Raw genomic sequence first — 69,602 nt, 5'->3', positions numbered from 1 at the left:
CAACTCTGGTAATTATAGACCAGTGAGCCTTACTTCTGTTGTGGGCAAAGTTTTGGAAAGGATTATAAGAGATAGGATTTATAATCATCTAGAAAGGAATAATTTGATTCGGGATAGTCAACATGGTTTTGTGAAGGGTAGGTCGTGCCTCACAAACCTTATTGAGTTCTTTGAGAAGGTGACCAAAAAAGTGGATGAGGGTAAAGCAGTTGATGTGGTGTATATGGATTCAGTAAAGCTTTTGATAAGGTTCCCCACGGTAAGCTACTGCAGAAAATACGGACACATGGGATTGAGGGTGATTTAGTGGTTTGGATCAGGAATTGGCTAGCTGTAAGAAGACAGAGGGTGGTGGTTGATGGGAAATGTTCATCCTGGAGTTCAGTTACCCATGGTGTACCGCAAGGATCTGTTTTGGGGCCGCTGCTGTTTGTCATTTTTATAAATGACCTGGATGAGGGCGTAGAAGGATGGATTAGTAAATTTGCGGATGACACTAAAGTCGGTGGAGTTGTAGACAGTGCGGAAGGATGTTGCAGTTTACAGAGGGACATAGATAAGCTGCAGTGCTGGGCTGAGAGGTGGCAAATGGAGTTTAATGCGGAAAAGTGTGAGGTGATTCACTTTGGAAGGAGTAACAGGAATACAGAGTACTAGGCTAATGGTAAGATACTTGGTAGTGTGGATGAACAGAGAGATCTCGGTGTTCATGTGCATAGATCCCTGAAAGTTGCCACCCAGGTTGATAGGTTTGTTAAGAAGGCGTACAGTGTGTTAGCTTTTATTGGTAGAGGGATTGAGTTTCGGAGCCAGGAGGTCATGTTGCAGCTGTACAAAACTCTGGTGAGGCTGCACTTGGAGTATTGCGTACAGTTCTGGTCGCCGCATTATAGGAAGGATGTGGAAGCATTGGAAAGGGTGCAGAGGAGATTTACCAGGATATTGCCTGGTATGTTGGAAGGTCTTATGAGGAAAGGGTGAGGGACTTGAGGCTGTTTTCGTTAGAGAGAAGAAGGTTAGGAGGTGACTTAATAGAGGCATCCAAGATGATCAGAGGATTAGATAGGGTGGACAGTGAGAGCCTTTTTCCTAGGACGGTGATGGCTTGCACGAGGGGACATAGCATTAAATCAAGGGGTGATAGAGGACAGATGTCAGAGGTAGGTTCTTTACTCAGAGAGTAGTAAGGGCGTGGAATGCCCTGCCTGCAGCAGTAGTGGACTCGTCAACCTTAAGGGCATTTAAATGGTCATTGGATAAACATATGGATGATATTGGAATAGTGTAGGTTAGAGGGGCTTTAGAATGGTTTCACTGGTCGGCGCAACATCGAAGGCCGAAGGGCCTGTACTGCGCTGTAATGTTCTATGTGTGTGTGTGGGTGTGTGTGTGTAGGTGTGTGTGTGTGTGGGTGTGTGTGTGTGTGAGTGTGGATGGGAGAGTGTGTCTGTGTGTGTGTGTGGATGTGTGTATGTGTGCGGGAGAGTGTGTGTGTGGGTGTCTGTGTGGGTGGGTATGTGGGTGTGTCTGTGTGGGTGTGGGTGTGTGTGCGGGAGAGTGTGTGTGTGGGTGTCTGTGTGGGTGGGTGTGTGGGTGTGTCTGTGTGGGTGTGGGTGTGTGTGCAGGAGAGTGTGTATGCCTGTGTCCATGTCAGACATAAAAGCGTAAGCAAGCTTGGAAATTTCTGGGCCGCAGAGTTTTATTTTTCTTTCCTGCTTCTAATTTACTCAAACCAGCTGCAGTTCATTTTCTCAAATTTCCAGAAAATTGAAAGCAGTTGAATGTGGTTTGGTGAACTGTGCACCCTTTGAGAGGGAAACAGGGTGTGTGCTGTGCGACAGGCAGGAAGGGATCTTCCAGAAATCAGAGTTAATTCCCTCTCATTCTGCTCCCACACAAGAGTGAACAAACACATTGGCTGGAAGTTTACCGGCACGCCCGCTCCGATTCCGGGGGCGGGTGAGGCTCGGAGAACGGCATTCTCCCTTGGCCTCGGGCGGGATCGTACAAACCTCAGCCGGACATGCCGGTAAAATTCCACCCATTGGGTACAGTTTGGAAACAGTGATGTTATCTGCTCAGTTTGCAACATATTAAAGTGACAGTTTGAGCTGGCCCCTGGTTAAAGCTAACCTGACCTTTGGAAAGGTTGAGGAGGGCAGTGAGGTTATTGTAATGATCCCCACAGAGCATTGCAAACTGGGGGAATTGGAACCGTCAGGCAACAGCTTCAACCTTTCAGGAGAACCTGGATCCTTGGCCACAACTGTTCCATGTTTCAGCCTGATAGCTATCCTGGGGCACTGCGATTGGCCTGATGGCTGGAGTGAATGTCCAATAGTGTTGCCAACTGTCCAGCATTGGCCCGGAGTTCCCGGAATTGAAGCTCATTCCCCAGGACTCTGCTGTGTACAGCCCTGGAGACAAACCATTCGTGCATTAAAAACATTTGTCATTTTCTCATTTTCTTTGATCATTTCCTTTACCAGAGGTAAAAATACTGAAAAAGGGGAAAAAAGTAAAAGGCTGTTTGACTGACAGTCAGTCATCAAGTGGGGTCATGAAACTCTTTGCTTTCCAACTGGGGTCAGAAGAGAGCTCATCACAAGGGTGGTCGACCAATGGCTGAAGTGTTGGGACAAGTCTTGTGCTGAAACTTCCAGGGACACATTTATTTATTAGTCACAAGTAGGCTTACATTAACACTGCAATGAAGTTACTGTGAAAATCCCTTAGTCGCCACACTCCAGCGCCTGTTCGGGTACACTGAGGGAGAATTTAACACGGCCAATGCACCCTAACCAGCACGTCCTTAGGACTGTGGGAGGGAATCAGAGCACCTGGAGGAAAGCCACGCAGACACGGGGAGAATGTGCAGACTCCACACAGACAGTAACCCAAGCCAGGGATTAAACCCGGGTCCCTGGCGCTGTGAGGCAGTAATGCTGACTACTGTGCCATCGTGCCACAGTTGGTAACACTAAAAACCAATGGGATGATAAAAGATGATGGATTTTGCAGTGGGCGGCTAATTCCCTCAGCCACAATAACACTCAGATAGTAATGGTCGCCATTCTCCCCGAGATCTCATAGAACATAGAACATAGAAAGCCACAGCACAAACAGGCCCTTCGGCCCACAAGTTGCGCTGATCATATCCCTACCTCTAGTCCTATCTATAGCCCTCAATCCCATTAAATCCCATGTACTCATCCAGAAGTCTCTTAAAAGACCCCAACGAGTTTGCCTCCACCACCACCGACGTCAGCCGATTCCACTCACCCACCACCCTCTGAGTGAAAAACTTACACCTGACATCTCCTCTGTACCTACCCCCCAGCACCTTAAACCTGTGTCCTCTCGTAGCAACCATTTCAGCCCTTGGAAATAGCCTCTGAGAGTCTACCCTATCCAGACCTCTCAACATCTTGTAAACCTCTATCAGGTCACCTCTCATCCTTCGTCTCTCCAGGGAGAAGAGACCAAGCTCCCTCAACCTATCCTCATAAGGCATGCCCCCCAATCCAGGCAACATCCTTGTAAATCTCCTCTGCACCCTTTCAATGGCTTCAACATCTTTCCTGTAATGAGGTGACCAGAACTGCGCGCAGTACTCCAAGTGGGGTCTAACCAGGGTCCTATAAAGCTGCAGCATTATCTCCCGACTCCTAAACTCAATCCCTCGATCTCATGCTGGGGTCCAGTTCCAGAGCTGTGTGGTTCCCTGAGCTAATGTGATCTTCCTGCCTACTGTGTAGGGTGGACGTAAAAGACCCCATGGCACTACATTGAAGAAGAGCAGGGAAGGAATCCCCAGTCACCTGCACAATGTTTAACCATCACCTAGAAACACTGAAACTCATTGCTGCTCTGGGATCTTGCCGTGCTGCTATGTTTTCTATATTACAGCAGTGACTGCACTTCGTTAATGAATCATTAGCTGCAAAGTCCTTTGGAATATCCTGAGGTTGTGAAAGGTGCTATATAAATGCAGAGTTTTCTTTCTTCAGCATCCAGGTTGGGAAGTCAGTTTGTTTGTGTCAGCAAACTCTTTGAACTTTGCAGAGAGTCACAGTTGATATTGGTCCCATTGGAGGCAAATGAATTTGTTCTGGTCAGATAATAGAATCACAACAGTCTCGAACTCATCTTTCCTCCACAACAACTTGCATTTATATACCACCATTAATATAGTAAATTATCCCCAGCTGCTTCAGAGCAATGTAAGCAAACAGAGACAAACAAGACAGGAAGTGGCCATTAATTGGCTATCTATGGGTCTGAATTTGGGCAAGAGTGAGTGGGCAACGCAAAGCCCTGCCCACCCCAACGTAAAGGTGTGGTGTGGTATGGAGTGGGCGGGGAGGTAGGTGGGGGGGAAAGTTCCCGATAGAGTTGTGCAGACCCCTCCACCTTTAAAACTGTCTGCAGAGCGACCATAAAATCCTGCCCTTGGTGTGAGTTAAAATGCAGGTAGCAGAGCTTTGGATGAGGTTAAGGTTGTGGAGGGTGAAATATGGGAGGAGAATAATGGACCAGTCAAATCCAGCGTTACAAAAGAACGGATGTGGAATTCAGCTGGAGCTGAGTAGAGGCAGTGGCAGAGACAAGTGATGTCATGGGGGTAGAAAGAAGCAGAGTCTTGGTGAAGTGTGGATATGCAGTTGGAAGAACATTTTGGGGTCAGATATGTCACTAAGGTGGCAAATAGTCTGGTTCAGCCTCGGACTGTTGCAAGGGAGAGGAATGGAGTCGGTGGGTAAAGAACAGAGCTTGTTGGGGGCGTTGAAAGCAATGGCTTTGATCTTCCAAATATTGGAGCAGAGGAGTAGGGCTAGGCCATTCAGCCCCTTGAGCCTGCTCCCTCATTTATCTAGATCATGGCTGATCTTCTATCTCAACACCATCTTCCTGCACTATCCCCGTATCCCTTAATCACAAAGTCACAGAATCACAGAATACGACAGCACAGAAGAGGCTCTTCGGCCCATCAAGTCTGCACCTTAATGTCATTGATATCTACAAAACTATTAACCTCTGCTTTGAACAAACTGAAGAACCAAACCTCCATAACCTTCTGGAGCAGAGAATTTCAAAGCTTTTCCACCCTCTGATGAAGAAATTCCTCCTCATCACATTCTGAGATTGTGTCCCCTGGTTCTAGACTTCCCCAAAAAATAAGGCAACTCCTGCAATTCCTGCATCTACCCTGTTGAATCCTGTCAAAATTTGGTACACTTCAATGAGATCATCTGTCATTCTTCTAAACTCTTGAGAATATTACGAACTGTGGAGTCTGGTGATCTAACTTCACCTGAAGAAGGGACTTAGAGCTTCGAAAGCTTGTGTGGCTTTTGCTACCAAATAAACCTGTTGGACTTTAACCTGGTGTTATTAAACTTCTTACTGTGTTTACCCCAGTCCAACGCCGGCATCTCCACATCAGATTTAACTGAAACACAAGTTTCTGTTTTATTTTGATGAATCGTATTTTTATTGGGCTGGGAGGGGATAGGGGCAAAACATGACTCCCACATGTGGGATCTCAGCAATGCCATTTGAATTTGGGCATGAGTTCAAACAGACCTCAAATTAAATGCAGCAAAGGGCCTTATCACAGCCTGTGGGAGTTATAACTCTTTAGAAAAATAATAAATACTCTTGAAGGGCAGTTAAGGTCTGTGGAACTGTCAAGTTGTTAATTAGTTAAAAGGCCAGCCCTTTAAAAAATTGAAAAAATGCCTGCTTGTGTCTGTGTGAGTTAAAAAAAAACAATAGTTGTTTGTTGACATAAAGCTAAACGCTATCATTATATCACTATTAATGCTTGGCTGCACTCCACAATCCATCATGACAACAGTGGGAGATTGGGGGGAGGTGGGGGGGAGGGTGTAATTTCACAGTTTGATTGAAAGCTCAAAGTGGCTATTGAAGGAATAGACCTCTGAAGTGAGATTATGAATACAAATGTTTCTGTATAAGGGTTTAAGTATTTGATTTGATTTATTATTATCACATGTATTAGCATACAGTGAAAAGTATTGTTTTTTGCACACTGTCCAGACAAAGCATACCATTCATAGAGAAGGAAAGGAGAAAAGTAAAAAGTAAATTTTATTTATTAGTCACAAGTAGGGCTTACATTAACACTGCAATGAAGTTGCTGTGAAAGTCCCCTAGTCGCCACAGTCCGTTACCTGTTCGGACCAATGCGCCTAACCAGCACGTCTTTCAGACTGTGGGAGGAAACCGGAGCACCCGGAGGAAACCCACGCAGACACGGGGAGAATGTGCAAACTCCGCACAGACAGTGACCCGAGCCGGGAATCAAATCCGTTTGAGATCCGACCCACTGCAGTGGTGTCGTCAGCAAACTTGGAAATTGAGTTGGAGGGGAATTTGGCCGCACAGTCACAGGTGTATAAGGAGTATAGTAGGGGGCTGAGAACACAGCCTTGTGGGGCACTGGTGTTGAGGATGATCGTGGAGGAGGTGTTGTTGCCCATCCTTACTGATTGTGGTCTGTGGGTTGGAAGTTCAGGATCCAGCCGCAGAGGGAGGAGCCGAGGCCCAGGGCATGGAGTTTGGAGATGAGTTACATCGGAATAATGGTATTGAAGGCTGAGTTGTAGTCAATAGTTAATCTCCTCCAATCGAGGAGATGTAAATGTATTAAATGGACTTTCATGAATGGGACCTATTTATACAGTAACACATATTTAGAGCTTTATTTTATTTGATCTCAGAATGGATTCTAAGGTCTACCCATGGTGGATGCTGGGGAAGTTGGCGTGGAGGGTGTAAAGGCAGCAGTGGTAGAGGGTGCATTGGGGGAGGGTGCGGCAATGAAGGGGGGTGCAGTGCAGGGGGAGTTGCGGGGGAAGGTGACTGGGGAGGATTCTGCCACAGATGACTCTAATGTCTGAGGAAGTGTGTTTCAAGGTTTGATTGTCAGACCAGGCTCCAGGGCCACAGGAGTTGATACTCGGGAACCTGTTAAATACCATGCCCGGTAATGATAGTGCGCAGCGAGCAATCCAGCCCATTCAGTCACACAAAATGTCAGGAAACCTCCAACTGTATCAATAATTAGGCCAGTGTCTCAGCCACCTCCACAGTGGGAAACTCTCCCTATTCCCACCCCCACCACCGGACTGAGTCCTGGAATGTTTGGAGTTTTTGGCATTCCCATTATGTTGTTTTCTTGGTGATGGAGGCTTGAGCATCCAGGACATTCAGTCAAAATAATCCTACTCTACGCTGCAGCGTGTCCTGTCGATAGTACATATCACACACAGTGAATCCACTTGAATTCTGAGGATTTGTCACTGTCCAAACTTGAACCATGTGGATGGTGGAAAGGCTTTGAGGGACATTGGTCAGAACATTGAATACAGGAGTTGGGGATGTCTTGTTGAAGTTGTACAAGACATTGGTCAGGCCACACTTGGAATACTGTGCACAGTTCTGGTCACCTGATTATAGAAATTAGACTAGAAGGAATGCAGAAAAGATTTACTAGGATGCTACCAGGGCTTGATGGTTTGAGTTATAAGAAGAGGCTGGATAGACTGGAACTTTTTTCTCTGGAGCGTAGAAGGCTGAGGGCTGACCTTATAGAAGTCTATAACATAATGAGGGGCATAGATATCAATACTTTTTCCCAAAGGTAGGAGAGTCTAAAACTAGAGGGCATAGGTTTAAGGTGAGAGAGAAGAGATACAAAAGGGTCCAGAGGGGCATTTGTTTCACACAGGGGGTGGTGAGTGTCTGGAACAAGCTGCCAGAGGTAGTTGTAGGGATGGGTACAATGTTGTCTTTTAAAAAGCATTTAGACAGTTACATGGGGTAGGATGGGTATAGAGGGATATGGGCCAAATGTGGGCAATTGGGACTAGCTTAGGGGTTAAAAAAACGGCGGCATGGACAAGTTGGGCTGAAGGGCCTGTTTCCAAGCTGTAAACCTCTATGACTCTCAGCCTCTTCTTATAACTGAAATGCTCAATCTCTCCCCTACTCTTTTATCCACTCTGCTAATGTGGGGTCCACTGGATTACATGGGATATACGGCACAGAAACAGGCCATTCAGCCCAACCACATGATCCCCCAGTGGATTCAGTTGACCTCAATAATTCATTTTGCTCTGTGATCATGGATTTGTTCTGTAACATTTCTTTAAACTATACTCAGTGATAGACTTAGTGATGACAATCCTGTTAAAGCTATGAGATTGGTGGGTGTAGAGGTCTCATATTCCATGTGTTGTTGACCAGTTAGTGAAACGCTGCAGTCCATGAGGTGTAGGTACACCCACAGTGCTGTTCAGAGGAGGTTCCAGGATTTTAATCTAGCGACAGTGAAGGAACGGTGATACATTTCCAAGTCAGGATGGAGAAAGTGGAGCGGGGAGCGAGTGCGGGGGTGGGGTAGGAAAGGACGAAGAGTTGAGGAGAGGAGGAAGGGAATAAGGAAAGGATGGAGAGAGAAGCAGGAAGGAAGGAAGTTAATCGTTTGTTATTGTCATTCTAATCCATGTATCATAATGATTCAGGAGGAAACAGAGAGAAACATTAGAATTGCAGCATTATACAATACTCACAAATCAACCAAAACACTCATTATGAATTACTTGTATAAAGCACAGTGACTGTTGGTGTCTGAGCCAAAGTGTGCGTAGCAAGACCCTGTCAATAGCAGCGACACGTTCAGCTTGCTTGTCTGCTGTTGGCGTGGTTCATTGTGGGGAATGGGAGGGAAATGAGAGGGGATATTGGGGGAGCAAGAGTACATTTCCAGACTCACGCAGGCCTCTAAGCTCCTCCAATGGACCCTACAGCTTACCCTACTAGACAAACCCTGTTAGAGATGTGAAGCTCTGTTGGAAAGGAGCTGTCTTAGAGCTGAATTAGCCTAACTCCGCCCATGGGTAGTGATGTATTTTGCAGAGGTACAGCCCCACCATCCACCCAGATATAAAAACCCACATCATCTGACTTTCTATCCAGATATTCTTCAGCAGCAATAGCTGCAATTCACAGCAAACTACTTTCCCAATCTGTGTCCAGCTCACAGTGTCAGATAGACTGTTCACTGCTGTTCAGAAGAAGTTTATGCACCCTATTTCACCTTCACACGGTAAGCATTTTTACAGAATCTTTTATCATCTAAATTAATTCCAAAATGAGGAAAGAAATAGAAATTGAATTCATTCAAAGCTGTTTTAGTTCTGGAGCTTCCTCTTTATCTAGAGTTAGGGTGAAAGTTAATCATTTCAGTTAAAATCTGTTGTCCTCAATGTTGCTGATCTGCCTGTTGTGTGAAGTAAGCGTTTGTTCCCTGACCATTGAAGGCGTGACTCACGCTTTGACTTTACACGTGATTATAAATGTGTTCCCCCCAAAACACACGGGCTCCGTCTGTATATAAGTTGCAGTCCAAGTTAAGAGAGTGTTGTGTTTGCAAGTTTTCAGCTTTAAACTGGGAGAGAAGGTGAAAAGTTTCCCGAGAACAGAGTATAATTAACACATTTTCGAAAGGAGGTATCCAGTTTGGAAAGAATGTTAGCCCATGAGTGGCAGTCTCATTTTGTAACTAATACTCTATGTATAGTACTCTTTAATACTCTATAAAATTCTCTCATTGTTACAAATCCATTCACAGTCTTGGCTGAATTGAGTTCAAAGTGAAGGACAATGAGTCTTAAATTTTGTTTCTGAATTAATTGTAACCAGTATGAAGTGAATTTGGAACATTCGCCCTGTGTCTGCGTGGGTTTCCTTCGGTTGCTCCGGTTTCCTCCCACAGTCCGAAGATGTGTAAATTAGGTGGATTAGCCATGGTTACTGTACGGAGTTATGGCTTAGGGTGGGGGGTGGGCGTGGGTAAGATACTCTTTTGGGGAGCTGGTGCAGACTCGATAGGCCGAATCACTTCGTTCTGCACTGTAGGGATTCTGTGGAACTGACTGCCTCACCAATGTGCGTTTTGGTCATTCCATTCCCATATCCCTCTTTTCCCCTTTTCCTTCAACCACCTCTCGAACCCAGCCTGGCCTGGTCTCTGTTTCTGAGTAACTCCAGTTTCCCTTCATGTTACTTCCTGTCATTGTCCTTTCCTGGTTATAAGATCCAGTGCACACTCTGTCTGCTGACAGAGTATTGAACATTTGAGGGACAAAATCTAAAAGAAACTTGATGGCTTTGAATGAGAAACCTTCTCACTGCACCGTCCAATCAGATATGAATAAATAGCACCGAACTCTAAATTAAATCCCATTCTTCCAGCCCAACCTTCTGACACCCCCAGCACACACTCTCCATGACAACTCAGCCATCCCGGTTTCCCATTCAGACCATTGGAAAAAGGAAGTATATTCCCCCTCTCAGTACAGCATTCCCATAGTGGATACAGTGTAACCCCAATGACATACCCACCACCCCAAGGAGTCTCTCCAAAGTGACCCCCATTTGACAGATTTGAGTGCCCCTCCCTCACCACCTTCCCCACATAGAAAACAGCTTCCATTTATGTAGCACCTTTAAAATAGCAAAACATTCCACTCTACAGGAGTGATGATCCAACACAATTGAACACTGAGCCACAGGAGGAGATATTAGAATATCAGAAGTTTACCCAGAGAGGTCATTTTAAGGAGCATCTTAAAATAGGAACATAAGAGCTGGCAGCAGGAGATAAAGAAGGAGAGAGAAGTGGAGAAAGAAGGAATTCCATTGCTGAAGACTCAGATTAACAATCGGGAATGTACAAGATGCTAGAATTAGATGAACAGAGAAATCTTGGAGAGTTGAAGGGCTGGATGAACAAAGAACAGTACAGCACAGGAAACAGGCCCTTCGGCCCTCCAAGCCTGTGCCGCTCATTGGTCCAACTAGACCATTCGCTTGTATCCCTCCATTCCCAGACTTCTCATGTGACTATCCAGGTAAGTCTTAAACTATGCCAGCGTGTCTGCCTCCACCACCGTACTTGGCAGCGCATTCCAGGCCCCCACCACTCTCTGTGTAAAATACGTCCCTCTGATATCTGAGTTATACCTCGCCCCTCTCACCTTGAGCCCGTGACCCCTCGTGATCGTCACCTCCGACCTGGGAAAAAGCTTCCCACTGTTCACCCTATCTATACCCTTTGTACACCTCTATTAGGTCTCCTCTCATTCTCCGTCTTTCCAGGGAGAACATGCCCAGTTTACCCAATCTCTCCTCATAGCTAAGACCCTCCATACCAGGCAACATCCTGGTTAACCTTCTCTGCACTCTCTCTAAAGCCTCCACGTCCTCCTGGTAGTGCGGTGACCAGAACTGGACGCATTACTCCAAATGTGGCCTAACCAGTGTTCTATACAGCTGCAACATCAGACTCCAGCTTTTATACTCTATACCCCATCCTATAAAGGCAAGCATACCATATGCCTTCTTCACCACCTTCTCCACCTGTGCTGCCACCTTCAAGGATTTGTGGACTTGCACACCTGGGAGATTACAGAGATAGGGAAAGGCAGAAGCATGGTGAGATTTAAAAACAAGGATGAAACTTTAAATACTGATATAGATACTGATTTGCCTGAATATGAAAGATATTGTCCTGGCCTCGAACAAAAATTCAAACAGTCGACTGATATGACTGGCTGTACAACATGGAATGCTGGGATGTAGACTCACTAACCCGCAGTGGTGAACTCTGAACCTCTCTTCAGGTGGGGAGCAAAGGTGACATTCTGTAACCCAAGGACAGTGATACCTGGGGGGATACGACCATCCTTCTGGTGACCATTCCCAGAACAGCATTGGCAAAGTCCTGTATGAGTCTTTCTACAAACCTTGTGGCACATTATAAGCGCTTACATTGGATTTGTCTGTGGAATGGTACTGGTGTGATATAAAGTGTTGCATTACCTCAAGGATCAGCTGGAATGTACTATCAGCGTGGAAATCTACTCAAATCCTCACACGTCCATAGTCATTAATCTGTGCAGTATATTCTGCTGCCCACTGATCAGTTTGATGTTTTTGTAGTTTGTTAAGTTTGTGAGCGTTGTAAAAGGTTTACTTTCCACTTCCTCAGTCAGGACTGGAAGGAAAGTTGAGGCATGACAAAAAGAGATAACTATTGCTGAATTATTTGGGTTTGGTTATGAAGGGGTGGAAGTGAGGGCTGTCACTGAATTCACAGACATCTCTGTGACCTGAATGTTTTGTTCTCAAAAGCCAGAGAGTTTCTGATTTTTGAAACTTTAACAGGAGGTTATCAGCGAGGAGAGGGAAGATTTGGCTGATGTGAATTATCTTCCATCACAAGCACGACCTTCCCGAAGCCCTTCCAGAAAAATTGCGGGAAACGTTTCAGCGAATGGCAACATGTAAAGAATTTTCACAAGTCAGCCTTGCTTAAGGAAGGCATCTGATTCAGGCAACTATCCAGTTACAGCTGTCAGTGTCCTCTCTAAGGATTGATCAACTCTACCCGGTAGCCGTTCCTGCATCAACTGCTAAGTTAACTCTGCATCTACCAAGACTAACTCTGAACAAAGCTTTCACTCTGAATGTTAAGAGAAAGATATCAGTCCTCGAAACTGTCAATACAGGGCAGGAATTAATTACTCTTGAATTGCCTGTGAACTCTTAGAATTCTGATTTTCACAGTCGGCAGGTTTAGGGAAGTACATTCAAATGATCAAGAACTGATTAGGAAGACATAATATTAAATTAGTCCTCTTGTAAATAGAAAGAAAAACTTACAATTGAATTTCACCTTTCACTACCGCCAAACATTCAAGAGTATTGCACAAGACAATGAAGAACCAAGTGGAGACATGGAAACATCGAAGATAGGAGCAGGAAGAGGCCATTTGGCCCTTCGAGCCTGTTCTGCCATTCATCATGATCATAGCTGATCGTCCAACTCAATAGCCTAATCCTGCTTTCTCTCCATAACCTTTGATCCCATTCACCCCAAGTGCTGTATCCAGTCGCCTTTTGAATACATTCGATGTTTTGCATCAACTACTTGCTGTGGTAGTGAATTCCACAGGCTCACCATTCTTTGGGTGAAGAAATGTCTCCTCATCTCCATCCTAAAAGGTCTACCCTGAATCCTCAGACTGTGACCCCTGGTTCTGGACTCCCCCACCATCAGGAATATCCTCCTTGCTTCTACCCTGTCTAGTCCTGTTAGAATTTTATAAGTCTCTATGAGATCCCCCCATACCATCTGAACTCCAGTGAAAACAATCCTAACCTAGTCAATCTCTCCTCATACATCAGTCCCGCCATCCCCCTAATCAGCCTGGTAAACCTTCGCTGCACTCCCTCGAGAGCAAGAACATCCTTCCTCAGAAAGGGAACCAAAACTGCACACAATACTCTAGGTGTGGCCTCACCAAGGCCCTGTATAATCACAACACATCCCTGCTCCTGTACTCGAATACTCTCGCAATGAAGGCCAACATGCCATTTGTCTTCTTTACCGCCTGCTGCACCTGCAGGCTTACCTTCAGCGACTGGTGCACAAGGACACCCAGGTCCCACTTCACACACCCTCCCCAAATTTACAGCCATTCAGGTAGTAATCTGCCGCCTTGCTTTTACTTCCAAAGTGAATAACCTCACACTTATACACATCCCGGTGCAATGTAGGTAATGTAGCAGCTAATTATGCACTGCAAACTCTCGCAAAAAGCAATGAGATATAAATCAAATACATTGCTCTCAAGTTGTTTGAAACTTAAATATTGTAAAGATATTTGGTCAACAAGTTAGGGAAAACACATCTCATTTATTTACAGGTTAAAACCATGCAGAGGCTTGCAGCCTCATGGCTGCCATCAGCTCCTGATGCGACTCAGAATACAGAAGCCCCCACCCTGCTCCTGATTGGCTCCCTGGGTCATATGACCCTTATTCTGCAGATTAAAGGGCCAATGGCCTGTCCAAAGATGTGCGGGTTGGGTTGATTGGCCATTACTTACAGACATTGGGCGGGATTTTCCGGCCGCCCTCACCCCAAGGCCAGAAAATCCCGCCCGAGATTAATGGACCTTTCATGGTCCGTGTCCCATCCGCTACGGTTCCCATGGCAGCGCAGGACGGGCAAGTTCCACCTGTCAGGTTTCCAATTTTGAAAGTGAGATTTTAGTATTTGGCCACAGCAGGGTATCCCAGGGAACCAAAACCAGCGATACAATCTTGGACTATCTACAACTTCCTGCCCAACATGGTGAAGCTTTTACCCTGCCAGCAGGCAGCAATGAGCTGGATGTTGCACCAAATCTCCTAACTTACCAACATGAACATGAACCCTCTGTCTGAGCCTCCCCCGTGTCGGCTATCAGGATGGATTCTGCCTTTCTGTAGTCAGCATGTGGCCATCTGGATTTTGTGTTATGATTGGATCAATTGCATGCAGTCTGTAGACATGAAGACTGCATACACCAACCACTACCTCACAGAGAACTTCCTTCAGACCTCTAAAATGCCTCACATTTCCGCTGCCATCTTTCATCTCCTTCTTTACATTTCTCATCCATTCAGCCTCCATTCCCTAATATTTGCCCTCCAACTGCCACCCTGCCTCCCTACCCCACCCCCTCTTACCCTTCTCTCAGATTATTTCTCCCACTTGACCTCCCAAACAGTCCGAACCCCTTAAGCCCCCAGTTGTATAGCCTCTCTCTCTCACTAATCCACAGTCATAGGTTCTTTTACTCTTTCAGGTCCGCTATCCTCTTAAATAGACATCTGATTGGCCACATCTGATGTTCAGTTGAATCATCTCTGGGAGTGATGTTTGTTATAATGCAGAAATACCAATATTCCGAGATGTTAATCGCTGCAGACTTTTCCAAAAGATGTTCTTGTGGGCCTACAGAATGTATCAAATCAGAGAGCAAAACTGTGTGGGACCCATAACTCCCCAGTTGGATACCGTGAGTGGTTCCAGCTGTGGGTGATTTTTCAGGAGTGAGCAGTGTCCTGGGGAGGTGGCGATGCTTAGTGCTGAGATATTGCTTGTGCATTGTTCCTATTACTGTGCTGAGTGATATCCATGGATGGAATTCTCCCATTTGGGGACTAATGCCTGCGGAGATGTGGGAATATGGAATGTTTCCCAGCGCCGGTAAAACACACTGAACCTTCTGGCCCCCACCTCATTAATTATGCAACCAGATATTCTGTGCCGGACAGACCTGAAGGCATGTTGTCCACCGTGCTGTCTGGGCACCATATTGTAAAGGTATCCAGCATCACTGAGCTACGATTGGAAATAGAAGATGGGCTTCCTGAAAATGAAGATTGATTTCCAGGAACAATCTGCGGCTGGAAGACGGACCCCTGTCAGGACTCCGAATCTGGAAGATCCACCTGTCGATGCTGTCCGTACCCACTGCTGTGGTGTTCCGGGTTCCAGGATTGCTGGTGGCCTCTATCCTGAACTCCGGTGGCAGTTCCAGGCATTATTTGGGTGAGTCCCAATATTTGCAGATGTGTGTGTTTTCCTGCTGGTGCCGTGCAGAGTTGGGCTTTCATCTGCATCCTATCGGTGAATACAAATCAGCTTCATGCCGGATTCCTGTGGGCTTCCCAATCTGCTGTGGCCGGCAGCAGTGGACAATCCCGTGGGAAATTCACACCGGCACTTAACCAAATTTTGGGCTTCTGACCGAATTCTCCCTCACTCCCCATGGGCGAATAACACCAAATGCTTTCAAAACATGTTGGAAGTCAGGAGATAAATTTGAGACCACACTGACCACACACTTCCTTCCTCTTCACAATCGTCCACTATCCTCAACCTATTTAGACACCAGACAAAGGGATTGCCAGTTCCATCTCAGGGTCTGTTAAGTAATGGAGACTCAGTTACAATCGCCAAACCTTGTTCAACCATTGGTCACTGATAATACTTATACCTCGCAGCCACAAGTCCCACCTGGGCACATGATCTAAGCTTGCAGGCGAGTTGGTGACTCCCTTCTCCCTACTCCAATAGCTGGCTTGTGGAAAGACCGTAAACCCTCCCAATGTAGAGGACTTCCCCCTCGGGTGATTGGTTACGCTAATCAAATGGGCGAATCAAACTGTTAACTCATCTAAGAAATACAGCACAGGAAACAGGCCCTTCGGCCCTCCAAAATCTTCCCATACTGGTCCCCAAGAACATGAACAACAAACAACTCATTCTTGAACCAAGATGACTGCATTGTGAGAAAGGCATGATAGATTTATAAATAAGTTACAGGGCACAAGCTTGATATTACTTGGAGAACCTGAGCCCGGGCTAGAGATTGAGACATGGCACACTAAACAAATCAATTCTTGGGAATTAACCTCGAGGCAAGTATGCTGACTGCAAAAGAGCTGCACATCTTCCCTTCACCCTGGTGCCCTGACCATGCTCAGTCCAGTCTGATGGGTGATCTTTAACAATCAGAAGAACCTGGAACAGGAAATGTCAGCACTGTGCTGTGAAGCAGTGAACACTCTTGAGGGTTTGGGATTGAGGTGAGCGATTGGGGTAGAGATGCTCTCTCTTTGAACATATTGCTGGGACCACTTGAACATTGGCTGGTTAGAGTAGAAGGTTGGTCCATTCAGCACTGACATTGTTATTTACATAACCATCAGCAATAACCCAAAGATAAATGTTATCATTGGTGATGTAATATAGTCAATGTTAAAGACAATGCACAAACATACATTTATCTCATTCTTGCTCTCAGTAATGTCCCCAAATGCTTTGTGCACTGTGAATTAAAAGTTGCTCATGTAACCATGATGTTACTGAACTCATAATCTGGACCAATAATCCAACACGTGTGATTTCAAATCCAACACCGAGCCATTTGAGAATTTTAATCCATTTTCAAATAAATTGGAATTAAGTAACTAGCTGGCATCAGAAAAAGTGACATGAGGTTATCTGACTATAGGAAAAGCTCAACTGGTTCATTAATGTCCTTCGGGGAAGGAAACCTGCTGTCCTTACCCAGTCTGGATCTTTGTGTGGCTCCAGCCCAAATCCCGCTTTAACTGGCTGTGAACATGGCCCCCCTCTAGCCTCTCAGTTACATTAAACCATCAACACATGGGCTGCAATGGTTCACCAAGAAAGGTCGACATTTCCTTCTCAGGAAAATGGGCAATAAATGCCAACTTCACTGGAGATGTCCACTTCCTGAGAATGTTCTTATGCAGCTGAATACATCAAGCAGTATGTGCACAGCAAGATCCCACCATCATCACTCGAGTGAATAACCAGTTTGTTTTGGTTGATGTTTACCTAACGCAGTAGTGTTGGAAGGAAAGTTAGCAGACAGGTGTTACAACATGGATTTTCTAATCAGAAAAAGATATTTAAAAACTAAGTGGGTAAATATTTGAAAATTAAGTGTTTGGTTATGTTATTACTAAGAATTACATTGGACTGTCCAGCACTGAAACAGGCCATTCGGCCCAGTTCACTGATGTCAGTCTTGGGCCAGAGTCTCTTCCCACCCTATCCTCTATTCCTCTCTTCTCCAGATGTATTTATACAATTCATCTCAGCCACTCCTTGTGGGAGCGAGTTGCACATTCTCACCACTCTCTGAGGAAAGACCTTTCTCCTAGATTTCTGATTGGATTTATTTGTGTTGATTTTTTTATTTACCCTCTCCGACCAGTAGAAACATCGGGTAGAAGTTTCCCATAATTTGTCAGAGTCAGGGTTTATCATTCCAGGTGCACAGATATTGAGACAGGTGGCATGGTTTACACCGTTAGTCTGGCAGGGCAGGGCCTGATAGAGCCAGTTCCTCGGAGATCTGAGTGTCCCAATCAGAACTGACCTTAAACTCCACCCAGTTCCCCCCCACCCGCATCACAACCACGAAGGTACAGGGGGCTCTCCCACCCTCCTCCCCCACCACACAATTATTGGAGGTTCTCCCTCACCGCCCCCACAACCACAGTGGCAGTATTGCCACCGCTCCCTCCCTCAATGCCCGTTACCCCTCAATATAAGATCCCCTATTAGTGGCCACTCATCCCATCATTGTCAAGTCTCCCCCTTCAAAGCTCTCGGTGCTCTCCCCTCCATCACCATAACGGGTACCCCCCCCATGAATTGGGCTTCCTCGAGGTCCCACCCCTTGCACAGGTTGGCATCATGCCCAGGCATGTCCCACTTCCCCCTGGGGGCTATAGTGACCTTGGCGCTCTCAGTGGGAACCCCTTGACTATTTTCTGTCTTTGTATAGTTGTTGTGAACCTGAGTGCGAGTTTTAAATATTCAGTGAGGGGGTCATGTGGCATGTAGGCCCTTCAATAATATGTCAATATATTAACATGTATTTAAATGAGGTTCCCACCCTTTGTGGGCGGGGACCTCACTACATCACCGATGAGGGGCGTGGAAATTGGGGAAACGAGATCTCGCCAGCGAAAATTTTGTTTCCTGACTCTCGTGAGATTTTGTGACCACGTTGCCATTCTCACTGACAATGAACATGGGAGCAAAAATGTCCCTATCATCTCCACATCTACTCTATCAGAACCTTTCATAACTTTCCCAGCTCACCCCTCAGTCTTGTCTCTTGTAGAATCAGGAGCTCCAGCCTGTTCATTCGTTCCTGTTAGCTTAAACCAGTCCAATGGCATTCAGTCAGAAAGCTGGTATTCTGAACACATTTCCCACCGTGAGTGTAAAGATTGACAGGAGCTGCTCACCCTCGGTTAGAATCTCGGAACACACCCGCATGATGGAGCCTAGTATTGTGAGCTGACCATCTCATCGCAGACTGCCTTGAAACTTTGCTGTTATCAGGGTGATTTAGGAAGTAATAACAGGAAGAGGCCATTCAGCCCCTCAAGCCTGGTCCACCATTCAACTAGAATGGTTAACCAATGCCTCAACTCCATTCACCGACCCTTGTTACAAGTCTCTCGATGGTGGGGGATTTTCACAGTAAGCTCATTGCAGTATAAAAATCTATCAACAGCACTGTGGGAGCACCGACACCTCAGGGACTGCAGTGATTCAAGAAGGCAGCTCACCGTTATCTTCTCAAGGGCAACGAGAGATGACCAATAAATGCTGGCCGAGCCAGAGATCCCCATGTCCCATAAATATTTTTTGTTAAAAGTCTGGAAAGCACCTCTATTTGAAATCCTGAGTATCCAGAGCTTTTTGGGAGAGTGTTATAGATTTCCATTGATGTAAATAGTGATTATATTCTGACTTCAGCCCTGAATGCACTGGATGGAATTTTACACTTATTCCCCCTTGTCCTGCCTCCCTCCTAGCACGAGAAATCGTTTTTCTGTTTTAAACAAATCCTTTAACCATCTTAAAAACCACAATTAAATTACCCACTAATCTTCTATACTTAAGGGAATGAATATAAGCCAAGACTGTGCAACTTGTCCTCCTAATTTAGCTATTTAACGCCCCATTAGCTTAAAGAACAAACTGTTATGTTTCTGAGATAGAGACTAACTTAGACTAAAAAATACCAAAACATAAGATTAATTTCAGAGACTGGACAGTAATTGCAATTTTTTTTATTTTTACTTTTCATTTTAATTCTATTTTGGATAATTTTACAATGTTATCGTGATTCTTGAATGCAGATTTGATCTATAATTAACATAGGACATTGAATAAACAGTATTTCCTTCCTAATCAGAAGTGTCAGGACATCTTCAGTGATTCTGTTGTCTATTTTGAGACTTGAACTACACACAATGTAAATGGGAACTGAGAGAACTTAAAAAACTCGACAGCCACATTTCTGCCGAAGATCGCAGCTGGGAGGACGGGCATGTGATAGCAAATCAGCCAATCACCCCTCGTATTGGCAGCACCAGAGAAGAGAGAGGAGCCCTGGGGGAACCGCTGAAGAGAGCAGCAGCTGGCAAAACACAAAGGGAGTAGCTGAGTCGGTGCCTGTGTTTAAATTATAGTGTAACTGGCCTGCTGAATTCGAACTGCAACCTCAGCCCTCCGACCAACCTCAACTCCCCAGGTACATGAATACTGAATGCGAGGTGGCTGCCTCACTGTTCTCCTTCCTGTTTAATGATTGTTTGTCGCCCCACCCCAGGTATAGAGTCAGGCCAAGCTCCAGAATGTGTCAAGAGAGAGAGAGAGGGAGAGAAAGCAAGAGCTTAGTCTTCTGGATGCAGTAATAACCCTGCCAACAGGATGAGGGATGCAACAGTAACCAATTAACCTAAAGGCAAATAGTATATGTGTGTGTGTCTGTCTATATTGATGTGTCTGTATGTCTCTGTCTGTATGTTTCTGTCTGTATGTTTCTGTGTATCTCTCTCTGCCTGTGTATCTATGTATGTCTGTGTATCTGTCTCTCTGTTTATATGTGTGTGTGTGTCTCTGTCTGTGTCCTCCCAGCAAACATTTTTCTCAGCAAAATGTAGGGAATAAACAGAAAATCATTGGCTACAAAAATGATCCCTGTGCAGCAAACAACTGGGCCGTATCATTGAATTCAAACCAATAACTGCTAGAAATATTCAGCAAGTCATGCAGGCGGCATCTGTGGAGAGAGGGAAGGGTTAATGATTCAGAACAACACATGGTCAGTGTGTGATTTGGGGAGGGAAGCATGGAGAGAGGTGGAGGGTTGGGGGAGGGGGCAGGGCTGGGTGGGTGGGTGGAGTGTTGGGGGAGGGGGCAGGGCTGGGTGGGTGGGTGGAGGGTTGGGAGAGGGGGCAGGGCTGGGTGGGTGGAGGGTTGGGGGAGGGGGCAGGGCTGGGTGGGTGGAGGGTTGGGGGAGGGGGCAGGGCTGGGTGGGTGGGAGAAGGGGCCGGGCCGGGCTGGGTGTGTGGAGGGTTTGGGGAAAAGAGGCTGGGTTGGATGGGTGGGGGTTGTGTCGGGGCTGGGTGAGGGGAAAGTGGGGGAAGGAGCAGGACTGGCTGCAGGGCTGGGTGAGGTGAGAATGCGGGAGAGAGATTCCCAGACAATGCTGCTGGGTCAGAGGGGGTGGTAAATTGAGGGGTGAGAGATATAGGACAGATGTCAGAGGTAGGTTCTTCACTCAGAGAGTAGTAAGGGCGTGGAATGCCCTGCCTGCAGCAGTAGTGGACTCGTCAACATTAAGGGCATTTAAATGGTCATTGGATAAACATATGGATGATATTGGAATAGTGTAGGTTAGATGGGCTTTAGATTGGTTCCACTGGTCGGCGCAATATCGAGGGCCGAAGGGCCTGTACTGCGCTGTAATGTTCTGTGTTCTATGTAACGAGGTCCCACATCTCCCAGTTAGACTTGCCAACAATGTTCCATTTAAGCACTCAACAACCTGAAAGATTCCACGCACAGCTCGACCCATACATTTATTTTTATTCATTTGTTGGACATGGGCGTCGCTGGTTGGCCAGCATTTATTGTCCATCCCTCGTTGCCCTTGAGAAGGTGATGGTGAGCTTCTTGAATCGCTGCAGTCCACATACTGTGGGTTGACCCACAATGCCATTAGGGAGGGAATTCCAGGATTCTGCCCCAGGTTACAGTGCATGGACAGCTATGCAAAAGCTGTAAAGGGGCCATTGCCTCAATGAACTGCCTGCAATGTACCATAGAATGCAGAGTTTTCATTGCTTGCCAGTTCGCCAGGTTTATCCAGAAGTTTCCTGGAATTGAAAATTAGTTTCCAGGATATTTTGAATAAACATAGGAGATTGAAATAAAATTGTTTTTGTATTATTTCTTTGAACAATTAATCCTGGGAACAAAAGCCTGTTTGACTGAGAATGAAGACAAATCTAACTCGGGAACAGTCTGTCCCTGTCCAGTTGGTAACAAATGCCACTCGCTTTCGGAGCGCTGCTCCTTCATAAGCTAATGGCATTTGCTCCCAAATAAACCTGTTGGACTTTAACCTGGTGTTGTTAAAACTCTCACTGTGATTACCCCAGTCCAACACCGGCATCTCCACATCCTGTCCAGTTGGACAGTGGGAAGGTAATGTGGGAGGAAACACTAGGAGCGAGAGGTGGCAGTTTCAAGGTGAGAATCAAGTGATGAAAGATTTACTAAGCCGGGCCCCTGAAGATCAGATTGGTGAATGTCGGAGGGAGTTCACCTTCCACCAGAGAAAGAGGCAGGACATGGAGAAAGCCAATCAGTGGACGACACACCTTATAGCTAGCATCAGCCTTGTTAATGAGGCAGCCGGATTCCCGAGTGGTAAATGTAACCGTAGCTCAGACTCTGTGGCAGAAACATTGTTTTTATTTGGTTGTCATAATAGAAACAGAGCAATTGTCAGGAGACAAGCAGCAACAAAAGAAAAACAGACACAACTCAACCCAAAAGCACATCGACATCTCCCTGTGAGCAACCTGTGGCGGTGTCTGAATGAGTGAGGTCGTTAGTCTGGGTCTCTGCCTTAACAAAGTGCTGCACTTATCGCTTCTCGGCCTTTTGGCTAAGATCAAGTGTAGTATCGGATCTGCACTTGGTTGAGGTCATGTGGTTACGCTGAGGCTTCATATGTTTCATATGAAGCAATTTTTAAAAGCGGCATCTCGGCCTTTTGGCTAAGATGCAAATGAGCTCAAGTCTTGGAGGAGGATCCTCCCCCTTCTCCAATCAGCTTGACTCATGTAGATCAGGCCCAGGACAGGGTGGCTTAGTCACCCGCCCTGTCTTGTCAGCCTGGATCGGAAATGTCTCAACTTGTTGAGACTCTGAATTGGATTTGATCTGATTGAATTGGAAAAGTATGAAAAAAAAAAGTGCTGCACTTACTCCAGTGATTAACCTTTTGGCAAAGTGTTTACAGAGACACTGAGCTCTGTGGCTGCCTGCTAAAAGGGAACATTAGTACAGTGGGTTAGAAAATAGGCTTGATGTTTTGACATTGCAACATGGCAGAGGCAAGACTTAGACTGCAATTAGTTTAACTGAATCCAAAACAGAAAAAGACTTGCAGCCATTTTAATAGACCAGGATTTAATCGGCTAACAAAAGTCTTTTCTAACATTCTCTCCCTAATTGCCCTTGAGAAGGTGATAGTGAGGGGCCTTGAACCTTTGCAGCATCTGTGATGTAGGAACACCCACAGCGCAGTTAGGGAGAGAGTTTCAGTATCTATCTGGCCTTGTTGCAGTGTGATATCAGAATTGTCAGACAGCACCAAAACCAAGATTCATCTCGTTCACCTCTTACCATCCCGTCCGAGCAGTCATACTATCCAATCAGAAAGCGCTTATTGATCAATCAAAGTGATCAGTATCTATTAATTAGTTTACAAACAGACCAGAGATGGGGTGAGATTCTCTGGCCTCCCAGCCCTGTGTTTCTTGGTGGTGAAAGGTGGCGTGCTGTTCACTGGTGGCGGGATTCTCTGGTCCCAATGGGATTTCCCGTTGATGTCACCCCACGCCACTGCGAACCCCCAGGCGGGGGTACGCTGCTGGCCGGCCCAGAGAATCCCGCCAGCCTGAATGGCCGGAGAATTCTGGCCATGATGTGAAGAACATCCCCAGTGTTGGACGGTTTTGAGCATCATAGATCCAAAGTCAGCCGTTCCTGCCAAACTCCACTCATCACATGCCGTGTGCCAAAACACTCAAAAACAGCGGCCCAAAATGTTTCTTCTGAAAGGGGTAGGAAGATAGGAGCAGGAGTGTGTGTGGGAGGCGGAGGAGGGGGGCGGGGTGGTGGTGGGTGTGGAGGGGGGGGCATTTTATCCTCTCACACCTGTTCTACCAGTCAATGGGATCTTAGCAGATCTGCCACCCAATGTCCCATATTCCTTATCAATATCTCCCACTTTCTATGCCTTTTAGCTTTGACAAAGGGACATCTGGACTCGAAACGTCAGTTCTTTTCTCTCCTTACTGATTCTGCCAGACCTGCTGAGATTATCCAGCATTTTCTCTTTCAGTTTCAGATTCCAGCATCCGCAGTAATTTGCTTTTATCCTTTATTCCTTGATACATGTAGTGAAGAGAAACCTGCCAACTTCCCATTAAAATTAACAATTGATCTGCCATCAGTTGGTGTTTGGGGAAAGGAGATCCAAACTTTTCCCACCCTTTGTGTGTCAACGTGTTTCCCAGCTTCACTCCTGGAAGATCAGGCTCTAATTTCTTAACTCTGCCCCTTGAAATAACTCCTCAGAGGCCGGTGTCCCTTCACCAGATTCCCTTTATTTACAAACACCAGTCCACTCCTAGAGTACTTCAGGTACACACTCAGAATGCAGAGTGCCAGAAGACCTGACACTCCCAGTGTATATACAGATGAGGCTCCGTGATTGGGCAGGCAGGGAGTTCATACTCCATGAGGGCCGCCTCCTGTGTCTCGTTGAATTCATTACACTCCTAGTCCCAGTCTCTCCAACCAGTCGAAATATTCTCTATCCACCCAATGGGCCCGATTCTACCATTTTCATTCCAAGTGCTGAATCTGGGCGTAATTCAGATCCGAGTTAAAAACCTGTTTTCAGGCGCCCCCCATACGCACTCAGCCTGCAAAAAAAATCACCAGTCCCATTCACGCTGTGGGCGGGGCTTAGCGCGGCCGGAACGATCGGAGCTCTGAACTGCGCATGCGCAGTTAGAAAACAATTTGAAAAAGCGCGCCTGTGTCAGATCGCTCCCGAGCCGCAGAAAGTGGAGTAAGCAGCCCAGGAGCGAAAAGCGGGAGCGATGGTGCACACACACATCACTGTCCTCCTTATCCACCCCCTCACTACCCACACACATCACTGTCCCCCTTATCCACCCCCTCACTACCCACACACATCACTGTCCCCCTTATCCACCCCCTCACTACCCACACACATCACTGTCCCCCTTATCCACCCCCTCACTACCCACACACATCACTGTCCCCCTTATCCACCCCCCACCACTAAACACACACATCACTGTCCCCCTTATCCATCCCCCCACTACCCACACACATCACTGTCCCCCTTATCCATCCCCCCACTACCCACACACATCACTGTCCCCCTTACCCACCCCCCCAGTACCCACACACAGCACTGTCCCCCTTATCCATCCCCCCACTACCCACAAACATCACTGTCTCCCTTATCCACCACCCCCACTACCCACACACAACACTGTCCCCCTTATCCACCCGCCCCACTACCCACACACATCGCTGTCCCCCTTATCCACCCACCCCACTACCCACACACATCGCTGTCCCCCTTATCCACCCGCCCCACTACCCACACACATCACTGTCCCCCTTATCCACCACCCCCACTACCCACACATCACTGTCCCCCTTATCCACCCCCCCACTACCCACACACATCACTGTCCCCCTTATCCACCCGCCCCACTACCCACACACATCACTGTCCCCCTTATCCACCACCCCCACTACCCACACACATCGCTGTCCCCCTTATCCACCACCCCCACTACCCACACACATCACTGTCCCCCTTATCCACCCCCCCACTACCCACACACATCACAGTCCCCCTTATCCACCACCCCCACTACCCACACACATCACTGTCCCCCTTATCCACCATCCCCACTACCCACACACATCACTGTCCCCCTGATCCACCACCCCCACTACTCACACACATCACTGTCCCCCTTATCCATCCCCTCCACTACCCACACACATCACTGTCCCCCTTATCCACCCCCCCGCTACCCAGACCGATCGCCACCCCTGCCTCCCTCCCCCCCCCCCACCGATCGCCCGCAAAGTGGCAGCAGACGCCCCTGCGCCACCCCCCCCCCCCCCGCGCCCCCACCAGAGATCCATCTGGCGCGCCGCGCCCCCCCCCCCACCAGAGATACATCTTACCCATCTCCCTCCTCCCCCCGACAACGATCTGGCCTCACTCACCCCCCCCCACATTCCCCCTAGATAATGATCTGGCCTCACTCACCCCCCCCCCCCCCCCCGAGGAACATCTGACCCGCCTGTCCTCCCTCCCCACCAGACAACGATCAGCCCCCCCCACCGCCCCCCCCCACCAGAGATACATCTGACCCACCTTATCCTCCTCCCCACCTCCCCGCCCCCCCCCCCCCCCCCCCCCCGCACCACCAGACAATGATCTGGCCTCTCTCCCCCCCCTCCCCCCGCCCCAACCAGAGAATGATCTGGCCTCCCTCCTCCCCGCCACCACCGATCTGAGTCAGGGAGCTGTTGGAAGCGCTGAACTTGTCTCTTCAGCAGCTGGAGCGCCCCATTCAGACTTTTATTTAGCAGGTCCATTACGACGCGGTTCCGGATTGGCGAACATGATGGTAAAGGGGGAAATGCTGAGAAAGTTGGGCGGGCAGTTCATTAATTCAATTTAAATGCATACAAATGCGCCGTTGCGCCTGTTTTGGGCGCGAATCGAATTGCCGCCATTCCCGGGTTTCAGTAAAGTGGCCATCAGCACGGACGCGGGCGCGGATCACATTAATGGCCTCACACCCGACTTTACCATGCTTTTGCGCCCAAAAACGGGCGCAACGCAATGGTAAAATCGGGCCCGATGTGTTTCCTTCTTGAAAACCTTCATCAAATTACCCCTTTCCTTTATAAATGCCATGCAGTACAACACTAGCTTATGTAATGTCTCATTGTAAATCAACCCTTTGGAGTCCAGGTAACATTTGGATAAATCTCCCAGAAAGAAACAAAAACATTAAACCTTGGAAATGAAGAGTAGCAGTAAACCGTGCCCAAACTGGTGTTGTATTCAATAAAATGGAATTCCAGCATTACTGGTGCCAGTATTACTGGTTTTACAGGGACTTACTGGTTCCTCCTCCATCCCCAGCACCCACCACACTCCCCCCACCCTCAACACACCCTAGTATTCTAATCCTCTAATTATATCAGTAGGGCGGCACGGTGGCACAGCGTTTAGCACTGCTGCCTCACAGCGCCAGGGACCCAGGTTCAATGCCAGCCTCGGGTAACTGTCTGTGTGGAGTTTGCACATTCTCCCCATGTCTGTGTGGGTTTCCTCCGGGTGCTCCGGTTTCCTCCCACATTCCAAAGATGCGCAGGTTAAGTGGATTAGCCATGTTAAATTACTCCTTGGAGTCAGGGGGATTAGCAAGGGTAATACATGGGGTTACGGGGATAGGGCCTGGGTGGGATTGTGGTCGGTGCAGGCACGATGGGCTGAATGGCCTCTTTCTGCACTGTAGGGATTCTATGATTCTATTCTATGATTCATTCTATTAGCCTTTTTGATTATTGCTCTACTGGTTTATAACTGTATCTACCCAATCTCACAAATACTAATTTGCACTTGAATGAACCCATACTAGTTATTCCCATTATCTCCCCAGGACTTTATTCCCTAGTTTATCAACTCTCATTGAAACAGAATTTCAACAGATTAATTTTAAATGCACCCTCCCAACAGGGGCAGGCCATGTCCGCCCTGGTCCCCAGTGTCCGGGTTTCACCTCACCGAGAGGTCTCAGGGCAGTTAATGGGGGAGAAAGGATGGGGAACAGACACAGAGCAAGAGTTGCAGAGAGAAAGTGGGTGAGGTGACTGAAGATAGCGCTAAAGAGGTAGATATGCAGGGAAGCTTTGAAGCTGGAGGGAGAGGAAATAGGAAGAAGATTGGGGACAGAAGTGTGGGAGAGATGTAGGGGAACGATAATTGGAGGCTGTGCTACTTATTGGCAAGGAGAAGAGAGTGTGAGATACACTAGAAGAGCGGTGTGTGTGTATTCCTTTCTTTATTGTGATTTCACAGTGGAAATACTCTTACTTTTGAGTCAGAAGGTTGTGGGTTCAAATCCCACTCCACAGATTTGAGCACAGAGATCTTGTCCAAATGTGCAGTGCACTGAGGGAGTGCTGCATTGTCAGACATGCCATATTTCAGCTGAGATGTGAAACCAAAATCCCGTCTTCCCTCTCTGGGTGGATGTGAAAGATTATTTGAAGGCAAGGGGAGTGCTCCTCATGGCCAAGCCAACATTTATCACTCAATCTACAAAATGAGAGCGATTTCCACGAGAGGTTCAAGCTCCTTCCTCGCAACCTTTCCTGTTTTTATCGAGCTGCTTTGCAATGAAAGAACTCTAGCTGCACCAATCATAATCATTCCCATTGCCAATAACTAAACTGCTTCTGTACAATTCATGACCTCAGGCCTTCCCAAAGTGCTGAACGGAATTCCGCTTTTCTGACTGCCATCCTGCACACTTTCCCTCCTGTCCTGTCCTTTCCCGTCCCATAGCGAGTCAACCTCCAGCGATCTCACTCCGACACTCTGCCAATTCCGACTGATTACACGGCCTCCCTCCCTCAATGCCTTCCTGCTCCATCTCTCAAAACCACCTTCACAACCTCTTCCAGCAATTGTCGCTTTGTCATTTTACCATGAAGTATTTTTAAATTGTAGGCAGTGTTTTGATGCAGCATATACGGTGGCCAAGTTGAACACAGCAATTTTTAATTTGCTGTTGATTAGGGATACATATTGGCTAGGACACCAGGCATAGCCCCCTGCACTCTTTCAAATAGAGCTATGGAATATTTTCTGCCCACCAAGGTTCAGCTGAATGCCTCATCCAAAATATGGCACCTCAGACAGTGCAGCACTCCCTCAGTACTGCCTGGGTTGTCTCAGCCTGAATCACGTGCTCATTGTTCCACTGGAGCAAGCTGAGAGGGAGTGATTGGAGGCAGCAGTGCTGCTGAGAGATTAATTGAATTGTTTATTTATTTAATTAGTCAGCTAGTGTGTGTGTTTTTTTGGCCTTTACTTTAGCAGTAGTATTTTAAGTTTAAAGTGAAAACTGGAAGTGGGCTGCTAAGGAGTCTGGGAAGGGTTTTTAAAGCGCGCAAAGTATAAAAGGTAGGTTGCAGTATACAGCGGGCAGCGTCGGGAGCGGGCAGTGTAGTGAGTGGGAAGCAGAGTGTGAGCTATAAGGGCTTTGGCTCACAGGGCTTAGGCACAAAGGGCGAGCAGGGGTGAGTTTAATTCATTTTTGCTGTTTCTACCTGGTACTGGCAAGGTATCTAGAGGGGATGGGTGTGCAGGCAGTGCTATGTTCCTCTTGCACTATGTTTGAGGTGAGGGACGACGACAGTGTCCCTGCTGATTACATCTGTGGGAAGTGCACCCATCTGCAGCTCCTCCAAAACCGTGTTAGGGAACTGGAGTTGGATGAACTTAGGATCATTAGGGACGCAGAGGTGGCCATAGACAGAAGCTTTAGGGATACAGTTACTCCGAGGAATGAAAACAGATGGGTGACAGTGAGAGGGGCTGGGAGGAAGCAGTCCGTGCAGGGATCCCCTGTGGTCATTCCCCTTAGCAACAAGTATTCCGCTTTGGATACGGTTGAGGGGGACAACATACCAGTGGTGAGCCGCAGTGAGAGGATCTCCAGCACTGTGTCCATCTCTGTGGCTCGGGAGGGTAAGGGGCAGAGCGGGAGGGCAATAGTTATTGGGGACTCGTTAGTTAGAGGGATAGATAGGAGGTTCTGTGGCAGCAAAAGAGACTCACGGATGGTATGTTGCCTACCGCATGCCAAGGTCCGTGACGTCTCGGACCGTGTCTTCCGGATTCTGAAGGTGGAGGGGAAACAGTCACAAGTCGTGGTACACATTGGTACCAATGACATAGGTAAGAGAAGGGACGGGGATTTAAAGCAGGAATTTCTGGAGCTGGGCTGGAAGCTGAGAGCCAAGACAAAACATGTGGTCATCTCTGGTACGTTGCCGGTGCCACGTGATAGCGAGTTGAGAAACAGGGAGAGAGTGCAGTTAAACATGTGGTTGCAGGGATGGTGTAGGAGGGAGGGTTTCAGATACGTGGATAATTGGAACACATTCTGGGGAAGGTGGGACCTGTACAAACAGGACGGGGTGCACCTGAACCAGAGGGGCACCAATATCCTCGGAGGGAAATTTGTTACGGCTCTTCAGGGGGGTTTAAACTAATAAGTCAGGGGAGTGGGAAAAGGAGTTGTAGTCCAGAGGTCAGTGAGGGTGGTGAGGTATTGGGGAAGTTATCAGGGTCAAGGGTGGGTACCGGTAGACAGGAAGGTGGGTTGAAGTGTGTCTACTTCAATGCAAGGAGCATCCGGAACAAGGTAGATGAACTTGGGGCGTGGATTGGTACTTAGGACTACAATGTTGTGGCCATTACGGAGATGTGGGTAGAACAAGGACAGGAATGATTGTTGGACGTTCCGGGGTATAGATGTTTCACTAAGTGTAGGGAAGCTGGTAAAAGAGGTGGAGGAGTGGCATTGTTAATTAAGGATAGTTTTACGCTTGCGGAAAGGCACTTCGAGGGGGATCTGCACACTGAGGTAATATGGGCTGAGGTTAGATATAGGAAAGGAGCGGTCACGTTGTTAGGAGTTTACTATAGGCCCCCAAATAGTAATAGAGATGTGGAGGAAGAAATTGCTAAGCAGATTTTGGATATGTGTGGGGGTCACAGGGTAGTTGTCATGGGGGACTTTAACTTTCCAAATATTGATTGGAACCTTTGTAGGTCAAATAGTTCGGATGGGGCAGTTTTTGTGCAGTGTGTGCAGGAGGGTTTCCTGACACAATATGTGGATAGGCCGACAAGAGGTGAGGCCACGTTGGATTTGGTACTGGGAAATGAACCGGGCCAAGTGTTAGATTTGGTTGTGGGAGAGCACTTTGGAGATAGTGACCATAATTCGGTGTCTTTTGTTATTGCAATGGAGAGGGATAGGGCCGTACGGCAGGGCAAGGTTTACATTTGGGGGAGAGGTAATTATGATGTGATTAGGCAAGAATTAGGGGGCATAAGTTGGGAACAGAAACTGTCAGAGAAAGGAACTAATGAAAAGTGGAACATTTTCAAGGAACAAATACTGGGTGTCCTTGATAGGTATGTCCCTGTCAGGCAGGGAGGAAATGGCCGACTGAGGGAACCATGGTTCACAAAAGAGGTGGAATGTCTTGTGAAAAGGAAGAGGGAACCTTATGCAGGGATGAGGAAACAAGGTTCAGATGGCTCGATTGAGGGTTACAAGTTAGCAAGGAATGAGCTGAAAAAGGGGCTTAGGAGAGCTAGGAGGGGACACGAGAAGTCCTTGGCTGGTCGGATCAAGGAAAATCCCAAGGCTTTTTACTCTTATGTGAGGAATGAAATAATGACCAGGGTGAGGTTAGGGCCGGTCAAGGACAGTAGTGGGAACTTGTGTATGGAGTTAGTAGAGATAGGCAAGGTGATGAATGAATACTTTTCTTCAGTGTTCACCAAGGAGAGGGGCCATGTTTTTGAGGAAGAGAAGGTGTTACAGGCTAATAGGCTGGAGGAAATAGATGTATGGAGGGAGGATGTCCTGGCAGTTTTGAATAAACTGAAGGTCGATAAGTCCCCTGGGCCTGATGAAATATATCCTAGGATTCTTTGGGAGGCAAGGGATGAGATTGCAGAGCCTTTGGCTTTGATCTTTGGGTCCTTGCTGTCCACGGGGATGCTGCCAGAGGACTGGAGAATGGCGAATGTTGTTCCTCTGTTTAAGAAAGGGAATAGAAATGACCCTGGTAATTATAGACCGGTTAGTCTTACTTCGGTGGTTGGTAAATTGATGGAAAAGGTCCTTAGGGATGGGATTTACGACCATTTAGAAAGATGTGGATTAATCTGGGATAGTCAGCACGGATTCGTGAAGGGCAAGTCGTGCCTCACAAATTTGATTGAGGTTTTTGAGGAGGTAACTAAGTGTGTTGATGAAGGTAGGGCAGTTGATGTCATATACATGGATTTTAGTAAGGCGTTTGATAAGGTCCCCCATGGTCGGCTTATGATGAAAGTGAGGAGGTGCGGGATAGAGGGAAAGTTGGCCAATTGGATAGGTAACTGGCTGTCTGATCGAAGACAGAGGGTGGTGGTGGATGGAAAATTTTCGGATTTGGAGGCAGGTTGCTAGCGGAGTGCCGCAGGGATCAGTGCTTGGTCCTCTGCTCTTTGTGATTTTTATTAATGACTTAGAGGAGGGGGCTGAAGGGTGGATCAGTAAATTTGCTGATGACACCAAGATTGGTGGAGTAGTGGATGAGGTGGAGGGCTGTTGTAGGCTGCAAAGAGACATAGATAGGATGCAAAGCTGGGCTGAAAAATGGCAAATGGAGTTTAACCCTGATAAATGTGAGGTGATTCATTTTGGTAGGACTAATTTAAATGTGGATTACAGGGTCAAAGGTAGGGTTCTGAAGACTGTGGAGGAACAGAGAGATCTTGGGGTTCATATCCACAGATCTCTAAAGGTTGCCACTCAAGTGGATAGAGCTGTGAAGAAGGCCTATAGTGTGTTAGCTTTTATTAACAGGGGGTTGGAGTTTAAGAGCCGTGGGGTTATGCTGCAACTGTACAGGACCTTGGTGAGACCACATTTGGAATATTGTGTGCAGTTCTGGTCACCTCTCTATAAGAAGGATGTGGAAGCGCTGGAAAGAGAGCAGAGGAGATTTACCAGGATGCTGCCTGGTTTGGAGGGTAGGTCTTATGAGGAAAGGTTGAGGGAGCTCGGGCTGTTCTCTCTGGAGCGGAGGAGGCTGAGGGGAGACTTAATAGAGGTTTATAAAATGATGAAGGGGATAGATAGAGTGAACGTTCAAAGACTATTTCCTCGGGTGGATGGAGCTATTACAAGGGGGCATAACTATAGGGTTCGTGGTGGGAGATACAGGAAGGATATCAGAGGTAGGTTCTTTACGCAGAGAGTGGTTGGGGTGTGGAATGGACTGCCTGCAGTGATAGTGGAGTCAGACACTTTAGGAACATTTAAGCGGTTATTGGATAGACACATGGAGCACACCAGGATGATAGGGAGTGGGATAGCTTGATCTTGGTTTCAGATAAAGCTCGGCACAACATCGTGGGCCGAAGGGCCTGTTCTGTGCTGTACTGTTCTATGTTCTATGTTCTAAGAAATCTGTAGAGTGGAATTTGAACCAACAAACATTTAACTCTGAGGTAAGAGTTCTCCCACTGAGCCACACATTTCCTTTTCTGCCTTTGATTAAATCAAATGTCCCTGAATTTATCGACAGGACATTAACCCGATCACCATGTCAACAGAAGAGGCACAGGTCGTAGCAAAGGTCAACCGCAGCATGAGGTTGATGAGTGCGGCAGAGGATATCAAGAAAGACCTGGAACTGATCATGAAGCCCTATGCCAACTGGGAGGAGTTTCTGACGCCTGGGCCCCTCTCCATAGCGATCTTAGGTGAGCTGATATTCATTTCCGCGGCGGAGGCATTCCAGGTGAAGCTCAGCACGGCTGGCAAAACGTTCCGCTTTTTACGACACCCAGAATCGTTCCATGCCTGTTTGATGCAGCTGTGTGACCAGGGATGGAAAGCTTTCAACAAAGCTCACAAAAATATGGACCAGATCCGTCTCTACTCCCTAACAGCCCCAAAGCACCTGGCCAGCGTGGTGCAGGTACTGACCCGCGACCCAAAGGTGATCAAAGCCATGTTGCCCAACCGCCTGAAAAGCATCAAAACGGTGGCGGAGCAGTGCCAGCGCCTGGCGGCCTCTGTGGAGGAGGAATTCACCTCACTCATCGAACTGGTCCAAGAATTGCTGGAATTCTGTGCCAGCTCCCGGACAGAGCACCATGCAACCCTGGACCAGGTCAAACTGACCCTAGCAGAGTGTCAGTCCCGGAAGGAGGCAGCAGAGAAGGAAAAGAAGAGGGTGGATTCTCAGTTCAGCAAGATGTGCGTCCAGATGGAGGAGGCTCATTCCGTGTACCGAAAGGCAGTGAAGATGATCCCCACTGGGAAAAACCTGGTTGGAGTTTACGTCACACAGTCTTTGCTTGACTTGACAAGCAGTCTTGCCATGGAGCTGGTGACGACGGGACTGACTGAGCCAGTGAGCCTGGCCATTGAAATCGCTGAGACAGCAGCACAGCACCTGAAGAAGAACATGCAGAAGAAGAAACCATCAAGCTCCCCAGACGAAGACGCAGACAGTAGCTCAGGGGACCCAACCAGCATCTATTTGAAAGGCTTGGAGATGGTGATGGCCAGCACCTTGCTTCATGACCTAGTTTCTGAGAGTGGGGCCATTGACATCAGCAAGTTGCCTAATGCCAACTCCCAGAACAGCAGCTCTGATTACAAGCTGATGTTTCAGAACAGCTTGGGCAAGATTGAGCAGGAGGAAAACTGCAACATCAAGAAAACAGCCCTGAAATTGTGTGAGAATGGGATCACAGCATCCGACCTTCTGGAGGAGGTCACTAAGTGTGAGAAGCCCAATGAGGCTCAATTGGAAAGTCTTGGCACGGTCATCAAAGAGCAGAATGCTAATGTTCTAAAGTTCCTTGCAGACATCAAAAAATCCACCAACGTTCCAGCCCTCAGTCCCCAACCACCAAATCTAACCAATGCTGCCGACCTGGAGCAGGTGCAAGAAGGTTTGTCCAATTTGGTCCTGGATCAAGCCCGCTTCAGAGTAGAACAAGCCAAACACCAATTGGATTCTACCAGAGAGGAGTATCAGAGAATGTCTGAGACAAAGGATAAGATGACTAAGGACCTTGATGAGATATTGATCACAATGACGAGGTGTCAGGTGAAGGAGATAGACTATGACACCACTCTCAAGCTGCTCAATATGGGTCTGGAGGCATTGAGCAAAGTCAAGGAGCAGTGGGCTAAGATGAACAACTTCTTCCAAATGGTGTCCAATCTGATTACAGTCTCTCTCAATGACACCCTAACGCAGTTCACCAGTGACAGCGAGGCTTACGAAGCATTCCCAGGATATTCCGAGGACTCTTTTGTTAAGGATGTGATCTACACAGAAGCCTTTCAGGCTTGTAACATTGCCAACCTGTGCCACATGATCTCAGAGACTTACGTCGAGATCTCTCAAAAGCACCTGAGGGACCAAATCTCCAGTTTGGAGACGTACATCAATTTGAGTCCCTCTGACCCGATGTTTAATGTAAAGCGCAGCAAACTTCAGGAGGATTACACAGCTTCAAAGGAGGCAGTTAACCAACTCATTGTGAAGAACAAACAGGAATTTGAGATGCAAATACAACAAAGGATTGATCACATCAACTCCACAATAGAGGGCATCCTGCCTCTTACAGAAGGACAATAGAGCAAGATACTCAAGCACAGTCTGAAGGAGGATCCCAAGTTGAACATTAAGATGCTCTAACTGACTGGAGACAGAATATGCAACAATGATTTGGAAGTAATGCTTTAAATTTTCCCTGATGTACAAAAGCAGACTGCATCTGCTTGAGGCTTGGGTTTGCAAATAATTTATCCTCCCAGAAGGAAAGAACAGTTTTTTTTCCTTCTGGATTAATTCCCTCTGCCACCAACTTCAAGGACTTTTGCACGTTGCCCAACAGAGAGGGAGCATTGGCTAGATTCATGGTCGGAGTTTGCTCCAGTTACACGCACTGTGTTGCTCTCTCCATGTGTTTCCCCGCAGTCTGTGTCCCATGTGTAAAGGAGAGCCGGATCCCAGCAATCCTCCAGGACACTAGTCCAGTAATTCACCTCCACTTCCTCCTTTGATTTGTGACAGCAGTAACAGTTTCATAGGAAGGCTTGTTCTTGTACAGTTTGTTCATGGATTCAGCCAGTCTTGCACCAGGCTGGTATGATTGCCAATTGCTGTAGCAAGCAAATCCACTCCAAGCTTCCCTCTAATCACGCACCGTCCTGATGGCCATACATTGCTGTACATTCATCATCATCATCGCTGAATCAAAGTCATAGAACTCTCTGAAAGAACAGACTTGCACTTACATAGCCCTTATCATCCCAAAGTTCCTTCCTGTCAATCGAGTGCTTCAGAAGTTTAGTCACTTTTGGTAAGCATTCGCTAATCTGTGCGCTGATCGTTCAATAAACTGTTTGGTGATGTTGCTGGAGGGAGACATATTGGCCAGGAGATTGAGCAGAGCTCCCTGGCTCTTCTAAATAGTCATGATGTGGAGATGCCGGTATTGGACTGGGGTGAACACAGTAAGAGTTTTAACAACACCAGGTTAAAGTCCAACAGGTTTATTTGGTAGCAAATACCATTAGCTTTCGGAGCGCTGCTCCTTCGTCAGATGGAAATCTGATTTCCACTCCATCTGACAAAGGAGCAGCGCTCTGAAAGCTAATGGTATTTGCTACCAAATAAACCTGTTGGACTTTAACCTGGTGGTGTTAAAACTCTTACTGTCTTCTAAATAGTGCATGGAATCCACTGTGAAACAGGTCATAGACTATCTAACATGGGATCTACTGTGAGGCAGACCAAAGACTATCAAACACAGGATCTACAGTGAGGCAGGCCATTTGCTATCCAACATGGGATCCAATGTGAAGCAGGTCATATATTATCTAACATGAGATTCACTGGGAGGCAGGCCAGAGAGTATCTAACATGCATTGACGATGCACCTTCTCCATACGAGTGGTTCATCAAGGCAGCTTACCACTATCTTCTAACAGCCAATTAACTGGGGCTGGGAAATGAATGCTGGCCTCACCAACAGCACCCACATCCCAAAAATAAATGGAACATTAACTGTCCTAGAATCCAGACAGTAAATTCAGAATATTACGAATTTCCACGCTTGTTATGCAAGTCTCGTGGCACTGCAGCAAGGTGTGGGGGTGTGAGCACAGGTGGTCTCCAGATGTGAAAGGATTTAAAATAAAAACATAGAAATTAGAAGCAGCAGGAGGCCATTCAGCCCTTCGAGCCTGCTCTGGCATTCATTTTGATCATGGCTGGTCATCAAATTCAATATCCTGATTCTCCCCATATCCCTTGATTCCTATAGCTCCAAGAGCTATACTAATTTCTTTTTGAAATCAGACAACTACATTCTGTGGGAGTGAATCCCACACATTCACCACCCTCTGGGAGAAGAAATTTCTCCTCACCTTAGTATTAAAAGGTTTACCCTGATCTTCAAACTATGACCCCTAGTTCTGGACTCCCCCACCATTGGGAACATTGTTTCTGAATCGACCCTGTCTAACCCTGCTAGAATTTTATAAGCTTCTATGAGATCCCCTCTCACTCTTCTAAACTCCAGTGAGTACAATCCTAACCGACTTAGTCTTTCTTCATATGACAGACATGCCAACCCAGGAATCAGCCTGGTAAACCTTTGCTGTGCTTCCTCTCCAGCAAGGACATCCTTCCTCAGATAAGGACAGCAAAACTGCACACAATACTCCAGGTGTGGCCTCAACAATATGCTATACAATTGCAGCAAAACATTCCGATCCCTGAACTCAAATCCTCACGCTATGAAGGCCAACATACCATTTGCCTTCTTTACCGTCTGCTGTACCTGCACGCTTACTTTCAGCAACTGACACACGAGGATACCAAGATCTCACTGATTATCCACCTCGCTCAATTTACACCCATTCAAGCAATAATCTGTCTTCCTATTATTGCTACCAAAGTGGATAACCTCGCATTTATCCACATTATACTGCATCTGCCATGCAGATGCCCACACACTCAGCATGTCCAAATTACGCTGAAGTATCTCTGCAACCTCCTCACAGCTCACCCTCCCACCCAACTTTGGAACATCTGAAAATTTGGAGATAATATATTTTGTTCCCTCTTCCAAATCATTAATATATAATGTGAACGAGTCACTGACTGCGAATCAGAAAAAAGACCCACTTATGCCAAGTCTTTGCTTCCTATCTGCTAACCAGCTTTCTATCCATCTCAAGACATTACCTGCAATCCCATATGCGTTAACTTCACATAGCAGTCTGTTATGTGAGACCTTGTCAAAAGCTTTCTGAAAGTCGAAATAAACCACATCCACTGGTTCTCCTCAGTCAACTCTACTAGTCACATGCACAAAGAATTCCAATAGATTCATCAAGCATGATTTCCCTTTTGGAAATCCATATTGACTTTGTCTGATTATCCCACTGCCTTCCAAATGCTGAGTTATGAAATCCTTGATAATGGACTCTGGCAACCTCCCCAGTATCGGCGTCAGGCTCACTGGTCTATCGTTCCCTGTTTTCTCTCGACCTCCCTTTTTGAATAGCGGACTTACATTAGCTACCCTCCAATCTGTCGGAGCGATTGCAGAGTCCAAATAATTTTGGGAAATAACCACCAATGGGCAGCATGGTGGCACAGTGGTTAGCCTAGCTGCCTCACAGCACCAGGGTCCCGGGTTTGATACCCAGCTTGAGTGGCTGTCTGTGCGGAGTCTGCATGTTTTCTCTGTGTCTGCGTGGGTTTCCTCTGGGTGCTCTGGTTTCCTCCCACTGCCCGAAAGATGTGCTTGTCAGGTGCATTGGCCATGCTAAATTCTCCCTCAGTGTACCGAACAGGCACCGGAGTGTGGTGACTAGGGGATTTTAACAGTAACTTCATTGCAATGTTAATATAAGCCTACTTGTGACAATAATAAAATAAACTTTAAAAACAATGGATCTACTATTTCCAGGGCCACTTCCTGAAGTACTCTTGGATGAAGATTATCAGGACCTAGAGATTTATCCACCTTCAATCCCATCAATTTCCCCAAAACCATTTCTCTGCTGATGTTGATTTCCTGAAACTAAAACTTGTTTCTCTCAGAACGTCTGGAAACAAATTTAGAAAAAGAAACACCTTTGGTTTTAATTCTATTTTAGGATTGCTAGAATTGCAAAAGTAAATTTGAGATGAACACACTCACATCACCTGAGGTAAGTGTTTGAGCGTAAAGTTCCCAGAAGGAATAAACCTATTTGGTCTTGCTAAGATGGCAGGTTCTTTAAATCCACAAATGATGCGCCATTGGTGAAGGTGGGTTATTTTCACCCCAGCTCAGAATCGTCCAAACTCTACGTGGGCTGTGAGTGTGGAAATGGGGAGGTTTGCCCTGGACAGGGGTTGGGGATGATAGTGTTGGTCTTCCGGAATGTTGGATGGTTACTATGTCCACCTCCCATAGCAACCAGTGGAAATTGAAATTGATGGGGGGTGGGAATGGTTGAGTTTTCAGCCCATCGTCCACATGCACAGCATCGATGGGGAATGTGTGCAGGCGTTTGAAATTTCCCAACAACTTCACCCAATCCTCAGCAAAGTACAGCGCAGGAACAGGCCCTTTGGCCCTCCAAGCCTGTGCTGATCATGATGCCCTAACTAAACTAAAAAAAGAAAACCTGCCTTTACTCGGTCCGTAACCTTCTCTTCTCTCCCTATTCATCGACCCATCCAGATGCCTCTTAAATGTTGCTAATGTGCCTGCTTCCACCACCTCCTCTGGCAGCGCGTTCCAGGCACCCACCACTCTCTGCGTGAAAAACTCTCCCTGCACATCTCCCTTAAACTTCCCCCTCTCATCTTGACCTTATGCCCCCTTGTACTTGCCTCTTTCACACTGGGAAAAAGCCTCTGACTATCCATCCTATCGAGGCCTCGCAAAATATTTTAGACATCTATCAGGTCTCCCCTCAACCTCCGTCTTTCCAGTGAAAACAATCCCAGTTTATTCAACCTCTCCTCATAGCCAACACCCTCGAGACCAGGCAACATCCTGGTGAACCTTCTTTGCATTCTCTCCAAAGCTTCCATGTCCTTCTGGTAGTGTGGTGACCAGAACTGCACGCAATACTCCAAGTGTGGCCGAACCAAGGTTTTATATAGCTGCAACATGATTTCCCAACTCTTGCACTCAAATTTCCAAACTCCTGTACTCAAATTTCCCAACGCTTGTATTCAAATTTCCTAACTCTTGTACTCAGTATTGTCTAATGGCACTGTTACCAGCTGAGACCAAAAGAACAAAGAACAAAGAACAATACAGCACAGGAAAAGGCCCTTCGGCCCTCCAAGCCTGCGCCGCTCCCTGGTCCAAACTAGACCATTCTTTTGTATCCCTCCATTCCCACTCCGTTCATGTGGCTATCTAGATAAGTCTTAAACGTTCCCAGTGTGCCCGCCTCCACCACCTTGCCCAGCAGCGCATTCCAGGCCCCCACCACCCTTTGTGTAAAATACGTCCTTCTGATATCCGTGTCAAACCTCCCCCCACCTCACCTTGAACCTGTGACCCCTTGTGAATGTCACCACCGACCTGGGAAAAAGCTTCCCACCGTTCACCCTATCTATGCCTTTCATAATTTTATACACCTCTATTAGGTCTCCCCTCATCCTCCGTCTTTCCAGTGAGAACAACCCCAGTTTACCCAATCTCTCCTCATAACTAAGCCCCTCTATACCAGGCTACATCCTGGTAAACCTCCTCTGCACTCTCTCTAAAGCCTCCACGTCCTTCTGGTAGTGTGGCAACCAGAACTGGACGCAGTATTCCAAATGTGGCCGAACCAACGTTCTATACATCTGCAACATCAGACCCCAACTTTTATACTCTATGCCCCGTCCTATAAAGGCAAGCATGCCATATGCCAATAGATTCATCAAGCATGATTTCCCTTTTGGAAATCCATATTGACTTTGTCTGATTATCCCACTGCCTTCCAAATGCTGAGTTATGAAATCCTTGATAATGGACTCTGGCAACCTCCCCAGTATCGGCGTCAGGCTCACTGGTCTATCGTTCCCTGTTTTCTCTCGACCTCCCTTTTTGAATAGCGGACTTACATTAGCTACCCTCCAATCTGTCGGAGCTATTGCAGAGTCCAAATAATTTTGGGAAATAACCACCAATGGGCAGCATGGTGGCACAGTGGTTAGCATAGCTGCCTCACAGCACCAGGGTCCCGGGTTTGATACCCAGCTTGAGTGGCTGTCTGTGCGGAGTCTGCATGTTTTCTCTGTGTCTGCGTGGGTTTCCTCTGGGTGCTCTGGTTTCCTCCCACTGCTCGAAAGATGTGCTTGTCAGGTGCATTGGCCATGCTAAATTCTCCCTCAGTGTACCGAACAGGCACCGGAGTGTGGTGACTAGGGGATTTTAACAGTAACTTCATTGCAATGTTAATATAAGCCTACTTGTGACAATAATAAAATAAACTTTAAAAACAATGGATCTACTATTTCCAGGGCCACTTCCTGAAGTACTCTTAGAACATAGAACATAGAACAGTACAGCACAGAACAGGCCCTTCGGCCCACGATGTTGTGCCGACCTTCATCTGAAACCAAGATCAAGCTATCCCACTCCCTACCATCCTGGTGTGTTCCATGTGCCTATCCAATAACCGCTTAAATGTTCCTAAAGTGTCTGACTCCACTATCACTGCAGGCAGTCCATTCCACACCCCAACCACTCTCTGCGTGAAGAACCTACCTCTGGTATCCTTCCTATATCTCCCACCATGAACCCTATAGTTATGCCCCCTCGTAATAGCTCCATCCACCCGAGGAAATAGTCTTTGAACGTTCACTCGATCTATCCCCTTCATCATTTTATAAACCTCTATTAAGTCTCCCCTCAATCTCCTCCGCTCCAGAGAGAACAGCCCCAGCTCCCTCAACCTTTCCTCATAAGACCGACACTCCAAACCAGGCAGCATCCTGGTAAATCTCCTCTGCACTCTTTCCAGCGCTTCCACATCCTTCTTATAGTGAGGTGACCAGAACTGCACGCAATATTCCAAATGTGGTCTCACCAAGGTCCTGTACAGTTGCAGCATAACCCCACGGCTCTTAAACTCCAACCCCCTGTTAATAAAAGCTAACACACTATATGCCTTCTTCACAGCTCTATCCACTTGAGTGGCAACCTTTAGAGATCTGTGGATATGAACCCCAAGATCTCTCTGTTCCTCCACAGTCTTCAGAACCCTGCCTTTGACCCTGTAATCCACATTTAAATTAGTCCTACCAAAATGAATCACCTCACATTTATCAGGGTTAAACTCCATTTGCCATTTTTCAGCCCAGCTTTGCATCCTATCTATCTCTTGGATGAAGATTATCAGGACCTAGAGATTTATCCACCTTCAATCCCATCAATTTCCCCAAAACCATTTCTCTGCTGATGTTGATTTCCTGAAACTAAAACTTGTTTCTCTCAGAACGTCTGGAAACAAATTTAGAAAAAGAAACACCTTTGGTTTTAATTCTATTTTAGGATTGCTAGAATTGCAAAAGTAAATTTGAGATGAACACACTCACATCACCTGAGGTAAGTGTTTGAGCGTAAAGTTCCCAGAAGGAATAAACCTATTTGGTCTTGCTAAGATGGCAGGTTCTTTAAATCCACAAATAATGCGCATTGGTGAAGGTGGGTTATTTTCACCCCAGCTCAGAATCGTCCAAACTCTAGGTGGGCTGTGAGTGTGGAAATGGGGAGGTTTGCCCTGGACAGGGGTTGGGGATGATAGTGTTGGTCTTCCGGAATGTTGGATGGTTGCTATGTCCACCTCCCATAGCAACCAGTGGAAATTGAAATTGATGGGGGGTGGGAATGGTTGAGTTTTCAGCCCATCGTCCACATGCACAGCATCGATGGGGAATGTGTGCAGGCGTTTGAAATTTCCCAACAACTTCACCCAATCCTCAGCAAAGTACAGCGCAGGAACAGGCCCTTTGGCCCTCCAAGCCTGTGCTGATCATGATGCCCTAACTAAACTAAAAAAAGAAAACCTGCCTTTACTCGGTCCGTAACCTTCTCTTCTCTCCCTATTCATCGACCCATCCAGATGCCTCTTAAATGTTGCTAATGTGCCTGCTTCCACCACCTCCTCTGGCAGCGCGTTCCAGGCACCCACCACTCTCTGCGTGAAAAACTCTCCCTGCACATCTCCCTTAAACTTCCCCCTCTCATCTTGACCTTATGCCCCCTTGTACTTGCCTCTTTCACACTGGGAAAAAGCCTCTGACTATCCATCCTATCGAGGCCTCGCAAAATATTTTAGACATCTATCAGGTCTCCCCTCAACCTCCGTCTTTCCAGTGAAAACAATCCCAGTTTATTCAACCTCTCCTCATAGCCAACACCCTCGAGACCAGGCAACATCCTGGTGAACCTTCTTTGCATTCTCTCCAAAGCTTCCATGTCCTTCTGGTAGTGTGGTGACCAGAACTGCACGCAATACTCCAAGTGTGGCCGAACCAAGGTTTTATATAGCTGCAACATGATTTCCCAACTCTTGCACTCAAATTTCCAAACTCCTGTACTCAGATTTCCCAACGCTTGTATTCAAATTTCCTAACTCTTGTACTCAGTATTGTCTAATGGCACTGTTACCAGCTGAGACCAAAAGAACAAAGAACAATACAGCACAGGAAAAGGCCCTTCGGCCCTCCAAGCCTGCGCCGCTCCCTGGTCCAAACTAGACCATTCTTTTGTATCCCTCCATTCCCACTCCGTTCATGTGGCTATCTAGATAAGTCTTAAACGTTCCCAGTGTGCCCGCCTCCACCACCTTGCCCAGCAGCGCATTCCAGGCCCCCACCACCCTTTGTGTAAAATACGTCCTTCTGATATCCGTGTCAAACCTCCCCCCACCTCACCTTGAACCTGTGACCCCTTGTGAATGTCACCACCGACCTGGGAAAAAGCTTCCCACCGTTCACCCTATCTATGCCTTTCATAATTTTATACACCTCTATTAGGTCTCCCCTCATCCTCCGTCTTTCCAGTGAGAACAACCCCAGTTTACCCAATCTCTCCTCATAACTAAGCCCCTCCATACCAGGCAACATCCTGGTAAACCTCCTCTGCACTCTCTCTAAAGCCTCCACGTCCTTCTGGTAGTGTGGCAACCAGAACTGGACGCAGTATTCCAAATGTGGCCGAACCAACGTTCTATACATCTGCAACATCAGACCCCAACTTTTATACTCTATGCCCCGTCCTATAAAGGCAAGCATGCCATATGCCAATAGATTCATCAAGCATGATTTCCCTTTTGGAAATCCATATTGACTTTGTCTGATTATCCCACTGCCTTCCAAATGCTGAGTTATGAAATCCTTGATAATGGACTCTGGCAACCTCCCCAGTATCGGCGTCAGGCTCACTGGTCTATCGTTCCCTGTTTTCTCTCGACCTCCCTTTTTGAATAGCGGACTTACATTAGCTACCCTCCAATCTGTCGGAGCTATTGCAGAGTCCAAATAATTTTGGGAAATAACCACCAATGGGCAGCATGGTGGCACAGTGGTTAGCATAGCTGCCTCACAGCACCAGGGTCCCGGGTTTGATACCCAGCTTGAGTGGCTGTCTGTGCGGAGTCTGCATGTTTTCTCTGTGTCTGCGTGGGTTTCCTCTGGGTGCTCTGGTTTCCTCCCACTGCTCGAAAGATGTGCTTGTCAGGTGCATTGGCCATGCTAAATTCTCCCTCAGTGTACCGAACAGGCACCGGAGTGTGGTGACTAGGGGATTTTAACAGTAACTTCATTGCAATGTTAATATAAGCCTACTTGTGACAATAATAAAATAAACTTTAAAAACAATGGATCTACTATTTCCAGGGCCACTTCCTGAAGTACTCTTAGAACATAGAACATAGAACATAGAACAGTACAGCACAGAACAGGCCCTTCGGCCCACGATGTTGTGCCGACCTTCATCTGAAACCAAGATCAAGCTATCCCACTCCCTACCATCCTGGTGTGTTCCATGTGCCTATCCAATAACCGCTTAAATGTTCCTAAAGTGTCTGACTCCACTATCACTGCAGGCAGTCCATTCCACACCCCAACCACTCTCTGCGTGAAGAACCTACCTCTGGTATCCTTCCTATATCTCCCACCATGAACCCTATAGTTATGCCCCCTCGTAATAGCTCCATCCACCCGAGGAAATAGTCTTTGAACGTTCACTCGATCTATCCCCTTCATCATTTTATAAACCTCTATTAAGTCTCCCCTCAATCTCCTCCGCTCCAGAGAGAACAGCCCCAGCTCCCTCAACCTTTCCTCATAAGACCGACACTCCAAACCAGGCAGCATCCTGGTAAATCTCCTCTGCACTCTTTCCAGCGCTTCCACATCCTTCTTATAGTGAGGTGACCAGAACTGCACGCAATATTCCAAATGCGGTCTCACCAAGGTCCTGTACAGTTGCAGCATAACCCCACGGCTCTTAAACTCCAACCCCCTGTTAATAAAAGCTAACACACTATATGCCTTCTTCACAGCTCTATCCACTTGAGTGGCAACCTTTAGAGATCTGTGGATATGGACCCCAAGATCTCTCTGTTCCTCCACAGTCTTCAGAACCCTGCCTTTGACCCTGTAATCCACATTTAAATTAGTCCTACCAAAATGAATCACCTCACATTTATCAGGGTTAAACTCCATTTGCCATTTTTCAGCCCAGCTTTGCATCCTATCTATCTCTTGGATGAAGATTATCAGGACCTAGAGATTTATCCACCTTCAATCCCATCAATTTCCCCAAAACCATTTCTCTGCTGATGTTGATTTCCTGAAACTAAAACTTGTTTCTCTCAGAACGTCTGGAAACAAATTTAGAAAAAGAAACACCTTTGGTTTTAATTCTATTTTAGGATTGCTAGAATTGCAAAAGTAAATTTGAGATGAACACACTCACATCACCTGAGGTAAGTGTTTGAGCGTAAAGTTCCCAGAAGGAATAAACCTATTTGGTCTTGCTAAGATGGCAGGTTCTTTAAATCCACAAATAATGCGCATTGGTGAAGGTGGGTTATTTTCACCCCAGCTCAGAATCGTCCAAACTCTAGGTGGGCTGTGAGTGTGGAAATGGGGAGGTTTGCCCTGGACAGGGGTTGGGGATGATAGTGTTGGTCTTCCGGAATGTTGGATGGTTGCTATGTCCACCTCCCATAGCAACCAGTGGAAATTGAAATTGATGGGGGGTGGGAATGGTTGAGTTTTCAGCCCATCGTCCACATGCACAGCATCGATGGGGAATGTGTGCAGGCGTTTGAAATTTCCCAACAACTTCACCCAATCCTCAGCAAAGTACAGCGCAGGAACAGGCCCTTTGGCCCTCCAAGCCTGTGCTGATCATGATGCCCTAACTAAACTAAAAAAAGAAAACCTGCCTTTACTCGGTCCGTAACCTTCTCTTCTCTCCCTATTCATCGACCCATCCAGATGCCTCTTAAATGTTGCTAATGTGCCTGCTTCCACCACCTCCTCTGGCAGCGCGTTCCAGGCACCCACCACTCTCTGCGTGAAAAACTCTCCCTGCACATCTCCCTTAAACTTCCCCCTCTCATCTTGACCTTATGCCCCCTTGTACTTGCCTCTTTCACACTGGGAAAAAGCCTCTCACTATCCATCCTATCGAGGCCTCGCAAAATATTTTAGACATCTATCAGGTCTCCCCTCAACCTCCGTCTTTCCAGTGAAAACAATCCCAGTTTATTCAACCTCTCCTCATAGCCAACACCCTCGAGACCAGGCAACATCCTGGTGAACCTTCTTTGCATTCTCTCCAAAGCTTCCATGTCCTTCTGGTAGTGTGGTGACCAGAACTGCACGCAATACTCCAAGTGTGGCCGAACCAAGGTTTTATATAGCTGCAACATGATTTCCCAACTCTTGCACTCAAATTTCCAAACTCCTGTACTCAGATTTCCCAACGCTTGTATTCAAATTTCCTAACTCTTGTACTCAGTATTGTCTAATGGCACTGTTACCAGCTGAGACCAAAAGAACAAAGAACAAAGAACAATACAGCACAGGAAAAGGCCCTTCGGCCCTCCAAGCCTGCGCCGCTCCCTGGTCCAAACTAGACCATTCTTTTGTATCCCTCCATTCCCACTCCGTTCATGTGGCTATCTAGATAAGTCTTAAACGTTCCCAGTGTGCCCGCCTCCACCACCTTGCCCAGCAGCGCATTCCAGACCCCCACCACCCTTTGTGTAAAATACGTCCTTCTGATATCCGTGTCAAACCTCCCCCCACCTCACCTTGAACCTGTGACCCCTTGTGAATGTCACCACCGACCTGGGAAAAAGCTTCCCACCGTTCACCCTATCTATGCCTTTCATAATTTTATACACCTCTATTAGGTCTCCCCTCATCCTCCATCTTTCCAGTGAGAACAACCCCAGTTTACCCAATCTCTCCTCATAACTAAGCCCCTCCATACCAGGCAACATCCTGGTAAACCTCCTCTGCACTCTCTCTAAAGCCTCCACGTCCTTCTGGTAGTGTGGCGACCAGAACTGGACGCAGTATTCCAAATGTGGCCGAACCAACGTTCTATACATCTGCAACATCAGACCCCAACTTTTATACTCTATGCCCCGTCCTATAAAGGCAAGCATGCCATATGCCTTCTTCACCACCTTCTCCACCTGTGACGTCACCTTCAAAGATCTGTGCACTTGCACAGCCAGGTCCCTCTGCGTATCTACACCCTTTATGGTTCTGCCATTTATCGTATAGCTCCTCCCTACATTAGCTCTACCAAAATGCATCACTTCGCATTCATCTGGATTGAACTCCATCTGCCATTTCTTTGCCCAAATTTCCAGCCTATCTATATCCATCTGTAGCCTCTGACAATGTTCCTCACTATCTGCAAGTCCAGCCAATTTCGTGTCGTCCGCAAACTTACTGATCACCCCAGTTACACCTTCTTCCAGATCGTTTATATAAATCACAAACAGCAGAGGTCCCAATACAGAGCCCTGCAGAACACAACGAGTCACAGGCATCCAGCCGGAAAAAGACCCTTCCACTACCACCCTCTGTCTTCTGTGACCAAGCCAGTTCTCCACCCATCTAGCCACCTCCCCCTTTATCCCATGAGATCCAACCTTTTGCACCAACCTGCCATGAGACCTGGGGCTTCTGAACTGGGTATGACTAAGCTACAGGCAAGGTTAATCCATTTTAGAGAGGATTGATTTGCCCGGCTGTTATTATCAATTTAGACTGAAGAGATTAAAGATACATTTTCTGGGTTCTGCTGTGCTGTCAGTGGTGCCATGGGATCCTTAATGTCCCCCTGAGAGGGCAGACAGGGCCCTGGCTTAACATCTCATTCTGCAAAGTTCCTGCCACTGGGAGTCGATAAGGGAATGTGCAGTGTGGGTGCAGTGAGCTGGGAAAATTGAGAGGGCTGGTTGATGGGAGGGGAGAGCAGTAAAGTGGGAATGAGCCAACGCTTTACTCCTGGGAAAACAGAGACTTCAACATCAAACTTATTGAACCAATATTCACTGTGAACGGATGGGAGCTGGAAATAGAGAGGACAATAATAGGTTATGCAAATGAGGCTTGATTCCAGTAGGCAAGTACATTCAGCTGGCTATATTTAATTTATTCTAACCAATGTATCAAAAAGTTTCAATAAATAATAAAAAAATTGAATTGGAATAAAGTGACAGCTTATTTTTAACAATCTTTCCTTGATCATCGTAAACCATTCTCTGTCTAAGCTTGGAGCTGAAGATCCAGAGTGGGATAGAGGCCTATTGTGGGTCACGTTCTCCTTGGCTTTCCTTGTTTCCCATTGGGAAGAATGTGGCCTCCACCGGGTTTAATCTCCTGACGGTTTGACTGAGACCAGGGGTGGAATTTTACAGCCCCTCCCACTGGTGGCAATCTCCATTCCTGCCAAAGTGAATGGACTTTAAGATGTATCGCTGCATTTTATGGTCCCACCCCTCATGTGGGACTCCAAATTGCGGTAAACACACTGAATCTCAGTTTGCACCTCACTCAGCCTCTGTGCAGCTGACTTACTTCTATGACTGAGGAATTGAGTGCACAGTGCCCCTTTTTCAGGTGAGTAATGTGCATTGAAGGGCACGACATACCATGCTAGAGTGAGCGCAGCCCAAGACAGAAATGTGGCACGTGCCTCATTGGCTAGCGAGAAGCTGTCAACACAAAGGTGGGATGTTACCTGGACATGGAGCCTAGGAGAGCAAGAGTGCCTCCTTCAGGCTCCACACTAACGCTGCAGGTTCTGCCCACTACCCCCCACCTGCCTCACCCCCTCCCTACACAGACTGGTGCTCTTGGCCAGTCTCTCAGCCACCCCTCTCACTCCACCACCCCTCCACTACCTGCCTCTGGAACCATGATCACTCCTGCAGCTCACCAGTAACATACAATTCAGAGCGGTGGCCAGTTCCAGTGGTGTTATTGCTCAATGTAAGTGCTATCAGGAGACATGCATTTGGATCCCACCGACCCTCCCCACACCCGCCGCTGCAACCAACAATCTCAGTTCCAGGCATACAGATAATAAAATGGGTATTTGATAGACTAATGATCCAAAGAATGCAAGTTCATCATCGGTCGTTTGGGAGTTTTAATTCCGTTTAAACCTTGAAATAAAACTCTGATTTCAGTAAAAGTGACCAGGGATTTGCCAGATGTATCAATGGCCTTCACCACACAGATTGCAGTGGTTTAAGAAGGAGGCAACTCACGACCGTCTCCTCCAGAACCAGGGACGGACACCATTTGCTGGTCTTCCCAGTATCTTCAAAATGAATACTAAAGAATTTGAGTGCAATTGAACTTCTAGGTCCAGGTGATTGGCCATGCAGCTCAAAGTATGGACAATCCAGTAGGTTGGTGCCACAGGGTGATAGGACGCATACCCATGTGTGTGATTGGTCAAGGTGAGTGTCTCCTCCGGTGATCCATTTGGGACAAGTTGAGAAGGCCACCGGGATAGGGCGTCATAGACAGGGAGGAAGGTCCAGGGGATGGAAGATTCTGGAACCTCTCCTCTATGCCCGAGGAGCAGGCTGCCTCAATTCCTCCTCGGCTGAGCTGGAATCCTTGGGAAAAGAGCAGAAAGTGAGTCTCCACAATCAGTCCCAATCCCGACTGGCCTGGATCCAGCTCCAAAACCACAAGATTCCACAAGACTCACTAGCTAAGATCTGTTCTTTAATTTGATAATTCAATCTCATGGGATAACCAGGGGCGTGTTCATTTCTGTAAGAAATCTTTACTGACACAAATTCTTTCGGTTCCTGAAAAATTCTCTCTTCTTTTCACTGGTTTTAGTTTCAAAGGAAATTGCACAACGGTCAACTAATCCTCACGATGTATTCACTGTTTGCAGTCGATGCTCATTGAAAGCGAGAGGCATCACTTATTTAGAATTCCATTTTTGATTCCAGACACACATTCACTCTCACCTTGCCAGAAAGGTGGAATGTCTCCATCCCCACAATATCTCACTGCCACTGATTAGGAGGAAATGTGCTGCAGTAAGGTGCAAATAGCAACTTTTATATCTTTCTTTAGGCACCTGAACATGGATCCCTGCTACAGCTTAGCATTCATTTCCACCCGTCTCCCTAACAGCACTGTGGGTGCACCTACAGCACATGGATTGCAGTGGTTCAAGAAAGCAACTCACCACCACTTATTCAAGGACATTTGTGCCAGTAGTGTCCATATCCCATTAACAGGGCTAGCATGTTTTTTTATTCATTTGTAGGACATGGGCATCGCTGGCTCCCCAGCATTTATTGCCCATCCCTCGTTGCCCTTGTTCAGAGGGCAGTTGAGGGTCAACAACATTGCTTTTGCTCTGGACTCATATGTAGGCCAGACCAGGTAAGGACGGCAGATTTTGTTTTCTAAAGGACATTAGTGAACCAGGTGGGTTTTTCCAACAATGGTTTCATGGTCATCAGTAGATTCTTAATTCCAGACATTTTTAATGGAATTCAAATTCTACCAGCTGCCATGGCGGGATTCGAACCCAGATCTCCAGAACATTAGCTGAGTTTCTGGATTAATAGTCCAGAGATAATACCATTCGGCCATCGCCTCTCCCGAATGTGATTATCCTTCCAGCTTGGAACCCTGGGTTTGAATTATTTAGAGAAATTGGGAAAGTTTCCAGAACCTTCCAGCAGTGAAGGGTGAAAAAAGTCTGGGGTATTCCCAGTCCTGTTCGTAGAAACATAGAAAATAGGAGCAGGAGGAGGCCATTCAGCCCTTTGAGCCTGCTCCGCCATTCAATTTGATCATGGCTGATCATCCAACTCAATAGCCTGATCCCACTGTTCCCCCCCATATCCTTTGATCTCCTTTACCTCTTCATTCATAATGTGCACAAATAATCAACAGAACTCGAACTGCACCTACCAGCCATTTCTTACAACATCAGATGGTGAAGTGTTTTCTGGGGGCAGTACGTGGAAATAGCAAGCTGGGAGGTGCCTTTCTGAAGTTGGGGATAAGATACATTGCAGTTGAATTTCCAGAGTTATTCTCCTTATTTCCCAATGTTTTCACTCTTTCTCTGGGATAACCGCTGAAGTTACAGAGGGAATCCAGGATAATTCTCTGCAGAAATTCCACCCTGCCCTTCAGTCAAAGAATAACCTTCCTCTCCCCAAGTGATACCCAGCCTCTGAGTACCTTACAGGGAGAGAACCATAGAATCGAAGCAAATCACAGAAATAGGCCAATTGACCCATTCACCGAAATCTTGCTGCCATTTACACCAGTGGGATCTTACGGTCCCGCTGATGGCACACCCCCGCCGCGGGTTCCTGACAGTGAGGTGTGCGTTCAATGGGAAATTCCTTCTGACAACAGCAAGACCATAAAATCACGTCAACAGCGAGCAGTGTGCTGCCTCCTGCTGTCATGAAATACACCTGAGAGGGAGAGGAAAATCCGGCTTGTTATGTTCATCCTGGTAAACAAGGAACCATCCAGTCTAATCCCACCTCCCAGCCCCATTGCCATGTGGGCTCCGATATTTCCAGTGACTATCCAAGCAGCTTTTAAATGTGCTCTTTCAGGCAGTGCGTTCCAAATCCCTTCCACCCTTTGGGTGTAAAAAACCCTCTGAGCTCCCTCTAAACCTCTTACCTCATGCCCTAAATCTCTATCATTTGGGTGTGAATCCCTTGACCATCAGGCCTTCCTGTCCCCTCTATCTAGAACTCTCCATTTTATGCACTCCAAATCAACTCTCGATTCAGTCTCTTCTATTCCAAAGAAAACTAACCGATTTCATCTTCCTCATATTTAAAATTCTTCAGTGCTGACAACGCCCTCATAAATCTCCTCTCTAGTGCAGTCACATACTTCTTGTAGTGTGGTGAGCCAAACAGCACACAGCCCTCCAGCTGTTTTGTATATTCCAACATAACTTCCCAGATCTTATAGGCTACACTTTGGAGGCTAATAAAGGCAAGTATTCCACATGCCTTTTTAAAAATTCATTTTATAGGATGTGGGTGTCAGTGGCTCGGCCAACATTTATTGCCCTTCCCTAGTTGCCCCTTGAGAAGGTGATGGTGAGCTGCCTTCTTGAACCGCTGCAGTCCATGCGCTGTTGGAGAGGGAGTTCCAGGATTTTGACCCAGCGACAGTGAAAGAATGGCAATGGCACTAGGCGATGGCCTAGTGGTATTATCATTAGACTATTAATCCAGAAACTCAGCTAATGTTCTGGGGACGTGGGTTCAAATCCCACCACGGCAGATGTGGAATTGGAATTCAACAAAAAAATATCTAGAACTAAGAATCTACCGATGACCATGAAATCATTATCAATTGTCAGAAAAACCCATCTCGTTCACTAATGTCCTTTAGGGAAGGAAATCTGCCCTCCTCACCTGGTCTGGCCCGCATGTGAATTCAGAGCCACAACAATGTGTGCTGAGTGAGCCACTCAGTTCAAAGACAACTAGTGATGGATAATAAATGCTGGCCAGCCAGCAACGCCCGTGTCCCACTAGTCAATGATAAAAATATTTCCAAGTCAGGATGGTGAGTGACTTGGAGGGGAAGTGGTTTTTCCCATGTATCTTCTGGATGATAGCGGTCATGGGTTTGGAAGATGCTGCCTAAGGAACATTGGTGAGTTCTTGCAGTGCATTTTGTAGATAGTACACATTGCTGCTCCTGTTCATTGGTGGTGGAAGGAGTGAATGTTTGTGGAGGAGGAACCAATCAAGTGGGCTGCTTTTTCCTTAATGGTGTCAAATGGTGTCAGGCTTCTTGAGTGTTGTTGGATCTGCACCCATCCAGGCAAGTGGAGAGTGTTCCATCCTTGTTAGCCTTCTCCAAGTATTCTGGAATACTTCGCCACTATTTCTCCCACATGACCATTGATATCTTCCTGCAGTCCACAGCTTTCTTCCTCAATTCCAACCACCCTATTGTTTTTGAACCCCTCAGGGATCTGCACACATATTTACTCTGCTATCTTTCTCGGATTGTTTGTCGGTTCATAACTCACTCGCAGCAATGTGAAAGTTTCTACCCTTATGTGTTCTTCAGTGGAACTCAAGTGGCCTCATTTGATTACCTTTCTACCCTATCCATTGTTGCAGTATCATTGTTTCTTTAATCAATATTGCAGCACCCCCTCCTTTTTTCTCTCCGCTTCTCTATCTTGCCTGAAATCTCTGTGGGGAGGAAATGTTGAGCTGCCGTTCTGATCCTGCTTTAACGCATGCCTCAGTAATAGTGATAGTATCTTACTCCCTCCCACATCAATCTGCTCTTAGCTCAACCACCTGTTCCCCTACAGTTTTTGCTTTAATCAACGCTACCCGACTCCCTTGTTGACAAAGAGTGTATTTCTCATTAGTGACAGTTCTCAGTACAATTATCTAAGTTTCTAAAATTAGATGTTTACATTAAAAAATGCCACCATTCCCTGCCGGTGTGAGGCTCAATGCCTCACCACCCATCAAACATTTAGTTAGAAATGTTAGAAATCATAGAAACCCTACAGTACAGAAAGAGGCCATTCGGCCCATCGAGTCTGCACCGACCACAATCCGACCCAGGCCCTACCCCCATATCCCTACATATTTTACCCGCTAATCCCTCTAATCTACGCATCCCAGGACACTAAGGGGCAACTTTATCATGGCCAATCAACCTAACCCGCACATCTTTGGACTGTGGGAGGAAACCGGAGCACCCGGAGGAAACCCATGCAGACACGAGGAGAATGTGCAAACTCCACACAGACAGTGACCCAAGCCAGGAATCGAACCCAGGTCCCTGGAGCTGTGAAGAAGCAGCGCTAACCACTGTGCCACCGTGCCGCCGTAGTTTCCAGTCAACGTCACCATCCACCCCCCCGACATCCCCCACGGCCTTTATAAATGAGAGGCACAGTGGTTAGCATTGCTGCCTCACAGCACCAGGGACCCGGGTTTGATTCCAGCTTCAGGTCACTGTCTGTGTGGAGTTTGCACATTCTCCCCGTGTCTGCGTGGGTTTCCTCTGAGTACTCTGGTTTTCTCCCACAGCCCAAAGATGTGCAGGTTAGGTGGATTGGCCATTCTAAATTGTCCCTTAGTTTCCCAAGATGTGTAGGTTAGGGGTATTAGTGCGGTAAGTGCTTGGGGTTACGGGGATAGGGTGGGGGATGGGCCTGGGAAAGATGCTCTGTCGGAGAGTCGGTGCAGATTTGATGGGCCGAATAACTTCTTCTGCATTGTAGGAATTTTAAAAAATTCATTCATGGGACATGGGCGTCGCTGGCTGGGCAGCATTTATTGCCCATTCCTAGTTGCCCTTGAGAAGGTGGTGGTGAGCTGCCTTCTTGAATCACTGCAGTCCATGTTCTGTGGATTGACCCACAATGCTGTTAGGAAGGGAATTCTATTAATTGTCCCTTCAGAAAGCATGTGGCTGTTCGATATATTTCTCCCAGATGCGAAATGGTTAAGTATTGTTGAATGAACTAAAATCATTAAATGAAGCCTGAGCCTGGGCATGAGAAGACTTCTGACACATAAGGCAGCTTGGTCCAGACTCATACATTATTTCATCCTCCAATGAACACTTCAACAAATTACAATAATCCTTTGGATTTGGTAAACCCTTCTACAGGCTGAGTCCCAAATGGAGTTCCTTCCTTCAATAATAGTTTGTATTGCTATTTTTCACCTTGGTTTATGAAAGTGATAGGTGGCTAGGTACACCCGTACTTATCTTTGTGTTCTTTATTCTTTCTCTTCCTTTGTTTCCCCCTTCAAGACTTTCTTGTCCCTCACACAACCCACTCTTCGTCTCACAGAGAAGACAGCTACTTTCAGTCAGGGGAATCGCTCCAGTGGCTATTGAACCTCATTGGCTTGCTGAAAGAGCGACAATGATTGGAGGATATCTTCTGTGACATCAGAGCAGTCACTAATGTGTGATTCCCAGGAGGCAGACAGTTAATCTTTTCCATGTGCATCATTTATTTCGATTTAAACAAGGCTTTTAATAAGATTAATTCTCCTGAAATCTATAGCAAATTATCTAATTGAATTGAAAACTGTCTGGGCAGCAGAAAAAAAAATGAATTTGCTGATAAACAGAAAAAGGTCCATCAGGCAGATCGTAAGTCACCTTTTTACATTATTAATGAACAATATGGAGTAGTCAGCATGACTTTATGCTTTGTGCTATAAAGCAAATTATCGCATAATTAAGCAAAAAGCTAAAACTTAACCTATCTGAAACATTGACTTAGCCATGGTTAGAATATTGGATCCAGGAATTATTTCAGGATTGTCGTCAAGGGGAGGCGATGGTAGTGGTATTAATCGCTACACTGTTAATTCAGAAACTCACCTAATGTTCTGGGGACCTGGGTTCGAATCCCACCATGGCAGATGGTGGAATTTGAATTCAATAAAAATATCTGGAATTAAGAATCTATTGATGACCATGAAACCATTATCAATTGTCTGAAAAACCCATCTGGTTCACTAATGTCCTTTCAGGAAGGAAATCTGCCATCCTCACCTGGTCTGGCCTACATGTGACTCCAGAGCCACAGCAATGTGATTGACTCTCAGCTGCCCTTGGTCAACTAGGAATGAGCAATAAATACTGGCCAGCCAGTGATGCCAATGTCCCATGAATGAATAAAAAAAGTGCCATGTCAGAGGTACAGAAGAGATTCACGGAGAGATTGCCAGAGATGAGGTTCATGAGGAGAAAGGAAGATTTTAGTCAATACTTATGAAGTGTTTTAGTGCAGTAAATATGAAAAATCTCCTTCCATTGGTTAAGGGGTGAGTAAACTTCAAACTAACAGGAATTAACTTTGGATTAACTTTGCAAGACTCCTTTTAAACATCCTCACCAGTAACAGGTACAATTGGATATTGGAGCACAATATCTGGTCTATTCTCTGTTACACTGCTTTCCCCTCGCCAGTCAATCGGACCTGTTTGGGATTAGGGATTCACACAAATACTCTCATTAATACAAACTCAACATGACTGAGGCAGGAGTAGAGATGGGCCAGTTGATTGTCCTCCAATAGACACACCTACACATAGATTCTCAATGATAGGAGATGATGTTCCATCAATCATCAAAAGGTATGTGAGTATGAATAGATAAAGGAGTGAAAGGTATCAAGTGAAGCACAGACATGGGTGAACAATTTCTGTGGGGGACAGTTTCTATTTTGCTGTGATCATAGGAATGACCTCTAGTTAAGCAACCAGTCAAGATTGGGTAGACTATTAAGGCTGGACAGATATCCTGGAATATTTGATGTAGAGGTTCTTTCCCGGGGATTGTTTTTTTGTAGTAGTCATTGTGACTGGTTGCATGTCTTAGAGATTAATGTGTGAATGTCTTTGAGCACTGTTTATATAGACTGTGACCTATACCTTATTTTTAAAGCAGATATTAACTCAGAATGTAATAGTTCCCCTTCCCTCACTACCCTGGGCCCTAAATCACTTATAACTGTAGACCATAGACCATAACAATAGACCATTGCCAAACATTGAATGTATTCAAAAGGCGGCTGGATATAGCACTTGGGGTGAATGGGATTAAAAGATGTGGGGAGAAAGCAGGATTAGGCTTTTGAGTTGGACGATCAGCCATAATCGTGATGAATGGCGGAGCAGGCTCGAAGGGCCAAATGGCCTCCTCATGCTCTTACTTTCTATGTTTCTATCAACGTGAATCCTTTATCTTTTCTCCATAGACGGCTTACAGAGGAGGAGGGAAAAGTCAAAGGGATGGATAATGTTCAGCATTTTCACTGCTATTGTGAGTGACCCCAGGGCCAGTCGCAGTTACTTCAAACTATCCGCAGGTAGCAATGAGGTCCTAGACTGAAACCTGGCAGTCATTGCTCAATGGGTAACACTCTTACCTCTCCATGTGAAGGCGCTGCACTGACGGAGGTCTAGTCTTTTAGATAAGCCACTAAATTGTCAGCACTCTCAGGTAAACGATCCCATGGCATTTTTTGAAGGGCAGAGGGGTTTCCTGTCTGATATTTATTCCAGAAAAAAAACTCAAAAACAGATCATCCAGTCATTCTCACGTGTTTGTTGGAGCTTGTTGTGTGGAAATTAGCTGCTACCTTTCCCACATTCCCTATATTCCTCGCGGTACTGCAACTCAAAATATTTCATTGGCTGTGAAGAGCTTTGGAACATCATTAGATCATGCACGGTGCTATATGAATGCGGCACGGTGGCACGGAGGTTAGTACTGCTGCCTCACAGCGCCAGGGACCCGGGTTCAATTCCCGGTTTGGGTCACTGTCTGTGCGGAGTCTGCACGTTCTCCCCGTGTCTGCGTGAGTTTCCTCCGGGTGCTCCAGTTTCCTCCCACAGTCCAAAAGACCTGCTTTTGGGTGCATTGGCCGTGCTAAATTCTCCCTCAGTGTACCCGAACAGGCGCCGGAGTGTGGCAACGAGAGGATTTTCACAGTAACGTCATTGCAGTGTTAATGTCAGCCTACTTGTGACACTAATAAATAAAACTTTAAAAAACTATACTGGATACACATGTTCTTCCTGTGTTGTTATCATACACTTGTTTATTGAGAGAAACTTAAAATGCGATTCCCTATGTATGATGACCTGGTTTTTTATGGTTTATTCTTTCAGGGGCTTTGCGTGATGGTAAATCAGGATTGTGGACCAAACTCTGGAGAGCAATCAGGAACTGCCTCACGCAGTCACTGTCGGTCATGTGATCAACACCTATATTCCAAGAAAGAATTTGATCGGAGATTAAATGGATGGTGAACGTACATGGTCAGTGAGAGGAGAGTGTTTGATGGGCTGAATGGCTTTTGCTGACCCACCTCCTTGTGTTGAAGGACTTTATTTTAATGGGATCTTCCTTGTGTAAACCCATCCGGGACTTGAAATTCCACAAAGCCTCTACCAGCCTCTCCCAAAACTCTGACAGGACACCAGTCAAATCCCAGGCGAACATTGGAGCTGCAGGAGGCCATCCAGCCCCTGGAGTCTTTCCTACCATTCAATGGGATTATGGTTGATGTATCTTAACCTGTAACGCTTAATATTCCTGCTTATCAACAATCTATCATTCTCAGGTTTTAAAAATTTCAAACTTCTCTCCTCCTGTCTTCTCCCAGCCCTCAGTGCTTTGGGGGAGATTTCCATATTTCCATTTCACTTTGTGTGAAGAAAGGTTTCCTGACAAATCATCCTGAATGTCCTCAGCTCCGAGCTCTGGAATTCCCTTCATAAACCTCCCCATCACTCTCTCTTTCATTAAGACATTTCTGAGAATCTACCCATTATTTCCTTGTCAGATGTTTCTCTTGATAACGTTCCTGTGAAGTGCCTTGGGGTATTTTACCACATTAAAACTGCTATATAAATGCAAGTTGTTGGTGTTAGCCCACTGGAATCGAGTGATCAGAGTTCCATGTGTATTTTTATTGTACGTTCCTGCACAATAATGAATATATACCCACCCAGAGTGAAACTGGGATGTGGTTTGATTCACACTGTCAGGAAAAAGAGGCACCGTAAGAAGTCCCACTTCACCAGGTTAAAGTCCAACAGGTTTATTTGGTAGCACGAGCTTTCGGAGCGCTGCCCCTTCACCTGATGAAGGAGCAGCGTTCCGAAAGCTTGTGCTACCAAATAAATCTGTTGGACTTTAACCTGGTGTTGTGGGACTTCTTACTGTGCCTACCCCAGTCAATGCCGGCATCTCCACATCAGGAGAAAGAAGAAAATGGATATGAAAAGGTCTGTTTTATGTTTCAGCAGCTTTAATCCTAACTTGACTTGGGATATGAATCCACGGTGAGGAAATCCCCTGTAGATTACCTCAACCTCTCCTATCTTTCCAGGATGAAATGGGGTTGTAAAGAGAACTATTAGCAAACCCCATCGCTGGATAAAAAACAGGAAACTAAAAACTGAACACCTGGGGAGGGGGTCTATCCAGGGGTGAATATTTCCAATACATTACACTTGTTTCAACAGGTAAAGCATGAATTTGATGAATGGCCCTCGCCTGTGCTGTAAAGTTCTAGTTCCCTCTTCCTTTAAGGTGTTGTCCCTGCGATTGCATTTATAAAAAGCTCTTTGACCGGATAAACTGGATTCGTGACTCACTTTGACACAACTAGATCCTGCACACCAAACACAAGAATCTCACTGATCAGAGCTCTGAATTATCTCAACTCTGTCTGATTCTGCCTTCTGAACTAGTCTTGTTGAAAAAGGAATTGCTTTCATTAAATCCACAGATGGTCAATCCAAACCCCCCCACCCCCAACACCCCACCCAAAACTGAATCATCTACAGCATGCACTGCGTCTGCAGCACCCCCCTTCCCCCCCGAAGGGTTTCTGAAAAGATTCAAGGGTGTGTGTGGGTGTGCCAAATCTGTCTTTTTTGCTTTGTTCTTTCATGGGATGTGGGTGTCGTTGGCAAGGCCAGTATCTGTTGCCCATCCCTAATTGCCCTTGAACTGAGTGTCTCGCTGGGCCAGTTCCAAGAGCAGTTACGAGTCAACCACATTGCTGTGGGTCTGGAGTCACATGTAGGCTAGACCAGGTAAGGATGGCAGATTTCCTTCCCTAAATGGTATTAGTGAACCGGATGGTTTTTATCCAACAATCAAAGACATTTGTCACGGTTGCCATTACTGCAACTAAACTTTATATTCTCGATTTAATTCATTGCTAATTTCTTGTAAGATCACCCCAGTTCTGATGTGAAAATCCCCAGTTCCACTGACCTGTTTTCTCTCTAGATTCTGAGCTCCGTAGACTGAATGAAAGAGTGGGAATAGTCGACGCCATCACTCTGGCAAGGTGGGGACCCCTAGAGCCGGCAGGACCGACTCGAATGAGATTAAGGTGCCATCTTGCCCCTCAGCGTGTTATTAAACATGAACGCCACGGACCGCTGGTCCGTGATCAGGGTGAACCGTTTTCCCGCCAAGTAATGGTGCCAGTGCCTGACGGCCTCCACAATGGCCTGGGCCTCCTTTCCCACCGCTGAATGCCGAATTTCGGGGCCTTGGAGGGTGCGGGAAAAAAAGGCGGCGGGCCTGCCCGCCTGGTTAAGTGCGGCGGCCAGGGCGAAATCAGATGCATCTCTCTCCACCTGAAAGGGGATGGACTCGTCAACAGCGTGCATCGTAGCTTTCGCGATGTCGGCTTTTAGTTTATCAAAGGCCAATCGGGCCTCTGGTGTTAGGGGAAAAGAAGTGGACTTGATGAGCGGACGGGCTTTGTCCGCATAGTTGGGAACCCACTGCGCATAATAAGAGAAGAAGCCTAAGCATCTTCTCAGTGCTTTTGCACTAGTGGGCAGGGGAAGTTCAAAGAGGGGACGCATACGGTCTGGATCAGGGCCAATGACCCCGTTTTCCACCACGTATCCGAGGATGGCTAAACGGCGCGTACGAAACACACACTTCTCCCTGTTGTAGGTCAGATTCAGGCGAGATGCAGTGCGTAGGAAATTCAGGAGATTTGTGTCATGGTCCTGCTGGTCATGGCCGCAGATGGTGACGTTATCCAGGTAGGGGAAGGTAGCCCGCAGCCTGTTCTGGTCCACCATTCGGTCCATAGCACGCTGGAAGACCGAGACCCCATTGGTGACACCAAAGGGAACCCTGAGAAAGTGATACAAGCGACCATCTGCTTCAAAAGCCGTGTATTGTCGGTCCTCTGGGCGAATGGGGAGTTGGTGGTAGGCAGACTTGAGGTCTATGGTGGAGAACACCCGGTACTGCGCAATCTGATTGACCATGTCAGATATGCGCGGGAGGGGATACGCATCCAGCTGCGTGTATCTATTAATGGTCTGACTATAGTCAATGACCATCCGGGGTTTGTTCCCACTCTTGACCACCACGACCTGCGCTCTCCACGGACTAGCGCTAGGTTGTATGATCCTTTCCTTGAGGAGCCGCTGAACTTCAGATCGAATGAAGATCCGATCCTCAGCGCTGTAACGCCTACTCTTAGTCGCAATGGGCTTGCAGCCTGGCACAAGAATCTGGAACAGGGAGGGTGTGGTAATCTTCAGCGTCGAGAGGCTACAGGCGGGGCGTGTTGGGCAATTTGGAGGCTGCTGTTCTCCCACTGAAAGTGAAGGGAGTGGCCCACTGTACTGTAGGGTTACACTCCTCAAGTGGACCATGAAGTTTGGTCCGAGAAGTATTGGCGCGCAAAGGTGCGGCAACACCATGAGCTTGAAACGCTCGTAAACTGTGCCTTGCACCGTTAAAGTTACCACGCAACTCCCTAGCACGGTGACAGACCGGGACCTTGATGCCATAGAAATTGGTTGAATCCGGAGTCCACACCGCTTCACAGCGTCTGGATGGATAAAACTCTCAGTGCTCCCGCTGTCAAACAGACAATAAATCAAGTGGTCGTTTACCTGAATGTCCATCATAGACTTGTCAAGTCTATGATGCTTGGCCTGGTCCAGGATGATCGACGCCACCGTTGGTTCATGAGTGCCACTGCAGGCGGCTGAGATTGACGAGGATGACCCATGCTGGTCGTTCGCGGTCGGTGCCGACCAACATGGCCGCTCCCATAGGTCGCACGTGGGTGATGGCGCCAAACTCAGCGACACCTGGTGGTCACACATCTCCGACTCCGTCGACCGCAATGGCGTCGTCCTGGCCTCGCACGTGGACGAAACCCTCGACGATGCCGACGACAAAGAACCGGGCTCCGAGGAATCGCAGGCCGCACTGCTGTTCCGAGAAGCAGATTTAGATCGGCACACTTTCGAATAGTGCCCCTTCTTACCGCAGGCGGAGCACAACACAGCTTTAGCGGGACACCGTTGCCGAGTATGCTTCGCTCCCCCACAGAAGTAACACCGCAGGCCGCCCGGAGCTGCTGCCGTCGTCTGGCCCGAGTGTGAGCACGCCATCACGCAGCTTTTCGTACCCGAGGGACGAGGAGGGATCAGCGACTGCTCCTGCCACGTTGTCTCCACGTGGTCTTCAGGATACAATACTAGGCTTTTGGAGGCCGTCTCCAACATCTCCGCCAGTTCTATTGCCTGGGTGAGGTCAAGATTACCTTTCTCCAGTAGTTTGAGTCGGATGTAAGATGATCTGACTCCCGCCACAAACGCATCTCAAGCGAGGTCGCTCATATTCTGCTCTGCCGACACTGCTTTGCAGTTACAGCCCCTGGCTAGCTGTAGGAGCTCATTCGCGTATTCCTCCGTCGTTTCGACGGACTGCCGTCGTCGAGTGGCTAAGGGGTAACGAGCGTGCATTTCGTCGGGCGGTTTAATATAACGCTTCTTAAGAAGCTCGAGGGCCTTTGTGTAGTCGGTGGCCGCACGGATCGCGAGGTAGACGGTGTCGTTTACCCTCGCATGAAGGACCCGGAGTCTGTCATCATCTGTGGTGACCGCTGCGGAGGCTGCCAGGTAGTCCTCAAAACATTTCAACCAGTGGTCGAAGGTGTTAGAGACGCCCGCCGCACGTGGATCCAGTGTAAGGCGTTCAGGCTTCAGTATCTGCTCCATACTCTCTATATCATTTTTTTCCCGACGAGAGTTTATTTACAGCAAATAAAATTGATGCGCGTTATCACACACGAGGCTTGAGATGCTCAGGAAATAAAGGCTTTTATTTGCTGTAACAACGAAGCTACTAATTATATCACGATCCCTGACTGAGGGGTCCCAGACAGAGCAGAGACCTTTATACCTCTCCCAGGAGGCGGAGCCCGACTGGGATGTACCACAATAACTATAATACAAGGTGTAACAGCCCAACCCTAACCCCAACAGCAACAAGTAGAACAAGCCATCCCTAACCCCAACAGCAACATATATACATACTCGTAGTACTGGCCAGACCCTGGCTCAGTACTATCTAGTGGGAACCAATGATGGTTCACCACACCTTTCTAAGTGGATTGGGGATTGGCCCCAGAATCTCTCCATCTCTACCCTATCCAGCCCCTTTATTATCTTATAGGTCTCTATAAGATCCCCCCTCAGCCTTCTAAATTCCAACGAATACAAACCCAATCTGCTCAGTCTCTCCTCATAATCAACACCCCTCATCTCTGGTATCAACCTGGTGAACCTTCTCTGCACTTCCTCCAAGGTCAATATATCCTTCCGCAAATAAGGGGACCAATACTGCACACAGTATTCCAGCTGCGGCCTCACCAATGCCCTGTACAGATGCAGCAAGACATCTCTGCTTTTATATTCTATCCCCCTTGCAATATAGGCCAACATCCCATTTGCCTTCTTGATCACCTGTTGCACGTGCAGACTGGGTTTTTGCGTCTCATGCACAAGGACCCCCAGGTCCCACTGCACAGGAGCACGTTGTAATTTCTTTCCATTTAGATAATAATCCAATTTGCTATTATTTCTTCCAAAGTGAATAACCTCGCATTTGTTAACGTTATACTCCATCTGCCAGATCCTCGCCCACTCACTCAGCCTGTCCAAATCTCTCTGCAGACCTTCTACGCCCTCCACACGATTCACTTTTCCACTTATCTTTGTGTCGTCTGCAAACTTTGTTACCCTACACTCAGTCCCCTCCTTCAGATCGTCTATATAAATGGTAAATAGTTGAAGCCCCAGTACCGATCCCTGTGGCACGCCACTAGTTACCATCTGCCAACCAGAAAAGCACCCATTTATTCCAACTCTCTGCTTCCTGTCGGATAGCCAATCCCCAATCCATGCTAACACCCTACCCCCAACTCCATGTGACCCAATCTTCTTCAGCAACCTTTTGTGAGGCACCTTATCAAACGCCTTTTGGAAATCCAAAAACACCGCATCTACCGGTTCCCCCCCCGTCAACCGCACTAGTCACATCTTCATAAAAATTCAACAAGTTCGTCAAGCACGACTTTCCCCTCATGAATCCATGCTGCGTCTGCTTAATCGAGCCATTCTTATCCAGATGGCCTGCTATTTCTTCTTTAATGATGGATTCCAGCATTTTCCCAACTACAGACGTTAAGCTAACTGGCCTGTAGTTACCCGCCTTTTGTCTATTTCCTTTTTTAAACAGCGGCGTAACATTAGCCATTTTCCAATCCGCCGGCGCTACCCCAGAATTCAACGAGTTTTGATAAATAACCACTAACGCATCCGCTATTACCTCTGACATTTCTTTCAGTACCCTGGGATGCATTCCATCCGGGCCCGGGGACTTGTCCACCTTCAGTCCCGTTAGTCTACCAAGCACTGCCTCCCTGGTAACATTAATTGTATTGAGTACCTCTCCTCCTACCAACCCTCTATCGTTAATATTCGGTAAACTATTTGTGTCTTCCACCGTGAAGACCGACACAAAAAACTTATTTAAAATTTCAGCCATTTCCTCATTTCCCACTATTAAATCCCCCCTCTCGTCCTCCAAGGGTCCAACATTCACTCTTGCCACTCTATTCCTTTTTATATATTTGTAAAAGCTTTTACTATCATTTTTTATATTTAGAGCTAGCCTAGCTTCATAGCCTATCTTTCCTTTCTTTATCGCTTTCTTAGTTGTTCTTTGTTGTTTCTTAAAGTTTTCCCAATCTTCCGATTCTCCACTATTTTTGGCCACTCTGTACGCATCGGTCTTTAATTTAATACTCTCCTTAATTTCCTTCGTTATCCACGGCTGGTTATCCCTTTTCTTACAGTCCTTCTTCATCACCGGAATATATTGTTGCTGAGTACTGAAAAGGATCTCCTTAAAAATCCTCCACTGTTCCTCAGCTGTCCTACCTACCAGTCTGCTCTCCCAGTCCACCTTAGCCAATTCAGCCCTCATCCTATCGTACTTCTCTCTGTTCAAACAGAGGACAGTGGTATGGGACCCTACTTTCTCCTCTTCCATTTGTATCAGAAATTTGACCATATTGCTCCCTCTCAGGCCCACCCCTGGCACAGGTTGGCACTGCCACCAAGAGTTCTCTGTCTGGATTCAGGGTCCCATACGTGGTGCAGGCAGCAATGAAAGTTGACCATCTGTACCATATTGCTTTGGGGAGTGAGCCTGCAGTTTAGGTAGACATCGTTCATGGTAACGCATCGGGTTTTGTGTTGTGGGATCTTACTGTGCATGATATCTGCTGATTTGTTTTAGCATTTGAAGAAGCCACTTAGCAGCAGCAACAACAGGGTTCACATGAAGTAAGTGAACCTGAACAAATAATAAATGTGTTCAACTGCAGAATTCATTTTTATACAGGAAATAGAATTGTGACAAGAGACAGGAAATCAGTAGAAGTTTGAAGAAACAGGAGGGTGGATATCAGAAGCAAAAAGGCTTGAGAATACATTATACTTCCGAAATTGTGACAGTAAATATAGTTAACCTGAGAGCATCAAATTGTCCCCACTGTCTGCCTGGATGCCTGGCTTTTACACATCTTGTACATTTAAAGGATGAAGCTTTTTATGATTATTTGTTCTTTGACATTAAGGGTATGGATTGAGAGATTGTATGAAGATCTCTGGATACTGTTAGTAACTCAGTTAGTTGGACACCATCTGAAGAACACATTGGGACACAAGCTGGGCCTCAGCTCAGATCCAAAACAAAATACTGCGGATGCTGGAAAACTGAAATAAAAGCAGAAAATGCAGGAAACCTCAGTGGATCGGACATCACCTGCGGGAGGGAGGAAATAGAGTTATTGTTTCGGGCATGAACTTCGGACAGGTCTATCACCTACTGTATAAAATATATTGTCCAAATGCTTGGCTCGGGAACATGGTGCTAGAGATCTGTGCCGCATGCTGCTTCAAGACTACAGTCAGTTCATAAACTGAAGATTGCAAGAGGGATCGACCAGGATTCCTCCCAACATGGGCCTAAAATGACTGAGCGGGATTGAGAAGGAAAAGGTGGTAAGTCACTCTCCAAATGGAAACTGTGTGATGCAGAGCGAGAGGGATGGTTGTAATGTGCTTCACCCTCCAGGGCCTAACGAGTTCCTGCTCTCTGCTCTATAGTTCTGGAGACACAAGCCAAACTGGGAGAGTTTACCAGTTCCACCCACTGGCATCGAGACAAGAATACGAGACGCAATGAAAATTCTAGCCAGCTTGAAATGAAAAGCAATGAGAATGTTGATGTTGTGTTTCACTTTTTTACAAGCGTAAGGTATAAACGGCAGAATTTTACACAAACTCAGTGCTCAGGACAGTCAGAAACTGATCTATTCAAACATTCTCTGAAGGACACCCTGCCAACCACAGACTGCATTTGGGGCATTGGCTCAAAATCATTTTAATCATTTGAAGACTTGTTGACGGTGATCTAATCATTATTCTGCAAGTTTATCAGATATTATTGTCTGGAGGTTTTCCTTTTAGGAGGTCATACTTTTCCACCATTCGTCATGTTTTCCACGGCACTATGTTTATCTGCCTGGACTAGATTCAAAAGGTTACTAACAGGAAGTTAGTGCCTCAACGCTGGAACTGATCTGCAGGGGAGTGTGTTTTATTATTAAATATGCTGACTCTTCTAGATACTTTGCAGCTGGGTTCATGTAAACCAGATTAAATACAAAACAGACTTCAGTCTGCAAATCAACTGAAACCACTCAGAGGTGACGACCAAGCAAAATCAAAACATATCAATGAAGAAATAGGAGGAGGCCATTTAGAACTGTCTCAAGGGCTTTCCGTCCAATGAGATTATGGCTGATATGCAGCCTAACTGCAAATTTCCACCTTTGCCCTATATCCCTCAATACCAATTGACAAAAATCAATCTCTGATATAAAATTAACAATTCATAAAATCCCAACCATGCAGAAGGAGGCCATTCAGCCCATCAAGTCTCTGAAAGAGTATCTTACCCAGGCCCACCACTCCCCCTGCCCTATACCCACATTTAGCATGGATAATCCACCTAACCTGCCTATCTTTGGACTGTGGGAGGAAACCAGAGAAAACCCACATAAGCACAGGGAGAATGTGCAGACTCTGCACAGACAGTGACCCAAGCCGGGAATCGAACCCGGGTCCCTGGCGCTGTGAGGTAGTGGTGCGACCCACTGTGCCACCGTGCCACAGGCATTTGCACAACCAACCTTGTGTTGCATATCTAGCATCAACTACCATTTGCAAAAGAGAGTTTGAAACTCCGACCACCTATTGGCTGGAATTCTCCCATCCTGCCCACCACTGGAGTCCTAGCGGGCCGGGGGGGTTGGGGGGCGGGGGGGGGGGGGGTGGGGGGGGGGGAGCGGGGGGGGTGGGGAGGTCGGGGGAGGGGGGGAGTTGGGGGGTGAATGGACCAGTAAAGGTCCATTGAAGCTGGGTGGGAATCTCTGGTTTTCAGCCGAGCGCGGCCGGAGAATCCCGCCCATTTGTTTCTGAATTTGACTCCTGAAGCATCGCTCTCTAATTTCTAGACTGTGCTTTATCTCCCTAAACTCCCCAAACAGGAGAAATAGTTTCTCTCTATCTACCTTATCTGCAGCCTTAACATCTCCCTCCTTAACCTCCAGGAAACACTATGGCTGGAATCATCTCAGAAATTGGCAATGGTGACTTTGGGCAGGAAAACCCACCGACAGCAATGGCGGTTTTTCCTGCCGTGTTGTGCAGCACTTGGTGAATGAAGATGATCAGCCACGGGTTCCACACTGTACCGCTGGCCCACCTGCCTAATTCGTCTGCCCTGCTCGCCATCACCTCAGCTCTTTAATGATCCAGGGGGCACATTTAAAGGCCACCCCTGCATGCAGCTGGGAACTAACTGGGAAATCCTGGCTGCCAGACCCAGGAAACATTCTGCACCCAAGTTTATCAATGTTCTCCTCGAGCACTTGCTGGGCACAGTGTAGGTTCACTATTGTACCCAAGCTCTGGGCAAAGACCTACAACCAAGATGATGAACCCAGAATGGGAGGCCATGCCAGCGGTGCTCTCAGTCCAGGGCTTCCTTCCGATGCTTTGTGCCAACTTCACAGTGGCTGCACACACCTGTCATGCGTGGAACACAATGGGAGTATGATATCTGTTAGAATGTGCTGGGCCACTGACATGGAGTTCACTCATTCTCCCTGCATGCTCTCTGCCTCTTTGAGGTGCGGCTTCCCCACATCCCATCAGCTTCTGTCTCCGGTGACACTGTGTTCCCAAGGGTCCGGTTCACAATGGGTACTGTAGGATCAGGAGAAGTTAAACTTTCCCTACTGTGTCCCCATAATATACCTGACTTCCTCTCCCTTAAGGACCTCCTCAACCTCACCCCCTTCTATGTCCTCCTTATCGGAGGAGTTTGCTGCTCCTCCATCTCCTCCTCAGGCAGTTCTTCCCCCAGTTGCAGTGGCAGGTTGTGTTGGGCACTGCAGACGGTGACAATGTGTGAGAGACTCTGTTTGGGGAGCCATCTAGCCGGGCACTGCTGTTGACATCTTCTTCCTCTCTCCGGCCTATGAGCGAGAAGAATGATAATGAGGCGACCAGGCTCCATGGTCCACAATGCAGAATCAAAGAGAGAGACTTGGCCGTTAACAGTTGTCTGCTAAGGATCACTCTTTGTACATTAATCATCTGTAGTTGCCTCTCAAATTCCATTGGCTCATGTTTGGCCTCGGTATTGATGACCAATCCTTAGTTTGCTTGCTGGTCAGGCAAGATCCTACACCACCCCTGCCCCAAACCACATGGTCTAGTGTATGCTGAAATCTCATCTCCAGCGCAGGCATTGTTCCACCTTCGCTCCAAGGCCTTGTGCTCAGCATGGCTCAGGGGGGAAATTGTCAAAAGACACTTCAGCACAGAGCGAAGGATTAGGAGCATTATCCTTGGGCAGTGTGCCTTGGCCAACTTTCTAAGGGCATATTCTAGCTTTCCCAGTTGGGCAATGGTACAGCCATGCCATGGCAGACATTGAATCTGGAAGTCTATCAGTCAAAGTTAAATGCTGAGCAGTAATCATTGCCACTCTCACACAGAAGTGTTGCTTAAGTGGGCACAATTGTTTGACCAGCCTGACTCCAAGCATTCAGTTGAACTCAAGCTAAATGGTCTTAGTTGCAATGGGATACTGATCATTGACATATTTTTCCAACATCCTTTCCCTTGTCTACACCCACTTCCACAAACATCCCCCATCCTCACTCGCCCTGTGATTGTGTGGAACCTACAGACCATTCTGACTCCCCTTCACCCCCAACCCCGCAACATCCCTCTACCACAGTGAAGTCTGTGCCCCAGGCTTCTCTTCCCTCTGTGCAGTCTTAGAAATCTTAGAAATCTTAGAAATCTTAGAAACCCTACAGCACAGAAAGAGGCCATTCGGCCCATCGAGTCTGCACCGACCACAATCCCACCCAGGCCCTACCCCAATATCCCTACATATTTACCCACTAATCCCTCTAACCTACGCATCCCAGGACACTAAGGGCAATTTTAGCATGGCCAATCAACCTAACCCGCACATCTTTGGACTGTGGGAGGAAACCGGAGCACCCGGAGGAAACCCACGCAGACACAAGGAGAATGTG

General features: G+C 46.9%; 1 protein-coding gene and 1 pseudogene across 1 annotated transcript; both read left to right on the top strand.

Moving 5' to 3' along the window:
• Nucleotides 1-9,019: 9,019 nt before the first annotated feature.
• On the top strand, nucleotides 9,020-39,681 carry LOC144504275 (uncharacterized). The gene is made up of 3 exons (XM_078229372.1): nucleotides 9,020-9,136; nucleotides 19,683-20,021; nucleotides 33,032-39,681. Exon 3 carries the CDS (start codon nucleotides 33,050-33,052, stop codon nucleotides 35,105-35,107), a length of 2,058 nt encoding a protein of 685 aa, XP_078085498.1. The 5' UTR covers nucleotides 9,020-9,136; nucleotides 19,683-20,021; nucleotides 33,032-33,049; the 3' UTR covers nucleotides 35,108-39,681.
• LOC144504953 (U2 spliceosomal RNA) lies at nucleotides 22,429-22,558 on the top strand (annotated as a pseudogene).
• Nucleotides 39,682-69,602: the final 29,921 nt, after the last annotated feature.

Source organism: Mustelus asterias, chromosome 15 (assembly GCF_964213995.1).
Source record: "Mustelus asterias chromosome 15, sMusAst1.hap1.1, whole genome shotgun sequence".
Classification (NCBI taxonomy): Eukaryota; Metazoa; Chordata; class Chondrichthyes; order Carcharhiniformes; family Triakidae; genus Mustelus; species Mustelus asterias.
The sequence above is the reverse complement of the archived record's forward strand: the minus strand, read 5'-3'. Positions and strand labels throughout refer to the sequence as shown.

What these genes read in the sequence shown, in the direction of transcription:
- LOC144504275 (XM_078229372.1), top strand. Translation starts at nt 33,050, where the DNA reads ATGTCAACAGAAGAGGCACAGGTCGTAGCAAAGGTCAACCGCAGCATG.